General features: G+C 43.7%; 1 protein-coding gene across 1 annotated transcript; it reads right to left on the bottom strand.

Annotated features, from left to right (window-relative positions):
* Positions 1-11,888: 11,888 nt before the first annotated feature.
* Positions 11,889-42,903, bottom strand: PIWIL3 (piwi like RNA-mediated gene silencing 3). Its single transcript, XM_043559172.1, has 19 exons — positions 42,811-42,903; positions 41,897-42,090; positions 40,689-40,791; positions 37,557-37,683; positions 36,772-36,986; positions 35,375-35,493; positions 34,425-34,505; positions 33,583-33,777; positions 31,352-31,463; positions 27,955-28,081; positions 27,619-27,736; positions 27,091-27,229; positions 18,560-18,760; positions 18,311-18,414; positions 15,772-15,842; positions 15,215-15,365; positions 14,522-14,647; positions 13,477-13,624; positions 11,889-13,312 (listed from the first exon to the last, which is right to left on the bottom strand). The coding sequence occupies exons 1-19, from the start codon at positions 42,901-42,903 to the stop codon at positions 13,196-13,198; spliced, it is 2,541 nt and encodes an 846-aa protein (XP_043415107.1). The 3' UTR covers positions 11,889-13,195.
* Between the last annotated feature and the right edge of the window lie 29,186 nt (positions 42,904-72,089).

Below are 72,089 nucleotides of genomic sequence, written 5' to 3'. Positions count from 1 at the left end.
CCCCTGATGCTGAGATCATGACTTGAGCTGAAATCAAGAGCCAGACGCTCATCTGTCTGAACACCTAGGCACCCCTAGAGACTTGACTCTTAATATATCTAATTGATGTCCTCTCTTTTTGCCATTATTTTCAAATTACCTCTTTATACAGTCTGTGCTCATTAACATATATATTTACATTTTCTGTATTTATAATATATGCAATTTATATATATGTATAATATTAACTTCACAGTTTTAAATTAGAAGAAAAGTCTATTGTTTATATACTTAGGCTATATATAGTTTATGTGCTTATACACTTATACATTTGTACTTTTTTATATTTACCTATGTAACTATTTCTTCATGTAGAAATAAATGCCTTTGCATTTTAGATGGAAGGACTCAGGATTTCTTTTTTTTGTAAGTTTATTATTTATTTTGAGAAAGAGATAACGCATTAGCAGGGGAGGAGCAAAGAGAGAGAAAGAATCCTAAGCAGGCTCCACACTATCAATGTGGAGCCCGATACAGGGCTTGAACTCACAAACCATGAGATCGTGACCTAAGCCAAAATCAAGAGTCAGATATGAAATGGAATGATCCACCCAGGTGCCCCAGGACTTAGGGTTTCTTGTAGGGCTGGTGATAGCAATGGATTCTCTCAGATTTTGTTTACCTGGGAATGTCTTAATGTCTTCTTCCATCGCTGAAGGACATCCTGGATAGATACAGAATTCTTGTGCACAGCTTTTGTCTTTTAGCACTTTCAGTAGATATCCCACTGCTTTCTGGCCTCTGTGGTTTCTGATGAAAATTTGCCATTAAACCTACTGAGGACACTCTATACATAATCACTTTTCTTGTATTGTTTTCACAATCCTTTGTGGCCTTGAACCATTTTAGTGGGATGTGAGTTTATCCCACTTGGTGTTCATTGAACTTCTTGAATATTTGATTAATGTTTTCATCAAATTCAGTGAGATTTTTGTTCTTATTACTTTGCATATTCTCCCTGTCCTTTCTCTCTTTTATGTCTTTCTGGGACTTTCTCTCTCTCAGTGTGTTAGTATGCTTGATAGTATTACACAGGTCTTTGGGGCTTTGTTCATCCACCCCCCCCCCACTTTTATTTTTCTTAACTTGCTGTCAATCAGACTGGATCTCAATTTTCCTACCTTCAAATTTGCTGGTTCTGTCTTCCTCTTGCTCAAAGCTGCTGTTCAGCTCTGTTGTGCATTTAACTGTATCCCATCCCAAATTAAGTATCAGAGCTCTAACCCCCAGTACTTGTGAAAGTAGAAGTAAGGTCTTTCCAGATATTATCAACCCTGGATTGGGGCTGGCCCTAATGCAAAGGCTGTTGTCCTTACCAGAGCAGGGAGGTTTGGACACAGAGGGGCAAAGGCCATGTCATGTGCTGCCTGAGGCAGAGATAGAAGAACTGCAGATATAAGCCAAGGGAAGCCATGGGTTTCCAGAAAAATACCGAAAGCAAGATAGTGGTGAAGAGGGATAATTCCCCACCTCTTTCCCAGCCTACAGCTTGAGTTCAGACTTCTAGCTTTTCACACAGCAGCATAACACAGGAAATTTCTGTTGTTTAAAGCCACATAGTGTGTATAGTAATTTGCCACAGCAGCCCCAGAAAATCAATTCAAGCCTCTCTGGTGACATTTTCTTCTTTTCAACTCCAGAAGTTCTATTTGGTTCTCTTTTATAATTTGTATCTTTTTATTGTTACTCTCCACTTGGAGAGGCACAATTCTTGTACTATAGTTTAGTTCTTTAACTATGAGCTCTGTGAAGTCCTTGAATGTCTTTAAAATAGCTGATACAGAGAAAGACAGATACCATATGTTTTCGCTCTTATGTGGATCCTGAGAAACTTAACAGAAGTTCCATGGGGGAGGGGAAGAAAAAAAAAGAAAAAAAAAGAGATTAGAGAGGGAGAGAGCCAAAGCATGAGACTCTTAAAAACTGAGAACAAACTGAGGGTTGATGGGGGGTGGGAGGGAGGGGAGGGTGGGTGATGGGTATTGAGGAGGGCACCTTTTGGGATGAGCCCTGGGTGTTGTATGGAAACCAATTTGACAATAAATTTCATATTAAAAAAAAATCTACTCTCTTAGCACCAAAATAAATAAATAAATAAAAATAAAATAACTGATACAAAGTATTTGTCCAATGTCTGGACTTCTCTCAGGGACAGCTCTGTTGGTTGCTTTTTTTTTTTTTTCTTGTGTATCAGCCTGGGAAGACTCACTGAACTCAGCATACAGTCATGCTGATTGCTATGGTTTATTACAGTAGAAGCACACCCAGCAAAAGAAGCAAAGGGAAAAGGCGCATGGGAGGAGGCCCAAAGAACACCAGGCACAGGCTTTTAAGAATCCTGTTGCAATGGGGGCGCCTGGGTGACTCAGTTGGTTTTGTGCCCAACTTCAGCTCAGGCCATGGTCTCACGGTCGGTGAGTTCGAGCCCTGCATCAACTCTGTGCTGACAGCTCAGATCCTGGAGTTTGCTTTAGATTCTGTCTCTTGCTCTCTCTCTGCCCCTCCCCAGCTTGTGCTCGCTCGCTCTCTCTCTCGGTCTCAAAAGTAAATAAACATTAAAAAATAATTTAAAATGTCCTGTTGCAATGGAGTCTCATGGGTACACCTCATTCCTCCAGCAATGACTCAAGACAATATGTGTGAAACATTGTCTTCCAGGGAAGTTCATTAGTGACTGTGTGCCCAAAGGTTTTTAGTGGAGACCAGTCATTTAGCACATAACTGAAGGCCAGAATTCCAGCAAGTAAGAGATTCTTAGCATAAACCACAGTGTTCGTACAGTTGAGGCAGACCAAGCCACTCTTGCCAGAGAATGGTGGGGACCCTCCTGGTTCCAAGTTCCCAGACGTCAGCCAGTGGCTAATCGAGCAAGCAGAACTTTCTAAGGAAAGCAGTCTCAAACCTGCTGTGTAACTCTTTCCTGTATAGAGCCAGACTTAGTAATTTCCTTGTAGGTCTCTTATAATTACAATTATTTGGGGTGAAGTGGTGTATAAATTAAACATTTTAAATAATATGGCAACTCTGGCAATCGGATCTCACCCCTCCCTATGATTGATTGTGTTAGCTTTTTTTTTTTTTGTCATTGCTGTTTTCTTGTGAGTGACCTTTCTGAACTCATCCTCTGAAGAAGTCTGTATTCTTTGTCATGTATGACCGTGGTAGTACCTGCTTGGCTACTTGGTGGTGCAGCCATTGACTGGATCGAGATTGCATTAGCAGCCCAGAACTGAGAAGTCACTCAGTCCTTGCTGAGGGGCTGTGTGGGCATGTGGAACCGTGTCTTCAACACTCAGCTGGCAGCAGAGAACTCTGCCATAACCTTCACTTGCTGAAGAACAGCATCAAGGTCAGCCAGCGGTGACAACATGGGGGCTTGTGGAGTCTTTTCTGAGCGTGCACGCAGCCCTACATTTGCACGTGGTCTAGATTCCTAGGACTAAGAGCTTTTCAAAACTCCTACAGAAATTTCATTTCTCAGCTCCTTTTTTAGGCTTTTTGTTGGCCTGTTATTTGCTCCAAGTATTATCCATTATATTAAGCAAGTGCAAGTTAAGCAATTGCCTGTATTTTTGTTTTGTTGTGTTTTGACAATGATTCCAGGGGAAAAAAGGCTTTTTGTGCTGGGCAAGCTCCAAGTCCAATTAGATGCAGACAGTCGAATAAGTAGGGTCTGATAGAGACCTACCAGATAGGTCCAGTAGTGATTATTTCCTAGGAATGAGGTTTTGAGGAGGCTTAAGCCCCTCTTTGCTCTGTCTGGTGGCTGGCTGCACAGTGCTGACTCTCACTGTGAATGTGGGCTCTTCATTTTCTGGATTGCATGGAACCACAGAGCAGGGCATGGGGCAAGGCATGTGAGAACAGCACGAAACTCATTGTTCTGAGATTTAGCTGCCGTTTTCCTGGAACCAGCATCCCCTCCATTGCTGCAAATCCCAGTTCATTTCCAGAGTTCTGCAAATGTTGATGGCGGCAATTTGTGACAGATTCCTCATTGCTTTTTTGGAGGGCAGAATTCTGTGGGTCTGTCAGCTGCCATCTCTCCACTGAAGTCATTCACCAAATCATATTCTTTTGAGTATCCTCAGGCCACATGCATGACGGATTGTCCTCGGGTTTTTGTAATATGCACAGTTCAATATAAACTGTATCTCAGATGAAAACTCACCTTGAAGTTGTGTGCACACTGTTAGGTCAAATACGTGCAATTAAACTTAAAAACAGAGGCTAGTCTCACTTTAAAAGGAACTTTCTTTCTTTTTTTTTTTTTAAATTTTTTTTTTCAACGTTTATTTATTTTTGGGACAGAGAGAGACAGAGCATGAATGGGGGAGGGGCAGAGAGAGAGGGAGACACAGAATCGGAAACAGGCTCCAGGCTCTGAGCCATCAGCCCAGAGCCCGACGCGGGGCTCGAACTCACGGACCGTGAGATCGTGACCTGGCTGAAGTCGGACGCTTAACCGACTGCGCCACCCAGGCGCCCCAAAAGGAACTTTCTTAAGGGCACCTGGGTGGCTCAGTTAAACATCCCACTTCAGCTCACGTCATGATCTCATGGTTCATGAGTTTGAGCCCTGTGTCAGGCTCTGTGCTCTCGGTGCAGAGCCGGCTTCAGATGTTCTGTCTCCCTCTCTTTCTTGCCCCTTCCCAACTCATGCTCACCGTCTCTCTCAAAAATTAAATAAGCATTAAAAATAAATAAATGAATAAAAGGAATTTTCTTAAAACAGTATACTGAATAATGTAACCCAGCACTTGTGGCTAATATTGACAGTATCCTACAGTTGATTTTAGGTTATTAGATGTGGTTTTGTTGTGTTATGTTTAAGTTGGAAAAAGCAAGCAATTGTTCAAAGCTTATTATATATATTATTTTGTAGTGGTCAAATTTGGATATTTATGATTTCTTTCACTTATAAATTTCACTCATCCTCACAGTCACAGAGATGGATATTTTGGAATAAAATAAAATAATTATTTTTGGCCAGGAATGTTTTATCAAAAACTATCTTGATGAGACTTGTGATTTATGGAAAAGAAATGTGAACATATCCAGGGATTCCAAGATACAATGTAAAGCTTCCAGACATTGGAGATCCACATTGCATCTTTTTAAAAAAATTTTTAATGTTTTTATTTTTAAGAGTGCACGTGCACACGAGGGCGGGGGGGCAGAGAGAGAGAGAGAAAGAGAGAGACAGAATCCGAAAGCAGGCTTCAGTCTATGAGCTATCAGCAAAGAGCCTGACTCGAGGCTCGAACTCACGGACCATGAGCTCATGACCTGAGCCAAAGTCGGATTCTCAACTGACTGAGCCACCCAGGTGCCCCTCCATGTTCCATCTTTAAAATACATGCAGAATTGCTCCAAACTGCTCAAAGGCTGTCTACAGTAGCCAAGAGGATGAAGCTGACTTTTGTATCCTGTTTTCCTAGAGACCATTCCAAACCTGTATCACACAGATGTGTGTATAGCAGAGAGGTTGGGAAGGACTCAGATTCTCATTGTATCTCCTATCACGGAAGTCTGAGCCTCAGGACACCATTATTGTGGCTTCAAGTTGACTGCCCTGAGCTGTGTCTCAGCACACCCTGCAGTTTGCTGGGTTGGTTACAAGTTGTCTTGTTGAGGTAAAGCTCCTGTCACATAGGCCTCCCATCACTTCCTTCTCAAATTTTCCTTGTCACCTCCTGATTCCATCCATATGCTTTTTCCTCTGCAGGAGACATTGCTTCTGCCACTGCTCACCCCAGCCATGACCCACACTGCACCCCAGTTACCCTGAATGCATTCCTCAGCTGGGGGCACAGTCAGCCCCTCCAAGAGAGCCACCCAGGGGCTCCCTGACTAGAGCTGTGCTCAGGTGATCTGTTTCAGGGATCTCCTCCTAGGTGACTTTTTATTGCGTGGTTATTTCATATGTATCTTCCAGAGAATAATTAGGATCGATGGAGGCAGAGGCTGCAAAGTTCTTACACAGGAATGCTGCACACACCCACTTGCACCTGGTGAACAGGACAGAGACTCTCCAGAGACAGGACAACGGGTGTACATGGGGGAGGGTGCAGGATCTGTATCTGCGCAGTCTGCTCCATGCCCAGCTCTGCCCTTCACACCGCATGACCCAGGGCAGGCTCAACAAACCTCTCTAGGAGTCCCTTTCCTCATGTCTGAAAATAGGAGTGACAGTCATTCCAGTACCATCCTCAAGGGGTGCTTGTGAAGACAGAGAGAAGTATTATTCGCCTAAGGTCCTCGCAAGGTGCTTGTCCTGTTATCACTAAATGTGCGGAGGCCTGGCCCCGCATTACTGGGTCACGACCTCACTCAGCAGGCCTGAGCCTCCATGCAGCTCTGAGGTCCATGCTAGGACCACTGTCACCACAGCTGTCACCCCTCCCCCCCATTGCCACAGCCAACCCCAAACTCTTTTGTGTATGGTGTAAGAAAGTGGTCCAGGTTCATTCTTCTGCATGTCACTGTCCAGTTTTCCCAGCACCGCTTGCTCAAGAGACTGTCTTTATTCCGTTGGGTGTTCTTTCCTGCTTTGTCACAGATTAGTTGGCCATACGTTTGTGGGTCCATTTCTGGGTTCTCTATTCTGTTCCATTGATCTGTTTTTGTGCCAGTACCAGTCAGCCTCTACCATGGGCATTCTTTTCTCAGTTCTGTGTTGTGTGCCTGCCTTTTGTTTTCCTTAAAGCACAGATGTCTAGGGGCTGAATGTCTCTACTGGGGACATGGGATACACAGTAGCGCTGTGGTGTCCCTGCCCTCCTGGCACGTCCATTGTACAGTCTCTCAGATTCTTCCAAAGAACACAAACCCCCCCACACTCCATGTTCCCCCACATGTCCCAAGCACATAACTGGCAATTGTCCATTTAATCCAAACTTGTAAAGTGAGTTTAGTCACCTCTGCATGCAGCCTGCCTGAAGAGAGGTTAGTAAATTTCTTGTCCAAAGCCAGGCAGAAAAGCCTGTTTAGCCCCATAGTCACTGAAGACATGGGATAAGTCATCAAGACAACTTCCTAAGGAACAGAACTCACACTTGAATCCTTAGTGGTCACTTCCTACGTCATTCCTTCAATGAACATATATCATTTTAAACAGACTCAAAGTTTTCCATCGAATGCAAGATGGTTCACTCCACAACTAACCAAAGTGGGCAAGCCGAACCATAATCCCAGAATGAGGTGAGCACCAAGAACTTCTGGGCATCACAGCTTCGGGGGCAGCACCAGGGAGCGGCTGATACCAGCCTGCACAGCACAGTCTAAAGATGCTGCCCTGCCCAGTGCAAGATAGGGACCTCTCTGGCCAGGATGCTCCACCACTGAGATTCCTGGGACAGTGCAGACTGTGCCCAGGGCCCTGCAAGAAAGGCAGAGAGACATGGGGATGGTGAGGCTGTTGTGCCCTCAGATAAGAAGGAAATGGCCAGGCCTCCCTGACTCATGGACAGCAGATCACCTGGACAGAGAGCGAGGAGGAGGGGAGATGGGTTCCTAGGCTGTGATGGACATGCCCCTGGAGCTCTGCTTCCTGAGGAACCCACTTGCCCTATTCAATGGGACATGCAGATCCTTCTCCTACCCTCGAGGGAGCCCCATCTGAGCTCTGAGCCAGGACTGTGCCCCAGCGGCTCTAGCAGGGCAGGCCCACTGCACCCCCTGCTGCCTGAGGGCCAGAGGCACCTACACAAAGGGGACCCTGGAGAGACAGAACTGCACCCCATGCTCTGTCCGCTGCCCCCTCTTCACAGTCAGGGGTCTCCTTACTGCCCACGAGCTTGCTCTTCAGGCTGCAGCCTCTTTTCCATGGTGAAGGCCTGACCTCAGTGAAATGGCCTCCATGGTGCAGATCCCTGTAGAGGGGGGCCAGAGGGAAGCCGCGCTCAGACAGCACTTGTTCCAGATTGAGGACATCAGAAGGACAAAGGACAGTGATGGACTGGCCAAGACCAACCAGCTTCCCACTATGGCAGTCATGAGGGGTGGACGATCTTCACCTCACCCTGCGGTTCCTCCCATGCTGTCATCCCTGATTGGGGGGAGGGGACAATGCAGGGATGTGTCCTCAGGGACAGAGAGACAGCTCTCAGCATATTTCATGGGTGTTCCACTCTGGCAGACGTGAGCCCTCCTTGTAACAAGCCGGTTACCCTCAGCCTAAGATCGGACCCAGGGATCAACTGGGGCTACTGTTTGGGGGTGTACATATAGAACCAGGATACTGGGAGTGAGCAAGAGTTTCGAGGGGAGAACTCTTTCCCTAGGCAAGCTGGTCCTAGGAACTAACATGCTTCCAGTGCAGGACAGAGTGATCTGATCAAGAGCCCCAGACGGTGAGGACGGCTGAGTCAGCAGACCACACTCAGGACTTTAGAAATGGAGGTGCAGCAACACACCCAGTTCCGGGGGACCAGAAGAGAAAGGATGGCCATGCGTGACCACCCCCCACCCCACGGACACATCCCTGGAACTCAGCAGGCACTTACCCACTAAGCAACAGTGTCAAGGAAGGCTCTGGGCAGTGAATAGGTGCAGGCAGCCCATGGGTTTTAATCTCACTTCCTTGTGAGCCCTGAGCACAATGCAGGCCCAAGCCACTGCCTCGTGCTGGGCAGGAATACTCAACCTCATCTCCAGGCTCAAGCTGCAGAGAGATGCTGGGCGGCCTAACCTGGAGCCTAAGAATCTCTCTGAGATCCCTTAAAATCTGTTATAATTCTGTGGGTCAGGTGTTTGGGAACATGGCCCAGGTGTTTCTACCACCAAGCTGCTCCCCGGTTGCCAACACTGTTGCTGTTTCCCGTGCAGGTGATGGTAGCCATCTGTCCTGGGCTCTTGGATACAGAGGGTGGCTGAGTCAGCCCTGTCTGGGCCACACACCCTGGCAGGGGGAGGCACAGGTAGAACAGAAAGCCAGGTGAGTGATGGGGTGGAACACAGCTGAGAGGTCCCCCACAAATCTTCCACCCAGGGCAGGTCGGCTGTCACTTGTGCAGACTGAGGAGGACAAGGGCGAAAGGAACACAGGACATGGTGCAGATACTCAAGAGTTCTGCCCCCGCTGAGACTCCAGCGCCCCCCCCCCCCCGCCCCCTGCCGAGTGTCTCTTATTCTCTCCTTGGGTACCTATGGAGGGAGGGGTTTCTACATTCAAATAGTACTTGCTCCCAGACACTCCTGGGCAATATTATCTGTGTCAGAATAATGCCCACCCCCCAAGATACTCATGTTCTAATCCTTGGAATCTGCCCAGATGTTGCCTTGTATGGGGAAAAGTAATTAAAGTTGTAAACTGGGGTGTGAGAGCAAACTGGCTGTGATATCTGCCACCCCAATGATCACAAGGGTTGACTCAGCTGGTCTGGCTGGACAGATGTCCCCTTCCTCCCTCACAACTCCATATACATTCCTCCTCAAGCCGCACGCCCGGTCCAAGAGGACAACCTTCCCTAATAGAGGAGAACCGTTCTTTGGTCAAGGCCTTACAAGTAGCTGCAATTTTCCTGTTAGAACCTCTCAATAAGCTCTCCAGGTCCCTTCGTAGGAGAACTTGGGTGGTCAAGCTTCCAAGACTCCAGACATATCCAAATGAGGCACTGCATGTGGCAATCTGCCTTTCTTAAAAAAGAAATGAAAAAAGCTGCAGATGGAACTAAGGCTGCTAATCAGCTAACAAAATAGGGGGGAGGATCCTGGATTAGCTAAGTGATCCCAATGTCATCACAAGAGTCGTTAAAAGTAGAAGTGGGAGGGGCACCTGGGTGGCTCAGTCAGTTAAGCGTCCTACTTCAGCTCAGGTCATGATCTCGCAGTTTGTGGGTTCAAGCCCCACATTGGGCTCTGTGCTCACAGCTCAGAGCCTGGAGGCTGCTTTTGGATTCTGTGTCTCCCTCACTCTCTGCCCCTCCCCCACTTGCACTCTCTCTCTCTCTCTCTCTCAAAAATAAATGAACATTAAAAAAATTTTTTTAAGGGGCACCTGGGTGGCGCAGTCGGTTAAGCGTCCGACTTCAGCCAGGTCACGATCTCGCGGTCCGTGAGTTTGAGCCCCGAGTCAGGCTCTGGGCTGATGGCTCAGAGCCTGGAGCCTGTTTCCGATTCTGTGTCTCCCTCTCTCTCTGCCCCTCCCCCGTTCATGCTCTGTCTCTCTCTGTCCCAAAAATAAATAAACATTGAAAAAAAAATTTAAAAAAAATTTTTTTAAGAAGTAGAAGTGGGGAAGAGGAGTCAGCATTAGACAGGATGGGGGAATGAGCTAATCAGCCATTGCCAGCTTTGAAGTTGGTAGGAGCCATGGGGTAAGGAACAGCCTGTGGAAGCCAGAAAACACAAGAGACGCATTTTCTGCCAGCACTTCCAGAAAGGAATACACTGCTGACATGCTTAATTTAGCCCAGTGTGAGGCCCAGTTCAGCCCTATAACCTACAAAATGAAGATACCACATTTATGAGGTCTGAAGGCGCTAACTTTGTGGTAATTTGTTACAGTAATAGAAAGCTGACACAGCAATTCCCACATCAACAGGCTGAAAATCATGAACATTTCAATAGATACGGAATAAGCATTTGGCAAAATTCAACATCCATTCATGCTAAAGACGCAATAAATAAGAATTAATACTGTCAACTTGATGAAGGACACTTAAAGAATCTATAGTTTATGAAATAAATATCATAACAAATACCAGGGTCATCCCTCTAGATTTCCTTATGCTAGATATTGGTGCTATTTTCTTCTGTGTCTCACCATCTCCTCAATGCTGTTTAACATTCTGATATTTTGTCCAGCTCTTTGAGTTGTGCTCAGTGGGAGGTTTGATATATATATTTATTAACTTTTGCCAGAGGAAGTTCATTTTTCTTACATATTGCATTGCTACTTAGGCCAAACCCATTCCCAAAAGACCTTTAATTAGTTCAACACCTACTCCGTAATAGGAAACTCAGGCACAGTGATATATAAGTGGGATTTATAAGCTCTTGGAACAGTGAGGCTTTCTCCTAGAAATATTGACTACCAGCCTCCTTCACCTAATTTATAAAGTGCTAGTAAGCTAATAAAGTCAGATAGCACCTTAATCACAAAACTATTTCCATGTATCTTAGAAAACCAACAACTTCTTTTAGTCAGTAGATTAAGAAATTTAAGACCAGACTATATTTTTAATTTTTTTCAACTTTTTTATTTATTTTTGGGACAGAGAGAGACAGAGCATGAACGGGGGAGGGGCAGAGAGAGAGGGAGACACAGAATCGGAAACAGGCTCCAGGCTCTGAGCCATCAGCCCAGAGCCCGACGCGGGGCTCAAACTCACGGAGCGCAAGATCGTGACCTGGCTGAAGTAGGACGCTTAACCGACTGCGCCACCCAGGCGCCCCCAGACTATATTTTTAAAGTAACAAGACCCTCTGTTAAGTTTCTCTAGATCCACATGTGAGTGAAAACATTTGGTATCTATCTTCCTCTGACTGACTTATTTCACTTAACATTAATACCCTCCAGTTCCATCCACATTGCTGCAAATGGCCAGATTTCATTCTTTCTCATTGCCAAGTAGTATTCCATTGGAACAGAAGACCATGGGGGAGGGGAAGGGGAAAAATGTTACAAAGAGTGAGAGGCAAACCATAAAAGAGACTCTTAAATACTGAGAACTGAGGGTTGGTGGGGGAGAGGGGAAAGTGGGTGATGGGCATTGAGGAGGGCGCTTGTTGGGATGAGCACTAGGTGTTGTATGGAAACCAATTTGACAATAAGTTACATTAAAAATATAATAAAATAACAAAACCCAATTTCAATGATTGTAACATGAATACCTTTATTATATCATTTTAAATTTATAAATCTTGAAATTTGTATACACTGTTATAAATAAATGATTTGTCTTGTACTTATGGGAAATGTTCAGAAAGTTTTAATAACTACTTTGAATTTGTTCCTTCCATTTTATATAGATGTCTAGAAATGTATTATATTAAGTCAAAATCTAGCATCAGAAAAAAACATGTTACCTTAATTTATCTTTAATTATAGACCCATCCTCTATATTCTATTTATCATTATTGCCAATCCTGCTAGGTAAGCTATTACTTGGATTACAATATATTTTAAAATGACTTTTGTTTTAATTTTATTTCTTAGAAAACTGGTTCAAATTGCAAACCTAAACTGATTAACTTATGATCAAAGAAATTCTATTGTTTTTAAACATATCCTTTTTTGTTATGTCTGAAACAAATCAACTCCTTACTGCTCCCCAAAAATATGATTCTATGTAGGAATATTAAAAAAAAACAACAAAGTTTCACATATTTCCTGAATCTATTTAAAGATAGTTTTAAGGGAAGAGAGAGAAAAAAAGTTATCTGTTTTCAAGAAAGACACAATAGCTTCATTTTAACAAATTACCCAGGACCCTTTTGATTACAGTCCAGTTAACAATAACGTCCCACTTGGAACATACACAAGAGAATGAATTAGTCAGAAGTGCTAATAGAGCTCTTCATTTTGCTTCCTTGTGGAAAAAGTGACAAAACATTTTGATGTTCCTAAGCTGTCAACTCTTAAAGCAAAAGGCTCTCCTCATTACATCTCTACCAGAGATACATTTCAAATTTCCACCCCAGTCCAAAGAGTAATCGATACTACATACATGTTATTTCTTTCATACAAAATTTTAATTAACACAAATAAATCCCCATTTAATTTTGCCTCTTTTTTTTTTAGAGCTTTGCTGTTCTTTAAGAACTAAGTGTTTCAAAAAGGTATTATTTTCCAAGTATAATCTACCTGTGCACGTGACTAACGTCCAACCACTACACTGAGTACAGTAACTTGCTCAGAACACCAAGTGTTCAGGCATGGTCCATCATAAAGTCACTGTAACACATTTCAAAGGTGGATTGCAAGACAAAACCCTCACAGCCCATTTTCCTGCCTGGAAAATAGAAGGGTCATGTTCAGTCAGTGGTAGTATTGCCCAAAGCATGCGCCACTCTGAACCCTCATGTCTAACCAATAATGATTATAATTTAAAACTGCATCAAGGAAAGTATCGCAGAAGGACAGCTTAAAAAGGAAAAATAAGTTCACAAATGGTGGCTTTCAACAAGTCATCAGGCTCTCTTCTGTGGGTCACAGGTAAAAGAGACGGCTTGCCAGGGAATAGTGTGGTTCTTGGTGGATACTCTGGCCCACAAGATAAGCCAGTTTATGGGCATAGTGACAAGGAGCAGGGACTCGAATGACACCCTTTAGTGGGAAGAAGAACAACAACAACAAAAAATTAAGCTTCTCTCTCCTTTCCCTAAATGTAACTTTTCAGAGATACCAATTCAAAGGTTCAGAAAGTATAGATTTAATTTCAAACAATTTTACAGATCTATAGGAAAATCCATATCAAAAAAAGTACTTACTGACAAATTATAATACATGTGGCATAGTCTGTAAGTTAGACACTGTATTCCATCTGGGGTGAAGTGAACAGTGTCATGGATAACATTATAGTGAGTGGGAGTGACAGTACCATCTTTCACAGACTGGCTCACGATAAAAAAGTCATACCTGGAATCACACAACACAGGAATACAGCATGTCAGCTTATTTTCAGAAAGAAAAAACAACATAGCAAACCTAGTATCTGACGTGACATGAATGGACAGAAATCCATTCTATGGACAAATTTCCTTTACATTTAGAAGCCTGCCTGACTGTTGAGCAATGATTGGGGAAAGCAAGTCTACAAAGGGCAGTGCAACCATCAATACAAGCAAACAAGTAATAATGCTCTCATGATTTCTACAAAAGCATCTGTGCTAATGCCTAGATGCAGAAACTTGAAGTTGGCATGTTGGATACGATCGTAGGGACACTGAGTTTAGAGTTCCAGGGATGAACACCTTCTCCTCTTCCCAGAAAGTCACCAGAATCCATTCAAAGTCCCCAATGATAGAAATGGCAAGGTTCATCAACTTCTTGTAGCTCACGGGTTTTTATGTGTACTATGTTCTGCTTGGTGTTGATCTTACTTTCTTTCCACTTGCTTTTCTCTTCATTCTTTTCCTGCCCTCTCCTAGATTGATCGATGTTTGCCCTTCCTTAATCTTACTATGTTTCTCCCTGTCTGATGCTATGAAGGTCCTGTTTGTTTCCCATTCAGGGTTCTGCATAGTTCTTTCATTTGGCAGAATGGATGAGTCTCCATTTGACCAGGAGTCCTGCCATCCTTCCCAACAACTGAAGAATCTCAGAATGGTAAGCATATTTAAATTCTAGGAGAAGACAACTGAAGACAGAAACCTCTATAATTCCATGTGTATCTGTTTATATAATTTTTTCACCATCTTTAGGTCAATTCTTTCTCCTCCAAACCATGCAAACCCTTTTTTAGAAGAAAAAAAAATAACATTTCTGTTTGAATAAAAGGGAACCTTTATTTAAATAAATAAAAGAATGGCTTACCATTGCCTCTTGGTCACCTCCACATCAATAACCGTTCCTGGAAGTGGATTTTGAAGTCTTCCTTGATACTCAGCAAAAAATCTGGTATTTATTCGTTTCTTCACCACAACGACAGTTAGTCGGACCCTTAAGAGTTACGACTGGTGTCACTAGATGTGCCCCGTAATCTCAGAAGCATTCAGAGGTTGAAACACCACACAGACAGGATTAAGAAGAATCTGCAAAAGACTGCTCCCCACACACCCCAGTTTTACGGTCCTAGTTCTGTGTGCCCGACTCAAGCAGTAAAAGAGGTTCCTATTCACAGCCACCCACATCATAGGGGGAGGAACTTCTTCACAAGGTCAGGACCCCTCCTACCTATGCTGGGCACCAGTGTTCACCCACAAACAGATGAGGCCAGAGGAGGCAGTTGAGAGGAATTCTCCAGCCCTCGACTGACACAACTCCAGAAGAAAGGAGTTCCATAAACACGAACCATCGACCAGCTATGATCATGGATTTTAATGAATATCTGAGGTTAAGAAGCCCCCGCTACATGAAGGGTGGCAGGGAGATTAGGAAAAAGGAAAGTTCATGGGGGCTCCAAAGGAAGAACACAATCTGGAATGTTTCAGTTCTGCTCTGCACTCTTGACTTGGGTGTGGAGCAGAATGTCAAAGAATCTGCATTTTACAACTTATATACTTAGACTCGTCGCCGTAAACAGATTTTAAGGAGGACCGAATCTGTGGTACTTCGTGTTCAATCAGTGCTTGAAGCTGACCGTCCCCCACTCCATCCCGATACACAATGACGGATTGTGGCAGAAATAGATTATGTTTATACCAGAGCTTCAGGGCAGCTGAAAGGAAACGAGAAACACGGATAAATAGACAGTAACTGGGAACAAACTGGCCACTGCTATTTGTAACAACTCCTAGGTTCAGTTTTTCAACACTGTAGCCTCCAGGACACTTTCACAGCTTTTAGGCCTTCAGGCTAGCTCAGGGTTTCTCAACAGCACCACTACTGAAATACTGAGCCAGGTAATTCTTTGTGGTGGTGACGGTAGGCGTGTTGTTGTCTTCTGCATCATTCCTGGTCTCTACCCACTAACTAGATGCCAGTAGCACTTCCATCCCAGTTGTGACAACCAAGAGTGTCTTTAGGCATTGCCAAAAATCTCCTGGGGGATAATCTCTCCACTAATGGCCAACTAGTATATACAACTATAAAGTCAGGCACTCCAACCTCCAGGGGACACTGACCTTCCAAGCAGGCTTTCAGCCCACTCACAAGCTCCTGCCCCGCTTCTTGGAAGACACACTGAGAGAACCACCTGTTTGGAGAAACATAAGCCATTAGTTTGGCAAACAGGATCCTTAAAATTTCATCATTTTGATGCAGAGTTAATCTAGGACTTCCAAAAAAAAAAAAAAGTCACTATCAGTAGCTGAGGATCCATTTGAGGATCCATTCTTTCTTTTTAAAAAAAATTTTTTTTTCAACGTTTATTTATTTTTGGGACAGAGAGAGACAGAGCATGAACGGGGCAGGGGCAGAGAGAGAGGGAGACACAGAATTGGAAGCAGGCTCCAGGCTCTGAGCCATCAGCCCAGAGCCTGACGCGGGGCTCGAACTCACGGACCGCGAGATCGTGACCTGGCTGAAGTCGGACGCTTAACCGACTGCGCCACCCAGGCGCCCCAGAGGATCCATTCTTTCATTTCCCTGCAGAGATCAAAGCATTAGTCTCTTCTGGTATCTTAGGCATTTAATAAGATTCTGAATGTACACAAATAGTGATATAGAATGGAAGCATTGATTAACATTGCTACAAATTATTCATACTTTCAAAGTGCTGACTACTGCTATCTCACCCACTGGTGGACACCACAAAATAAACAGACTGTTTTCCTGGAGATTCCTGCTTCCAGGCTGATGCCTTAAACAATGGTTCATCCATAATAATCTGCTTTGAAGGAGCAATCTGCTTTGGAATGGTAATAGCTACTTGACCGTGTCCCAATAGATCAATAGTTGTCTCAACGTTATTGTTTTTTCTTTTGTAAATATTTTGAGAGAGAGAGGCAGAGAGAGGCAGAGAGATAATCCTAATCAAGCTCCCCATTCACGAACCATGAGATAATGACCTGAGCCAAAATCAAGAGTCAGATAATTAACCAAATGAGCCACCCAGGCACCTCTGGTCTCAGTATTCTATCCCCTGTGATTTAATTAGTTCAAAGTATTACAATGACTTGACATGATACAACGTATTTGTTTGTCTGCCTCTTTTTCGGTATTTACATTCTATGAGAAGAGATGATGCTTTTGGGCACATTTTCACTGTTCTTTTCGCAGCATTTGAACATAGCAAGTGCTCAAAAAGCTCTCTGAACCAGGGACACTGGGTGGCTCTGTCAGTTGAGCATCTGACTCCTGGTTTTGGTTCAGATCATGATCTCACAGTTCACGGTTTCAAGCCCCGTGTCAGGCTCTGCACTGACAGTATGGAGCCTGCCTGGGATTCTCTCTCCCTCTCTCTGCCCCTCTTCTGCTCACTCTCTCTCTGTCTCTCTCAAAATAAAATTTTAAAAATTATCTATGAACTGAATGAAAGCTTAATTTCCTCCCCATTATTTTCAAATTCCCTTCCCCACACAAAAAAGCAAAACAATGTTACTGTATGGAAATAGAGTATGACTGGGAAAAAAATGGTCATTTATGAAAATAAAGATGAATCCTCAAAAGAAAACTCTCGAATTATACCTAGTGGGTCACATTCATCATTAAACATAGCAGTGATTTGTGACGGTCATACATGTCCTAATGCTCAGGAAACTATAAAGTGTGTGCAAACTCATCTAAAGGTGGATTCTATTCTAAGCCCAGAAAACAGAAGTGTTCCTGGAGCAAAGGAGAAGCACGGGGTATGGAAGCAGGTCTTCTTTGGCAGGTGCATTACATATGAACGTATGAAGACAACATCCCATATCTATGTGCTACTGGTTGCATTCCTAGTTGGTCTTCCCCATGTACACACTCAGTTCTTTCCTGTGGCTGATGGTCCCATGCCGAGACCCACTGATAAGAGCCTTTGGTAGGCAGAATCCTACCTGTCCTAATCCCCAGGACTGTGACTATCAGGAGATATTGCCCCGTGATTATGTCCTGTGACACAGTTGACTTTATGATAAGGAGATTTTCCAGATGGACTGTATCTAATCTCATGAGCCCCTTTAAAAGCAGAGAGTTTTCTCTAGCTGATGGCAGAGGAGAAGGAGAGGTTTGAAGCAGAACAAGGATTCAAGGTGCCCTGGGGGATCAGGGCGTGTAAGAAGGAATGTGGATGAAATGCTAGGAATGGAGACTGGCCGGCAGGTGGCAGCCAGCAAGAAAATGAGGACCTCTGTCCTTGGTCTACAAAAAAAATGAATTCTGCCAAAAGGACGTGCCCTTGGATTCTCCAGACCAGAATGTGGCTTGGCTGACACTTTAACCTCTGCCGTATGAGGACCTGAGAGCCACGTGGTGCCAGATGGCTGACCCACAGACCTGTGTGCAGACACATGAGTGTCATCTTAAACTGCCATATTTGTCATCATTTGTTATGCAGCTATAGAAAAATCATACAGAGGCTTCCACACAAAATGTTTTTGGAGCATAACCTTGCCAGAAGAGGAGCAGTACAAGGTGGCTAAGAACACATTGTCTGTGGACCTTGCTAAGGAGCATTAGTTACGCCCACTCTCCTGCTTCTCCAGCCAGCTGCCAACTGAACCATGTCTGCCAGAGCCCACTCACTGTGTTAATTCCTGATTGACGCTGGACACGAAGCCTGCAATGGACTTCCGTCGATTTACAATATCGTGGAAACAGTCAATACCGACGAACATTGCATTCCGTAACTGAAAGGTTTAAGAAGGGAGTCCATTGAGTTAGGACAAAACGTGAGCAAAATTAAGCAATTACATGTTAAAGAGAGTCAAATACAGTCTTAGCAAATTCAATGAAACAACTGAAATAAAGAGAAGGCAAAGAAATCCAACATACTCCTGTTTCCACCTTCCAGAGGGCTCCTCCCATCTTGCAGTTCATCTGCTGGGCAATCTTTGTAGCAATGGTCATCAGCGTCTGGGGTTTGTCTAAGGTCCGTGCCACCACACACTGGCTTGGGATGGGGCAATTGACGCACAGGTATTTTTTAATGCCATCATACAGGTCTTTCCTGTCACTGGACAGCACACAAAGGACCTTGAAAGAAAGCAAAGATGAAACTGTCCAAGATGCAACCACAGTGACAGGAGAAATGGACAGGAGAAATATCAAGGAAGATATTTAGGTGGAACACTGATAAAGCAGAGTCCATTTATTCAATAGCTGATCTGTGAAAGGTCTGGAATCCTGTTACATTAAATAATTGTAAAGTGTGTAGAAGAGAGTCTGGGAGCCAGGCACAGGCGATACGCATCGATTGTTTGAACTTGCAAAGTCTGTACATCCTGGTTATTCTGTTTCTAGGAGTTTATCATGAAGTTATCAAGGAAGGGTTAAAACACAGATTGAAGCATACCATTCTCAGGACAGTCACCACTTCCAGTTGCAGACTATGTGAGAAGCACTTGCCAAGCATTGTACTCAACTCAATTAATTCCTCAACAACCTACTGAGATGAATACTAGTATCCCTATCTTATCTCCAAGCAAACATGCTCAGGAGTTATGGGAACCACCAGATTCGCAGGCAGCAGAGCAAGGTTTCCTACATGTGCTCAAGCCTCCAGCAGGACACAGAGCCATGAGGAAGAGCCATTACTGCTTGCTGGTTTCTGACTATAATGGGAAAATCCTCAATATATTATTTTTACCATGATGATGCCTTCAGCAAGATTTTTTTGGCAAATATCCTTGATCAGATTAGGGAAATTGTTTAATGTTTATTTTGACAGAGACAGAGAACAGGGGAGGGGCAGAGAGAGGGAGACCCAGAATCCAAAGCTGTCTCCATGCTCTGAGCTGTCAGCACAGAACCTGACATGGGGCTCGAACTCCTGAACCATGAGATCATGACCTGAGCCAAAGTTGGATGCTCAACTGACTGAGCCACCCAGGCACCCCAGGAAATTCTTATTCTAGATAAAATGAGTTTTTCTTTTCACATAAGAAATGTGGAATTCTATCAAATGCATTATCTGCATTTTTTTCAGTTGCAATAATTTTTCCTGTAATTCACAATACTAACCAGCTAATTACTTCTCTTTTTCTAAAAACTGAATTTCAAGTTTTCAGATCTACTAGCACCCCCCTGGACCATGGTGTTCTCCTAATATTTTTTTAGCCTCCAAGGAATCTTAATCATGAACTCTCCTTGTTCTTAATGTTGTCAAGTCTCTTTTGGCCTCTTTTCTTCACACTTGACAACCTCAAGTTTTAATATTCTTGGCTTCAGATTTGTTGTTCTGTTTACTTTCTGCTTTTTGTTATTTCCTCCTACTTTATTTTGGTTCATTCTGTTCTTAGTGCATTAAAATTTAGACTTCATTCCCAATGCATTCACCAAGGGCCAGGAGTCCCCCATTGTTATTAGTTTGCTGTTTTATACAGGTCTTGATACATACTACTTATACGGTCTAAGCTTTTTTTTTTTTAACTTCCATTAATATTCTTCTTTTTTTAAGAAAAAAAAGTTTATTTTGAGAAGAGTGTGTGGGAGGGGCAGAGAGAGAAAGCATTCAAACAGGCTCTGTCTTGCACTGTCAGCATGGAGCCTGATGCAGAGCTCAGACTCACAAACCTTGAGATCATGACCTGAGCCAAAATCAATTGGATGTTTAACCAACTGAGCCACCCAGGTGCCCTTCCATTGATATTATTCTAATATAATTGCTACTTACAAGTAATTCTTCAGTTTTTAAATGTACATGGACTAATGATTTCTACTTGCAGTGGACTGTAGTCACTGTGTGTTTTTGATAGTAATGTCAGTCCTTCATTATTGGCTTAGGATTTCTCCATGTCCATTGGGATCACTTAAGTATAAAGCTGAACTAACTTACAGATACATTTTGAAAAGCACCTAATCTTTTGGGTACAGATTACACACACACACACACACACACACACACACACACACACACATTTCCCTCTTTATATGTATATATTTATATATTATCTGGTAAGTCAGGCTTTTAAATATGAGTTTAAAATCTTCTAGATTCTAATTTTTATGTGATTATTTCTGAGTTTTCTGAGAGTGGTCAGCAAACATTGTCTCCTACAACCAGCTTCTGGAGTAGCATGGACCTGTCTCCTCCTGGGGAGAACTTTTTCAAGCTTATGAAAATATAGGGGCATGCCTGTTTAGAGCTCAGCCAGTTTAACAAGGCCATAAAGTTAACAGCAATAAAAAGGAATGAAATCTTGCCATTCTCAACTATGTGGATGGAACTAGAGGGTATTACACTAAGTGAAGTCAGAGAAAGACAAACATCATATGACTTCACTTGTATGAGAACATTAAGATACAAAACAGATGAACATAAGGGAAGGGAAACAAAAATATAAAAACAGGGAGGGGGACAAAAACATAAGAGACTCTTAAATATGGAGAACAAACAGGGTTGCTGGAGGGGTTGTGGGAGGGGGGATGGGCTAAACAGGTAAGGGGCATTAAGGAATCTACTCCTGAAATCATTGTGGCACTAACTTGGATGCAAATTTAAAAAAATAAATAAAAATTTTTAAAAAAGATTTACAGAGTTAAGATAGGAGAGAAGTAGAGAGATGATCCCAGCAAGTGGGGATGCTTTCTCCCAAAGTGTCTGCCCACCCTCTGAAAGGTTGGAGACTATGAACAGACAGCCCGAGAGAGAGAGGAGGACAGAAATTGAAGGCAGTGCCCTGTCAAGGAAAGAGTACTAGAGATAGATTTTGAGTCTTTCCCACTCAAAACTAAACAGATGAGCTTTAGAACACTACATATTAAGGTGTGAAGCCACGGGAATGTTCAAGCTGATAGTTGTACCAATGTACACACCCACCATTTTGGAAAAGTGATAAGTAGCATCTAATGACAAGGGACCTTTCTACTCCAAGGTAAATTGCCAACAGAAATGCATGTGCACAAAAGACATGTACTAAAGTATGCAAAACAGTACTCTAGATCATAGCAAAACTAGAGACATTCCACACGTCCATCAAGAATAGAATGGGTTAAGTGGAAAAAAAAATGGGATACTACTAGAGCAAGAGAGCAAATAAACCACAGCTATATCCCACTAAAGGCGAAGCTCAAGGTTGAACAAAAAGAAAAACAGACCAAAAAGACTATGTAGGGACACCTGGGTGGCTCAGTTGGCTAAGCGTCTGACCTCAACTCAGATCATGGTCTCGCAGTTCATGAGTTCAAACCCCGCTTCGGGCTCTATGCTGTCAGTTCAGAGGCTGGAGCCTGCTTCGGATTCTGTGTCTCCCTCTCACTCTGCCCCTCCCCCCCTTCCCAAAAATAAACATTAAAAAAAGGACTATATGGTGGACTCTTTAGGGGCAAAATTCAAACAAACACAACACGAAGCTCTGGTGACAGCAGTCGGGGGTGGATAGTAGATGCATTAGGAGAACAGTAAGCATAAAGGAAACAGTCTACTTCACTGGAGGGTAAAAGATTATAATCCATTAAATGAGAATCCATGAGTCCATGTTTACATAAGTAAATAAATACATACTGGCACGAGTCAAGAAGAATGGAAAGGTTTTCCTAATAGAAAAACAACTAACAAACACAGAAGAGATGCCAAAAGCATAAAAAGCACTGACTGGGGAGCACCATAATAAGCACTATTTCAGGCACAAATCATCAATGGATGCTAGAACTGGGGAGTGAAACCACCGAGAAACAGGAAATGTGCATGGTGTCAAAATGTCTCCCCCCAATTAACTGATTAATTACAAGGGGGGGGGAATTGTCACTTTAAAAATGGGGAAAACTACCAGACCTCATCTTCAATCAGATGATCCAAATTAAAATTACAAGTCAACACCACATGCTCCCAAACATGATGAGTTGAAAACAAGATGGTGTGGCTTCTGTGGTAATCCTGCAAGAGCACGTGACCTGACTCCAGCTGCAAAGAAACGGGCAAAGTCATACTGAGGACTGTTCTACAAAATAACTGACCAGCATACTTTCAGAATGTCAAGGCCATAGATCTCGAAGGCAGACCAAAAAAATCTTCCAGATTAAAAGTAGACTAAAAAGACACGGCCATCAGATGCCTCAGGTGATTTGGGACACTTTGGGTGGCTCAGTTGGTTTAATGTCTGACTCTTGATTTGGGCTCAGGTCATGATCTCACAGTTCATGGGATCAAACCCCATGTCAGGCTCAGCACTAGCAGCAAGGAGCCTGCTTGAGATTCTCTCTCTTTCTCTCCGTCCCTCCCCCGGTTGTGTTCTTTCTGGAAAATAAATACATTAATTTAAAACAAAATAAATTCTTAAATGCCTCAGGTGATCCTAGAAGGACCCAATAATTTGGTTTCCTATAAAGGAGATGGTTGGTAGAATCAGAATTAGGCGGGTAGATGGATGAATGGCTCAGGAAAACACACATACTGTTAATAATGACACACATGCATAAATGGACATATGTGTGTATGTTCTGTACATAAGGAGAGGGAGAGAATGATTTGCAGAAAAGGGGGTAGGTAGATGGAAAGGAGAGGGAGAGAGAACAATTATATGGATGTGTTAGAATGTATTATTTGTGGAATCCAGATGATGGCTGTAGAGAGCTTAGTACTGCCTTTGCAACTCTTCCTGTAAGTCTGAAATTGCATTAAAATATAAAGTTAAAAGAACTTAAGGTTCTTGGGGCGCCTGGGTGGCGCAGTCGGTTAAGCGTCCGACTTCAGCCAGGTCACGATCTCGCGGTCCGTGAGTTCGAGCCCCGCGTCAGGCTCTGGGCTGATGGCTCGGAGCCTGGAGCCTGTTTCCGATTCTGTGTCTCCCTCTCTCTCTCTCTCTGCCCCTCCCCCGTTCATGCTCTGTCTCTCTCTGTCCCCAAAAAAAAAAAAATAAAAAAAAAATAAAAAAAAGAACTTAAGGTTCTAAATATTCATGAGAACAGAAACTGGAAGTTTCAGATTGATGTGTAATGGTTATTTGGAAAAGGAACACAGTAAGGTTCTCTGTTTAAAATAATGGGGACAATGTTTCCAGTTGGCACTTTTTACTGCAAATGTTTAATTTTCAGGAACCAGTTATTACAGGTGAGTGAATGTATTTTTATTCTTTTAGCCTTAAGTTTTTAACAAAATCCTAGATTTGTTTTTCACAGGAAGGAAATCAAACCAAAGAAATCCCCATAGCTTGAACACACTTTTATTTCCTGTTACTGCCTTACTCTTCCAACTCACACATTTATAGGAATTTAATTATTCAAACACTTGTGCTTCCTCACCATGCCTTGTTTAAACCAGTGAGCTATAGGGGGTTATCTGTATACACCATAAGGAGAATATATTCCCAAACTATCTGTGAATTGTTGGTAGTGTTACCACCAGTCCATATTGCATATCTGTGACGTTAAAATTTTATTTTAGATGTAATATAAATCTGTAGCTTGATGTCCTCTGGCCCCCCCACCTTACTGCCACACTGCTTTGAGATTTGTTAGCCGCATGGCTTCACCCCTGTTCACATACATGAATTCCCTCTCTACTCGATCTATGGAGATTTCCATTTGCACTTAAAGACCACTTTACACATAATTGTCAATCCTTGTGTTATGTGGTCATCCCCAATTGTGTGGCGTGCATAAGAAGGATTGTAGACATGCTCCCCCCAACTCCATCTGACAGAATACCTTACAATATTGAAGGAGCTACCTTGAGTAGAAGATACTGTTCCAAAAGAGGAGAGAATACGTGAACTAGAAGATAAAGCAAAAAAGCAAAGTTAGGACAAATGACTCAAAGTGGGACAAGATCCCATTCAAGGGATAAAGACATATTTTAAGACATTCCCACAATTAAAAAGGCAGTCTTGAGCTTTTCAGGCAGATGCTAAATGAGCAACGAAATTCCTGTTTAGAGGATTTAAACAACTACCAAGGTTCTTCAACTCTGATTCTAACAAATGGAAACACTATGCTTTGCTGATTCCCAATGAAGGCTTCCAGCTGAGGATCTAAGGCTGCAACACTGAAGAACAGAACAAAACACAGCACTCAACAAGGAACAGGAAGCAATACACAAAATTTAAGTACAATAGGATTTCAAAAATGAGACCTTTCATTTAAGAATGCGTATGGCTCATACAAGGTAGGCTTCAGAGTAGCCTAAAAGCCTCCATAGTAGAAACTAAAAAGAGAAAAGTCTACCCTTTCTGTAAAGGACAATAGGAGAAACATCCTGGTTTCATGATCAAGAAACAAAGATCCCTTTAAAGATCATCCTGGAGGAGGAAGAAGGAATGCAAGATGGATTAGGAGAAAGAACCCCAGGAACGAAGAAGAAAAAAGTTGCCTTAGTAATTCAGATACAACATAATGACAACTTAGTCTAAGACACTGGATGGAGAAAAGGTAAGGAAAAGTCCTCAGAAAAATACCAAAGTAGAGAACACATGCTGGACTAGAACGAGATCATGGACTTCAAAGGATACAGCTGGGGGTGGAGACAGGATGAATGTGATTACCATAATCCACCTTACTTTACATTTATATGGTGGTTTTCAGTTTGCGAGATGTTTTTTCATTTTTTAAGGATTGAGACAGAGACAGAGAGAGAGAGAGACAGAGAGAGAGAGAGAGAGAGAGAGAGAGAGAGAGAGAGAGAGCACGCGCACACAAGTGGGGGAGAGGCAGAGAGAGAGAGGAAGAGAGAGAACCCCAAGCAGGCTCAGAGCTGTCAGTGTAGAGCCCAGCATGGGGTTCAATCCCATGAACTGTGAGATCATAATCTAAGCCAAAACCAAGAGTCAGACACTTAACTGACTGAACCATCCAGGTGCCTCTGTGAGATTTTAAAAAATAATAATTCCAAGTTCTCAAGCCTGAAAGAATTATTATAACATGGTAACATTACCTAGTGGCTAAAACCCAACATTACCTAGTGGCTAAAACCCAAAAGGCTGTATTCAGCTACATGAGAGGGGTAAATTTATATTTGTTTGCTAGTTTTGGAAACCACTGGCAACATTTCAAATTTAAAAATACATACAAATGCAGTTTTAGGATAGTCACTAAGTAGTGTGCATATATACATATATAATAGACACTTACCATCTGTGTTTTGGATGACCCATGGTTTTCTAAGGTGGTTGTATAGGATTGGACTGTATCATTTACTTCAAGCCTAGAAAATAAGTATATATACTCTATATTCAACAGGTGACAAATAGTGAACATGGAACATTTTATGCAGCCAATGAAGCATGATATAAGATAAAACAAGATACTATGTTAAGTCAAGTACTTCAGTTGAAAGTTTGTTCTGAAAAATAAGGTCAATTTTTGGCTTCCTCAACATGTATCCCAATAGCCACAAACCATATATCACAAAAGCCTATTTTAATACCTGTTGACTAGAATAGACTTTTTTGTTTACAAACTTTCATTTTGATGAAGTGACTGATTCCTATAACTTAGTATCTTCTGATTCCAATTTTAGATTGATAACTGCTTTTAAATTTTTTTTAATGTTTATTTTTTGAGGGGGGGGAGGGGCAGAGAGAGGGAGACACTGAATCCGAAGCAGGCTCCAGGCTCCAAGCTGTCAGCACAGAGCCTGATGTGGGGCTCAAACTCACAAGCTGTAAGATCATGACCTGAGCCGAAGTCAGGCACTTAACTGACTGAGCCACCCAGGCACCCCTTGCTGACAACTAATTTTTAAATCGGATATAATTTCTGCCGTACTTACATTTTTGCATCTCTCATAGCTATGCCCATGGTGGGTGTAACTTTCCGTAGGCTCTGTAGCAAGGACAAGGCTGCTCCATAATTTCTCCTAGGATATAGCACTAGCCAATGATCTAGTGACTTCACATTGAGTAAAGGTCCACTTCTAGTTTCTTTTGACCAATCTGCAAATTGTGGATGGGAGTTGAACTGGAAGAGAATTCCAAGACAGACAGACAGACATATATACATATATATTTTTTTAATGAAGTTTTATACATCGAAGAGCCTTTCCATCGTAAATTTGTGCTACTTCCTATTGAAACACTACAATTTTAAACTTCAGTCATAACTGAATGATATCTTTTTCCTTAAGATAGAGAGTAATACTGGAATTCCATCATGGGTCATTCTGGGCTGTTTTGGTTCTAGGTAGTTGACTCGTAAGGATGCATTTGGAAGATAATTTTGCCATGAGCAATGTCCACAGTACTAATAAAGATAAAACACAGTTTACTACATGCCAACCACGTTACATGCATTCTCATTGAACATCTGCTTACTGTCTCATAGAGAAAGGACAGGTAACCCAAGAAGAGAGAGTAGTCCCAGGTATTGACCTGAGTGAGTTCCTCTGTGTTATTATTCACCTGACCTCAAATAACTAAATGAGTAAGTGAAACATGGCCACTTTGAAATGGTCTTACCGCTCTGCTTCCTTGAAGAATTCTTACTTCTTTCATAATTCTTCCTGAGAAGGACACGAAGTTGGGGTCAAATTTCAAATCCCAAAGTTGGAGTTCCCTTTGTGCACTCTTATTTCTGAAAGTTAAAATTTCTAAAAATCAATCCAAATGAAATAAGCAAAGGCAATGATCCACTTATAAAATTCTCCTCTAATCTAAAGATGTCTTCTATTGTCCTCTGTGCTGACATGGTACAAAGAAGGTCCCTGGTACCCTGAAATCATGATGTCTTCACTCTCACATTTGCACAGGGTCTTAGGATCTTTCTATATCATTCTCCCCCTCCAGACTTCCCCTAACTTTGCATTGACAGAAAAAAATAGAGTTGTTTCCCCCAAGATATCATTTTCGTCCCAACTGTCACATTTTAGTTGGAGAATCTGAGATGCCAGGGGTTCTATGCAGTCTCCGCTTCAGGACACACACACACACACACACACACACACACAGAAAAATAACACTTACTTTTGTACAATATTCATGAATCTTCGTAATTCATGCTGCCTTTTTTCTGGATCCAACCTTGTATGCATAGCCAAGTCTCTCATCACTCTGTAGTCTTTACGCATTTCATCTGTTAGACCTTTACAAAAAAAAAGTTTAGAAAAGATATAGCTAAAGAAGCAAGAATAGATTTACATGAGAGAGGCCTGGACCACTGTACCTGCAAGAGGAAGAACCAGCATAGAGAATGCAGCCCTGGGCCATATGGAGTATTATGAAAAGCCGGTACTTCTACATCCTAATACCTGGAGCTTAAAAGGGGTGGACTTCTCTGAAGACTGCATAAATCTACAGTACCTGTCAGGTAGCATAGCTCAGGAACCAGCATTATAGGCTCATGGGGCGTGTCCTGTTGGCTCTTTTTCCATTTGCCTTTGCTGACCAAAAGTGGCTGAGTTAGGTCAGTAACCACTAGACCATGTTGCTGCTCAACAGAAACAAGAAAGAACACTGGTGTAACTATCAGTGAAGCCTCAGCAAAGTCACATAAATATGTACAGAAGTGCATTTTGGGGTCACCAACAGAGGCCTGGGGGTGTGCTGGTGATACGGTTTCCTCAGGTTTAAGAACGCATTAAAGATATTCTTAATATTCTCTTAGTTAGACGTCCCACAGATGGCCTCTTTTTTTCTCTCTATCAACACACGTAGCCAAGGAGAGAGGGATTCTTACAGACATTATATTGGGGGTCATTGTACCATCCTTTCACTACATATATGTAAACATATGACAGTCTCTTAGGATCTGTATTTCTCACTACAGCACTGTCTTAAAGATTCCTCAAACATACTTGAGAACTTTCAAGAGGATTCCCAAACGAAGGGGTGGAAAACAAACCCAGTCAACTTTTTAGAGTTGCAATTCCACATCTATTCCCAACATGCCTCCTGCATCATTTCCCCTAAACTCTCAGTCCCTGCTTCCAGGAGGAAGAGATATTTGCCAAGACATCCTACCCCTGGGCTGCAATTTCCATGCCACAAACTGCTTTTACTCTCTAACACACAGCAATGGTTCTTCAAAGATCCTTCCATGCCGATCAGCAAGGTCCTCATCAGTAAGAAGTTTAGCCACATGAATTCTGGTGTTATCTGCCTGCTAAACATCCTGAGAACTCCAAAGGAGTTCCTACCTGAGACAAAACTTCACACATCCAGTGTTCATGGCTCTTTTTCTCTTAAGCTGAACTATTGCTTTTAATTCTTATGATCTCATTGCAGACTATATATGTTTTTTTTTCAACCTTACAGTGGTCTTTAGTTATTTGAAAGACAGCTGGGATTCACCCCCACTTTCCTAGTTCTAGAGTCTTAAGGTCCCAGCTTGTGCAAGTATCTACATGTGTGTAGAATCATGGCATCATTTTAGGGCCTCATCTATCAAAGCCTTTGGACGAGCTATTCTTCCTGTCAAAAACTTTGGGAAACACGCCTCTTATTTCCCATAGCTGCCATGCAACATCCTAGAAGGATCTCCTCCTCCAACATCAACTTCTGCACCTAAACAGGAGTTCTGTGGTCCTTCTTTGCAGCATTATGAAATCTTTTTTGAAGGCCAGGATTGTACTTTCTTTCTAAGGGCTCATCGATGGATTCCAGGATTTTTCTAGATCTCATGACAACAGGACAACTAAATTGCCATCTGTCATTAGACTGAGTTCCCACCAGGGCATCCCAAGACGACTCAAATCATTTCGAATATTTCAGCCCATCTGTTTTTTTTTCTCAATTAAACCTGCTGAAACCACAGTCTTATGTTTCTTTTACATCCAAGGCTCCTGCCTATCAACTCGTGCCAAGAAGGTAGTTTGTCTTCATGTGACAAATCCTCTAATTATTCCCAAACCCACTGCTCTGTGATGCCAGCATGTGTGAATTTACTACAACCTATATATATTTGAACTTCTATGTGCTAGTCGTGGTGTAAGACAGAAGAGGTATTTACAAGGAGCAAAACCAACATTGTCATGCCCTGGTGGAACTCTGTCTACAGAGAGGGGAGAGATTTGTAAAATAACCACTCAAATACAGAATTCCAAATTGGGATAGATGCTATGAAATTCAAGAGCACAACAGAACAGGGGGACCCCACAGAGGCCTGAGGTTTCAGGTTGGTGTGGGGGTGGGGTGGATGTACTCTGGATACCCAGCATGGCTCTTCTCAATCAATGACATTTAAGGTCAAATTTGGAGAATGAACAAACAAATATCAGCCTGGTATCTCCATCTACCACCTCCATCAGAGCCTAAGTCAACCCAAAGTCCCTAATCTCCTCACACCGACTCCCCCGTTGTAGTAAATAACTCTGGCATCCACTCACTTCCTACCTCTCCCACCCTAATTCCGGTCACCATTATCATTGACCTAAAGTGACTTAGCCACCTCCTGACTGATGACTCTGCCTCCCTTTTTACCCACATACAGCCCATTCCTTGTAATTAGACACATATCTGTAAAATAAAATATATCACTTCATCCATCTGTATAACACCTCACAATATCTGATTTGTCTCAGTGGACAGAACTTTATACAATGTGGCCCCCACTTCATCCTCTGATTTCATATCCTACAACCCAAGGATGTCCTCCCCGCAACCATGTGCACTTCTTCACAGAATAATCTAGCCTTGTTTGGGATCTGGATACATCTTGCCCATCTGGAAAGTGGGGCCTTTTCTCATACCAGCTTCTCAGAGCTTTCCATGACTTCCCACTCTGAACCACCAGACACTGTCCATAATACCTCTCAATTTTAATTATCTGGATATATCCCTCATAATCCTTAGAATAGTCTTTTTGTCTGTCTCTCTTCCTGCCATAAGGATGCAAGTTCCTTAAGAACAGACAACTCAGTGGTCTTACCAATGTATACCCAAGATGTGTAATGGGCACTCATTAAGTGCTTTTTTGGATTGAATGAACAAGAACTAAGTATGAAGCACAAGTGAGGATAATGTAATAGCACCATCCCCTTGAAGGGATGCCAGAGGGCTGTATAGCTTTGGTGGTTCCAAGTAGCCATGGTTTGGATTCCAGTATAAAAATACAAGCTGTTTTTTTTAAAAAATATTTATAAGTTCTTTCCATTTGCTACAGATATCTGTAATTCCTTTCTCTCATCTGCCAAAGCTATAAGACTAATCTCGTCAACTACTGTATCTTTGTGCACCAAGCTAAGTTTACTTATGTCTTTGTGAACAAAGATTGAGGAATCCACGAGTTCTGAGATTCAGCACACAGCTGACATCCTTCCAGATGGTAATTAGTCATTTGTTTCTTCTTTTCAAACCAAATTCTATAGGGCTCAAACTTCTATACAAGGAAAGTGTTCATATATGAAGTCTTGCCATATTCTATTTTCTACCCAATTATCCATCAACATGTTTCAAACTACCATAGCCTCTTCTTAGGCCCACATTAGAGGCCATATTGGAGCCATTCTAATCATGTGACATTACCCTCCTATATGAGGCACTCGAATGCATGGATAATAGATCTGTCAAGTTACAATACCTCTAAGGAGAAATTTTATAATAGATTATTATATATGTTATAGGTTAAAAGAGTATGTTATATTATTATAATCTAACATATAAGACTCTATATTGCACATGTATTTTTATGAGACATATTTGACTACATAATAAGAAAAAAATGAGATTTAAATACATGGAAAGACAGGAGATTTCCTACCTCCTTGTAGTAGTCTACAAAGGTGATTTCCTCACCACCTGATTTCTTAAACGTACTTCTGGGAGTCTCCTCCCAATTAATAGCATCCACTCGATAGGTTCTATTGTTATACCTGTGGAATGGTCACAACATATAGTATTATTCCTAACATATTTATGGCATGGGATCATGTAAGAAGTGAGAAGCTTTAAATCCTACAAGAAATTTCAGGATATATCCACTTTAGTAAATTCATATGAGATATAATTCACCTATGTAAGGGTACAATCCAATGGTTTTAGTATATTCAGAGTTGTAAATCCTATATATTTGCCTACCCACCCTATTTCACATGAATTGAATGATACAGTATGTGACCTTTCCTGACAGCCTTCTTCCACTTAGTGTACTATTTTTCAAGGTTTGCCTATGCCGTAGCATGTATTGGTATTTCATTCCTTTTTGTTGCCAAATGACACACTATTTTATGGATATACATTTTTATTTTTCCATTTATTAGTTGGTGAACATTTGAGTTATTAACACCTTTGAGCTATTATGAATAATGAGGTTATGGACATTCATGTATCAATTCTGGTAGACATAGGTTTTCATTTCTCTAGGGTATAAAACTAGGAATAGATTTCTGGCTCATATGGTGACATTATATTTAGCATATTGAGAAAGGACCATCCTGTTTTCCAAAGAGACCACACCATTTTTACTTTTACCAGCAGTATGTGACGGTTGGTTCCAACTTTTTCACATCGTTGCCAACACTTAATCTCTGCCTTTTCAAATTAAGCCATCATAGTATGAACAGGTATTTGCTTGTGGTTTGACTTTGCATTTCCCTGATGGCCAATAATATTGAGTTTCTTTTCATGTGATTATTGGCCATTTGTATATTTTCTTTGGAGGCCTGTCTATTCAGATCCTTTGCCCATTTTTTGAAAGTTGGGTTGAAAAAATAAATAAAAGTTAGGTTCTCTTCTAATTATTGACTTGTAAACATTTCTTACATATGGAGATGCAAGTTATTTAGGAGATATGTGATTTCAAATGTTCTCTCATTCTGTCCCTTTTCTTTTTCTTTTTTTTTTTTTACTTTAAAAAGTTTTTAATTTGGTGAAGTCCAATTTATATTTTCCTTCTGTCATCCCTTCTCTGTTGGCATTTTATTTTATAAGGTTTTGCCTAACTCAAAGTCAAGAAAATTTACTCCTAGATTTTCTTCTAGGAATTTTATAGTTTTAACTCTTACATTTAGGTCTATTTTGAGTTAATTTTGGGGATAAATTGGAGTTAATTTTGTATCTTCTGTGAGGAAGGGCCAGGTAGATATCCAGTGGTCCCAGCAATATTTGAGGAAAAGAGTATTCCTTCCCCCAAGAAAGTGGTCTTGACACTTGTTGAAAAAAAATCATGGACTATAAATGTGAGGGTTAACTCCAGGATTCTCAATTCTATTCCATTGATTTTTAGGTCTATCTTCATACCAGTATCCCACTGTCCTGATTCCTAGAGCTTTGCAGTAAATTTTGAAATTGGGAAGCAAGAATAAAGTTGAGGACTCCTAAGATGAGTCCTCATCTTCATGCTCTTCAGCTTAAAATGTCTGGTCTAGAGGAAGATTAAAAGTAAAACACTTCCGTCAAGCAGAAATTTGCTAATGGATTATAATTAAGCCCTGATTTTTAAGAATAGTTAGACACAAAGCAAGAGAAAAGAAATTTGGAAGGAGCATATTCTGTTACATGTGAGAGAGGGTTCAGAGCAGGTGACTGGACCAACATCAGGAATCATAAGAACAGCAAAATCTACAACTGAAACTTATCTTTTTCTTATGCTGTATAGCCAGATGAGAAAAGCATGGATGGATTCTCACCATTTCCAGAAGCTATTTCTGCTTCTGACCTTTAATGTTTAGTGATTCGAAAACTATAGGACCATCTCTTATGGGGGGAAAAAGTTCTCAAAGTGATTGGATAGGTTTTTAAAAAGCAGACTTACAGGACACCTGGGTGTCACAGTTGGTTAAGTGTCCGACTTCAGCTCAGGTCATGATCTCATGGTTCGTGGGTTCAAGCCCCACATCAGGCTCTGTGCTGACAGTGCAGAGCCTGGAATCTGCTTCGGATTCTGTCTGTCTGTCTGTCTCTCTCTTTCTGACCCTCCCCCACACTCTGTTTCTCTCTCAAAAAAAAAAAAAAACAACAAACATTAAAAAATTAATTAAAAAAAACACTTACTTTGTAAAAACAATTGATCCAACTAATTCTTTAGAGATTTCCTTAGCATCTTTCCTTTGGGATTTGTTATCAACATGCATTATTAGATCATAAGCAGTTTGCATTCGGAGCAGTTTATGGTTCACATCAGCACAGAGGGTAATGCTGGTTTCATACTCAAGAATAGAAGTACTATATCCAGGCCAGATTACCAGCCTGCAAACAGAAGACATTAGATGTAAGGGTCAAAATCCAAGCTCTGAACAAAGAAGCAAGTGTCCCAGGGTTGGAACTTGGGGTCTAAAACTGGTGCTTAGGAGTCAAGCAGTTTCAATTTCTTATTTTTAGTAAGAACTGATCTTTTGAAGGACCTTTCCAATAGAGATTTACCTGATGTGCTAGTTATAACTCTTACACCCTCTTTGTTAAACCATATTGTTATCACCCACAGGCTCACACACCTATATCCACACACGTACATACGTATGTGAGAATATATAGGATATAGGTGTATAAATTATAAACATATACACAATATATACATACATACATGTAGCTATAATTACTATGATTGAAAGTATTTAAGAGAAATTTATTATCCAAATTTTAGAAGATTTAGACTTCTTATGAGGTTTATATAACTACCAAATACCTCAAGGTTCATGCTTATCACTCTAGGATTGTAAGAGTGAATCTTTTCACTTCGATTCAAATTTACATTAAAATCTAACTTAATCGTTCATGGCCAGTGGGTACCACTGAAAAGACCATCACTTATAAATCCTACTGCTTCAAATGAGAGTAACTTTCTCTAAATGTTTCTATGGTCAGGTCTGTAGAATGTGAAACTTTCCACTGTGTACTTATGATTGAGGAACTCTGTGGCCTCATTCTCGTTGTAATAGTTGCGACCAACTTGCTTCAAATCCATCATCTTCAAAATCCTAGAAATTGGAAGAATGGATTTCGTTGAAACCACAGTGAATATTATTAAGCATTTACTAACAAACACGGAGATACACTGGGGGAAAGAAATCTACAAGTGACTTTGTTTTACAAACAATTAACAGGAAGTGCCTGATACAACAAGTAAATGACATTGTAAGGTAGATATTAAAGCCCCTTGAACCTCCATTTTTCCCTCCTTTACATAATCTACAACAAAGGTCATGGGAAGGTCATCAGAAGGTCCTTCATCCCCAGAAATGAACTGAAACCTCTTTTGCAGACTATGTGCCTCCAATTTTCATTTTCACTATTTGTGCATCACCGTAAGGGTAGAACACCAAACAAATGTAGGGGTGCCTGCTTGGCTGAGTCGGTTAAGCACCAGACTTCGGCTCAGGGCATGATCTTGCATTGAGGGCTCAAGCCCTGCACTGGGCTCTGTGCTGACAGCTCAGAGCCTGGATCCTGCTTCAGATTCTGTGTCTCTCTCTCTGCCCCTCCCCCCTTGTGCTCTATCTCTCTTACAAAAAGAAACAAACACTTGGAAAAGAAAACAAATGCACATTTACTCCAGGGAGAAAGAGGCATCGCTGTGCACAGTTGACATCTGCCCCTCCTTAGACAGGGAGCAGGCATGTGATGTGGGGTAGGCAGGAAGAACAATGTCAACAATAAGCCACAGAACTCAAACAAAACTCAAATCTAGGTGAGGTTCAAGTGCTGATTCATCTCAAAGATCGCTTGCCCTCCCAGAACATGAGGAGACATCGAGAACACAAATTCTACGACCAAACACCTATGTGCAGTGCCACTGACACACTAACATGCAACCAAATCTCAAGGAAACGAAATCTTACAAACACACTTTCTAAAGAGAATGTTGTAATAACGTAAGCAGTCCAGTGAGGTGGGTTTGAGTTCACTGCAGAATTCAATGGTGACCTTCACAATCTTTTTGCCCCATCGGCTGACCAGTTCTGTTTTCTGAGGTAAAGAAAAAACAAAAAGGTCTGGTGCTCCTTCCAAGGAGAGTATGCTCATTACTAGACCACAAATCAACAGGTCACTTGGGTGTCCGGCAGGAGCAATCTTAACCCCCAGAGGCACATTCAGGTAGAAAATAGGATTTAGGAGTCCCAAATGGGGGTCAGAATTAAATATTTACAATGATTTTTTTTTTAACTTAAACAAGCTCCTGTAAATTATGCACTTGGTAAATAAATATAGAAGTTTATTGAAGTGGGGTGTCTGGGTGGCTCAGTCGGTTAAATGTCTGACTTGAGCTCAGGTCATGATCTCACAATTTGTGGGCTCTAGCCCTATATTGTGCTGACAGCTTTGTGCTGACAGCTCAGAGCCTGGAGCCTGCTTCAGATTCTGTGTCTCCCTCTCTCTCTGCCCCTCCCCTGCTCACACTCTGCCTGTCTCTGCCTGTCTCTCCCTCTCTCTCAAAAATAAACGTTTGAAAAAAATTTTTTTGAGTTTATTGAAGAGGGTCACCTGGGTGGCTCAAGGAGTTAAGCCTCCGACTTTTCATTTCAGCTCAGGTTATGATCTCATGGTTCAGGGGTTTGAGCCCCACTTCAGGCTCTGTGCTGTGTCAAACCTGCTTGAGATTCTTTCTTTCTGCCCCTCCCCCAATTGCTCACTCTCAAAAATATTAAATTAAGGAAAAGAAATGGAATATTAAGTCCTTCCAGTTCTGTGTGTGTGTGTGCGTGTGCGTGCATATGTGATGTTTTGGAACAAGAAATAAAAACTTATTCAATACTTCATCAGCATTTGAGCCCTATTTGCCATTGAAAAGGTAAAAAATATATATTTTGGTCCTAAGTTCATTTTAACCACCAAAATGAGGCATGAGGGAACATCAGTGATAGCCAAACATGGCATGTGGGTTTTGTTACAAATCCTATGGGCAAGAGATCTTCGTGAGGTCTCCATGAACCATTGTATAAAAATGGTATATTTGCTATAATACAGGGAGAATGTGAGAGAAAGAAAGAACAAAGGTCAAGAAAATGTCCACTAACAGGAATGCCTATATGGCTCAGCTGGTGAAGTGCCCAACTCTTGACTTCAGCTCAGGTCATGATCTCATGGTTTGTGGGTTCAAGCCCTGTGGCTCTGCACAATCAGTGCAGAGCCTGCTTGGGATTCTCTCTCCCTTGCTCTCTGCTCCTCCCCTACATGTGCTTTCTCTCTCTCAAAATAAGTGAATAAACTTAAAGAAAAAGAAAATATCCAATAACATTACTTCACCTGCTTTTGTAGTTTATGAGGCAGTAATAAAGAGTTCCCATCAAATATGTGACACTCTCCAATTACATGTTTATGCTGGCAAAGCAAATCTGTACGAACTTTTCCATCTTCAATCTCTGGCATGTAATCAATGTTATACTTATACGTGAGGAGTTCAGGGCGAGAGGTCACTCGGAAATGGTTGGTGAATAGCTTTACCACTCTACCTTGCGTTCCTGAAAAAACCAAGCCACATGTCAATAATGAAACAAGTTGACAATGTAGACACCACGATCTTGAGAGCTTAAGTTAGGTCAAACAAAGACATGAACAAGTAAGGAACATTTACACACACCTGATGCCCAGACTATGTACCAGCCTTTTAAAGGAATCCTCACACAAACATACATTTAGAGTTAAAATAGAAGATTAAAATATTAACAACAACAAGAGATCAAAAGAAAACCTCTTGTAACACAAAGCTTCCAAAAGGGGAGAGCGAGTGGGGAGCCATTGTTTGTAATAGTGATTAGCATAAAAAAAAAAAAAAGGCTCAGCACAACCAAAGAACTGGGTCATTTGATTTTAGTTGCTATAAAAGGAAAAGAAAACTGGAGAGTACATCCAGGTCCCAAAATAGGTCTCTATTTCTGCAAAGGTGGAGGTTATTACAACATGAGAAGGTGGGAAGGTACCTCCACTCACAGTGATGGGGTGAAGCCCTAAGACTCTCAAACACAAATGAACCTCAGAACAAGATCAACACGAACAATTCCATAACACTAGGTTGTTAAAGGCCAGCATACCTGTTGTGGAGTCTTTCACATGTTCCAAGTACTGTCGGGTATTCACCACCTGGTCTTGAAAAATGGCTCCAAGACCCCTTTTCCCCTTCAGTGACAATGCCTGCAATCCAGCCCCCAGCTGAAGTTCCTCTGCACAGAAACAAATGCAAAAACCATGAATTTTATGTGATAAAAAACAAATGGAAACGTAAACAAAGGACAATGTTAAGTACAATTTAAGTTGAGGTTGTTGGAGGTAGAAAACAGGGTTGTCAAAGGATCCAAACAACAGTAGTTCAGTAATGATCACCAGAAAAGGTGAATGTTACCCAGAAGCCTTTCCCAACAAGACCCCATTCCATGTCAGTGGCTACCCTAGCACCACATTCATTGCTGCTATGGTGTTTGCCTCCTTTCATCCGGTATTTGCTCAGAGTGCAAGCTTCTTCAAATCAGAAACTTTGTCCTTTCTCTAACTTCTTTATAGGCTAATCACCTGATACCAGAGTGCCCTCTAGTGGGCATCATAAAATGCTGACTAAATAAACAGCCCTTTCAAAAAAAAAAAAAAATGCATGAGAAGTGTTTGAGTGACCTCAGTGGATGAAGCTGAGGACTCTTGGTTTCAGCTCAGGTCATTATTTCACAGTTCCTGAATTTGAGCCCTGCATCAGAGCTCTGTGCTGACAGCATGGAGTCTGCTTGGGATTCTCTCTCTGCTCCTCCCCTGCTCTGGCTCTCTCCCTCTCTCTACATAAACAAACTAAAAAAAAAATTGTTTATCAAAAGCCAGTTTCATGATTTTTTTTAAAAAAACTAATCGATTTTTTTTAACAGCAACTGGGAAAGGCTCTCATGTTATTTTTATCACATTGTAATATTCATCTAACTATTTTAAAGGTCAATATTTGGAGCACAGTGCAAGACAATCTTTCACACATTATGAAAGAAACCTCCATAAATGGGTAATACAGTCCATGCCTTGGGTTGCACAAACTGGTTTTCTTCAAAATGTTACTTCTGGAAGCTATTATGCCCAGCTTATGATGCTCTTATAAAAACACAGTCTGAATTTCCATAATAGAAAAACTTATTTCATTTTACACATAAGTTTTTAAATGATTTTTATCAAACTCTCAACTAATTCCTGACACACCCAGCAATCAAATTTATCATATTCAAACTTCAGTGAAAGAAAACAGCAAGCATCATTCATTAGTACTTGCTACATACAGTATACTTTACATAAAATATTAATAACCCCTGAGATGTGACAGGTGATAAAAATAGGTGTCTTAATATTGTATATTCATGTTTATAACTTTATCTTATGGGGTCTGGAATCTGTCTCAGTTTATTATAAAAGTATTTACAACAGAGGATACAAAAGCAGAGGCAACAGGAGCAAAAATAGACAAGTGGGAATTCAAACTAAATACTTTCTGTACAGCAAATGAATCAATCAACAGAATGAAAGGCAACTTATGGAATGGGAGAAAGTATTTGCAAACCATGTATCTGATAAGGGGTTAATTTAAAATACATTAAGGAACTTCTGCTACTCAATAGCCAAATACCTAATAACCTAATTTTTTTTTAATGGGGAAAGGACCTGAATCGGCATCTCTCCAAAGAGGACATATAAATTGCAAACAGATATATGAAAAGATGCTCAAGGTCATTCATCAGAGAAATGCAAATCAAAACCACAATGAGCTATCACTTTCCATCCGTAAGTATGGCTATTATATCACACACACACACAAAGCACACGTGCACACACAAAGTATGCATGCACACAAAGTATGCATGCACACAAAGTATGCATGCACACAAAGTATGCATGCACACAAAGTATGCATGCACACAAAGTATGCATGCACACAAAGTATGCATGCACACAAAGTATGCATGCACACAAAGTATGCATGCACACAAAGTATGCATGCACACAAAGTATGCATGCACACAAAGTATGCATGCACACACGAAGAACCCCCCCCCCAAAAAAAAGACAGCAAGTGTTAGTGAAGATGTCAAAAAACCTGAACCCTCTTAGAATACAAAATGATATAGCTGCTATGGAAAACAGTATGGAGATTCCCCAAACACTTAAAGGTAGAACCACCAATCCAGCAATCCCACTTCTGGAGGATTCTTTCAAAGGATTGAAATTAGAATCTTAAAGAGCCATGTTTGCTGCAGCCCTTGTTAAAACTAGCCAAGCCTTGGAAACAACCTGAATGCCCATCAACGACTGAATGGATAAAGTTAATACAGTATATACACATAGTGGAATATGATTCAGCCTTAAAAAGGAAATCCTGCAATAGGAGGCATGATCTTGAGGACATCATGCTAAGTGAAATAAGCCAGTCCTTGAAGGACAGATCCTGCATAATTCCACTGGTAGGAGACATCTAAAATAGTCAGTCACAGAAGCAGAGAATAGAACGGTGCAATTCGGTGAGGGGAATGAGGAGTTGCTGCTACTCAACAGGTGGAAAATTTCCCTTATGCAAGTTCTAGATAGCTGCCATGTAACATTGTGCCTCTAGTTCACAGTACTGTATTGTACACTTAAAAATATGTTATAGGGTAGATCTCATGTTAACTATTCTCACCATAATTAGTAAGAATTTAAAACTTAAATAGCAGCAAATCAGAGAATCAGATTTGAGGTGTAATTATATGAGCCAAATCCTTGGCAATCAGTATTAGGCTGCATGCACACCTGTATAATGATAATCTTTCACCTATGAAAATAATAAAATGCAGGTAAATGCTGAGATGCCCAATGAGCTGCCCAAGCATTCCATACAGTGGTTTACAGTAAGGTTTCTAGAGTTCTTAATTAACATGGAGTTATTGTATACACATGCACTGTCTAAATCTGAAAAGCAATTCTTTTGAACAATTGGCTAGTCTGATTGATAATAGTCTCCATTGCTTTTCCCTTAAACTTAAAATAGAAGGGGACTAAAACATTGACAGATAATTCATTGCAGAAATGAAAAATAGTTGCAAGCTGTACACTCTTTGCATCCTGCCAAAACATACTGAGGTTCTCTGCCTAGAGTTTTATGGCTGTGGTGCACCCTCATGTATTAAACACCTCCCCCCCCCCATATCCCTCTCTTTCCCTCTTTTTACTTGGAGGCTGAGGTGTTCTTCTTGGTCTTCTTCGTCGTGCAGGCTTGACCACTGGACTTTCCAGTGGCTGGAGGCCAGGCTGAATTTGACCAGTTTGCTGGGTCTGTATGTTTTAGGAGATAGAAATAAAGAGTGATAGTAACGGTGTTTGTTCATCATCCCTAAATGGCTTGCCTGCCAGGTGCCAGGCACTGCCAGGGCATGAAGCATGTTCCCTTGTAAAGGCTCACATGCCAGTGACAGAAAATAAAAGTCATGATTTCTCTAGGTTAGTGTGTTAATTGCTAAGGAATTGAAGAAATGTAGAACCAAGCAAAGTACAGAAAACTGGGTATTACCGGAAGGTGGGATGTGAGGGGGCTGGTTGAATTCATGGGGGACAAAGACCCTCAGTGAGAAGTTGCCAATGAATCAAAGACTGGAAAGAGGAGAGTGAGTTACAAGGTTATACGAGCCATAGGTAGAGGAAAGAGCAAATTTCTACTGTAGAAACGTTTAAGAAAGAACAAGGTGGCCGATGTGATTGCTGCAAGGTGAGCACGAGGTTGAGAAGCTTAGGTCAGAGAGGTGGTGGGAGAGAGGCCATTTTTTTCAATGTTTATTTTCGAGAGAGGGAGGGAGGGAGAGAACAAGCAGGGGAGGGTGAGAGAGAGAGAGAGAGAGGAAGCCAGAGGATCCAAAGCGGGCTCTGCACGGTCACACTTGGGGCTCAAACCTACAAACCATGAGATCATGACTTGAGCTGAAGTCGGGGCTTAATGGAATGAGCCACAGGTGCACCCCAGGAGGGACGCCATCTCAGATGTGCCTCTGACTGAGAAAATGGGAACCTTTACAGGATGTCAGGCAGAGGAACTGCATGGACCAATTTATATGGTTCTGTGTGCTGGGAAACAGGCAGAAGGAAAGACCAGGGTGGAAGCAAGAAGACCAGTTTGGAGACCACTCGCCACGTGCAGCAAGGGATGCTGGTGGCTTGGACCAGAGGGTAGTAACAGAGGTGGTGACACATTGTCAGATGCCAGATATTTTTTGGAAAATTGGGAGACGACAGTGTTTCCTGGATGTTGGTGTGCAGGAAGAGTTTGGGGTCGAGAGAGGAATCTAGGGCATATTTGCATATGAGAAAACACGTGAGAAGGAAGCAGTAGCTGAGGAAGATAAAGCATCTTTTGCACCAAAGAGAGTGAACAGGCTGTTGTGCTCACCGCTGTGGCGGCTCCCGGCGGCGGAGGGGCGGCGGCTCCCGGCGGCGGAGGGGCGGCGGCTCCCGGCGGCGGAGGGGCGGCGGCTCCCGGCGGCGGAGGCGCGGCGGCTCCCGGCGGCGGAGGCGCGGCGGCTCCCGGCGGCGGAGGCGCGGCGGCTCCCGGCGGCGGAGGCGCGGCGGCTCCCGGCGGCGGGGCTGGTTGAGAGGGCGCCCGACCTCGCGCACGGCCTCGGGCTCGGGTCCTGGCCCGACCTGACATTACTGTCCTGAAGGGGACAGACCCTGGAAGGGGACACAGTTATGTTAGACTTCTCTAGGTAGTTGTCTGGTCACCTTCTACAAACCAGGACTTTGAAGAAGGCATCAGGTTGCTAACTACACGTGTTTTCCAATCACACCAAAAAGACTGCTAACTGCCAACTTGTCAGAGAAGGATCCTGTGGTAAAAGGGAACCTGGTAAAATATTCTTAGAGACGTGCAGAAATTTATTGACTGGGATTCTTTTCCCCCACACCAAGTGACAGGTCACTGTGGGTCACCCTGCTTGCTTGTAGGAGTCCAGTGCGCACGGAGTTCACACCTACCGCCTATCCCCCTGGCGTACACACACACGCACACGCACACGCACACACACACACACACACACACCACACCCCACACCCACAGGCACACACACCCAGGGCTACCGCCACCCGAATGGGTCACCCTTCCCTGACTCTGCTGACACAATTCACCTTCGTTCCTTCCTCCTGAAGTATTAGTCTGATCTGTGGGGTGTTAGTTGCCTTCTTTCATGCCCTGTAGCCTAGGGTTCCTCTTTCAGCCCTGCAGCGCCTGAGCGCTGACATCCGCGGGGTCAGAGGGGCAAAGCTCCTCTCTGAAAGGGTCAGCCTTTCCTGGGACTGGCCCTGTACCTCGCCTTGGCCACCGAAGGGCAGTAGGTCTAGCTTGGCCTCCTTGCGGAACGCTCCCACAGTCAGCAAGGCCTGACCAGCCACCACCCTCATTTCTATTTCAACCCTGCTGGCCCAGCCCCTTCAGGAACCGCCTCCATCCGGGCCCAAATGAGGCCTACCTAGTAGTGCACCTGGCGGTTTCAAAGGTGCTCTGAGTCTCAGGGGGATGGGCGTGGGTGGTTCTGCCCGCTCTCCTGCCCCACCCTACCTCCCCCACCAAACATCCCCCGATTAACCTGCCAGGTGACTTCACCAAATGAGGTGCACATGGAGCTCCAGAAACTTAGGCCCTTACCACTTAATATTTTAACCAGTTCCCCACGGCTCCCAATAAAACTACATTGTAACCACTGTGACTATCCTTGGATCCAAATCTAGGCTCCTCCATCATCGTCTCCTTGGCCTAGATCCCTACAAGTGGGTTTGCAGTGATTTGTAAGCTTTTAAGTATTGGGGTAATTAAAAAAAATTTTTTGTTGTTGTTGAATCAGGCTTTTTTGTCCATTGCTTCCAAGTTTCTGTCATTCTTTGACTTTGCCACTTAAAATTGTTTTTTTAATTCACTAATTCTTTAATTTTTGTAATTGCATTGTCTTGATTTAAATCCTTGATGCACACCATTTCATTGTTTAACTTTTTAATTTTAATTCCAGTTAGCATAACAGCATTCCATTAGTTTCCACTGGACAGTCATTTTAATTCAGAGAGTTATCTGACACCATTTCTAAAATAATCCTAACCTTGCCCCTGCTTTGAAGTCCCATCATAATTCTGCAGAAACCTGTGTGTTCCTTTGGCTCTAATTCCAAACTCAGTTCTGCTTTGTCTGGTGTACCAGTAACATGATGTTTTGTTCCTTGACCTTGAAAGTATTCTAAAGACTAGAAAAGGCTAAATTGGCTAAGCACTTGAAAATCCCTGGCTGTTCCTTCAAATGAGTTTTTGAGTCAGTGCATTAAGTTCCAGAATATAATAAATGCTGTTGCCTGGTGACTCTGAGGTTGGACTGAATTTAGACATCGATTAGTTCTTCTGAATTGCAGAGTCTTCACTAAGGTTTTCCTGGAAAATCCTTGTGCTCATAAGTGATTCCAAGGAAGATGTTTGGGGGTATCCAGGTTGCTGTATAGAGAGCACCCTAGAAATTGCTTCAGGTGCCCTCTGAGGGGGCATGTGTACCCCCATGGTGGGGGCCATGTGTACTGAGTGTTCTGGTTTCAGATTCTGGTTTGTCTGGTGGAGGGTAACCTGAGAGAGGGTGTAGGGAGAAGAGGAGAAAACTCTGGAATAGCAAATTGGATGAGACTCCCAGACATCACTTATGGACTTGGTGTCCTGCCCTGAGTCCAGCCCAGTCCTTGGGTATAGCAGGTTCTTAGTATTAAGCACACCTGAGATGCATCCTTCAGTAAGGAGCTGCCTCTTCATGGCACTTGGGACTCTTCCCAGTAAGTCTTCTCTCATGCCTTTCAGAAAAGTTGTACCATTTTCTGCCCACTGGCATTAACGAGTCATGCACTGAATTTGTTCCTGCGCTCCATAGAGTCTACATCACTACTTATGACTGGTCTTTCACCAACAGAATAGAAGGGCCTCAGGGGAAGGATCTCTTCTTTCTCTGCTTTCTCCAATAGAGATAACAGTACCTGACCAGGACTAGGCACTCAATTCATATGTTAAGAGAGAATCGATGGATGCATGAATGATTGATTACATTTAATGATGAATCCCTGGGAAATCTGACTGACTTACAACTTTTTTTTTCTTTAAAGGTTATTTATTTATTTATTTATTTATTTAATTTTTATTTTTTTCAACGTTTATTTTTTTGGGGGGACAGAGAGAGACAGAGCATGAATGGGGGAGGGGCAGAGAGAGAGGGAGACACAGAATCGGAAACAGGCTCCAGACTCTGAGCCATCAGCCCAGAGCCCGACGCGGGGCTCGAACTCACGGACTGCGAGATCGTGACCTGGCTGAAGTCGGACGCTTAACCGACTGCGCCACCCAGGCGCCCCTAAAGTTTATTTATTTTTGACAGAGAGAGAGACAGAGAGAGAGAGAGAGACAGACAGAGCATGAGTGGGGGAGGGGCAGAGAGAGGGAGACACAGAATCTGAAGCAGATTCCAGGCTCCAAGCTGTCAGCACAGAGCCTAATGCAGGGCTTGAACTCACGGACCATGAGATCATGATCTGAGCTGAAGTCGGATGCTCAACTGACTGAGCCACCCAGGCGTCCCTGACTTATAACTCTTATAAACAACCCCAAATGCCACAGAGTTGATCTGATTATCATTACCTTACTGATGACATGCAGGAATTTGCCAGTGTTCTTTCTGGGCAAAAAAAAAAAAAAAGAAAAAAAAAAAAAGGAAAGGAGGGCAGTGGGAGAGAAGGTGGTATTTAAGTTGGAAAACTGGGGATACACAGGCAAAAAGTGGTAGACAATTAAATGCAATTTGGATATACAGTTTGTACATATACTGGACCTACACACACATTCTTGCATGAACTTATGTATGTATGCATTTACTTACACCTGAAATGAGAAAACACAATCACACACCAAAATAAACCTAATGGAAGAGGCTGACAAAATGGAAGGTGAAAAAACTAAGGTGGTTCTTTAAGAAATCAAGATAGCAGCTAAACCACCAAGAAGCCTAATGAAGACAAAAAGAAAGCGCCGAGAATCTTTGCAAAGATAATGAAGAAATGATCACAGAGAAGGAAAGGATGAGAAGAGGAATAATTAGCAGGCCTCTGCAAAGTCATTGGAGAAACCTGGGTCAAAGGGATGGTTGTCTACACCACCTTGCATAAAATCACATCAATTGCTCCCTCTCTGCTTCCTTCATGTTTCCCTCCCACACCTTGTTCCCACGCCTCTGCTTCCAGGAGATAGATCACATGCTACACGTTCCTACCCAAAGAAATAACCACGAAAGAACACACATCCATTTCTGGACGTGATGAATATGTTTAGTACCTTCGTTATAGTGATGGTATTACAGGGGAGTGCATAGGAGAAAATTCATCAAGATGTATGCAATCAATGTGTGCAATTTGTTGTAAAAAGAGGGAGACAGAGAACATAAAGTTAATGCAGCAAATGTTAACAGTTGATGAATCTCAGTTAACAACTGATGAATTCAGTTGATCAATATATCAAGATGCTTTGTGCTGTGCTTCAATTCGTCTGCCCACCACCCCCACATGTTTCAAATTGTATCAAAATGAAGAGTCCTAGAAGCTGTGAAGAAAGCATTTGTGCATTCCTACTTAGCGAAGCACAATGTAACTCTGTCAACTGAGAGAAGAGGCAGAGCTGAAATAAAAACAAAGTTATTTATTTGGGGTCTCAGAATTGCAGTTTGGGAAAGACACATTTGGGCAGCAACCAAAATAGTGCCTCTACTCTCCCCACCCCCATCCAGGGAATAAAAGGAAAAGGGTTTTGAAGACAAAAGGGAATGCTTGGATATGTCGTTTACTAAGAATTCTGATGACCAGGATTGGTGTTGGTGGCAGGAAACTAAACTTGGTGACCGTAACTGGTGTCTAAGGCTATCACTAAGCAGGGTCTCTTACTATAGCAAGTGGCAGGTGTTTGGGCCGAGTCCTTGGAAGAGTTGCAGTTTGGCCCGGTTCCAACATTTGTGGTTCTCCTACCGGTGAGGATGTACACAAGGCCCATCTCCTTACTGGCTTCTGGCTCCATTTGAAAACCTGTTGACATAAGTGACTATTTTATTTCACCTTTCACAATGTAATATATTGAAGAAGATAATATTAAGAGGCCAAAAGTGAAGCTTGGGCTTATGTCTGTGTTGTGTTTAAAGCAGGCAACCCAGACCCTAAAGCCCTTAATGCAGTGGCTGGCACACAGTAGGTCCTCAATATATGGTTCTAATATAATGGGGGGGGGTTGGCTACCAAGCAACCATTTCACATTCTCTGGGCTCCCCAAGGACTCTCACTGGAGATAGTGGGGTGGTGGGATTGTGACTGAGACTCCCCTTGCCCAGCAAGAAGCAGGCGTAGGTCTCAGGCCAGGCCAATAGGATGCTCCCTCCTTGGAACGGGAACCTCCAACAGCTGGAGCTTCTTCCACCTGAGTGGTGGCACCCTAACCACTCTGTCCTTGCCAGGCGACTATTCCCATGGGTCTCTCTTTCTGGAGCTACCTTGCTTTCAACCCAGTCCTCCAGGCCCCCCCTTGGACTCTGGGAATGCCCATTATCCTTCCAGCTTACTTTCTTTTCCCTAAGCTAGTCAAAATCATCTTCTCTGGCTTATGACACTGACAAATGGAGAAAAGGGGACTCTGAATCCCCACAGCAAGAGGGCGTACTCTGAGCTGTGACAGGAGGGCTGAAACCTGGGGGCTCTTTAAGTGGACTTCAAGGCCTTAATGACTGCCAATCCTTCTTGTTCGTGCCACTCCAGCCCCACTGGCCTCCTAGCTATTTGTCACACCTAGTGGCACACTCCTACCTCAGAGCCTTTGCACTTGCCCTTCCCTTTGCCTGGAATGCTCTTCCTCCAGAAATCCCCCAATCTACTCTTCTCTTCTTTGCTCAAATGGAATCTCCTCATGGAACCTCCCTCAAGCACCCTACTTCAAAGATACAAACCCCACCTGTCTCCTTTGCCTACTTAATTTTTCTCCAGAAACTTCCAATCTACCACATCATCTGCTTATTTATTTTTCTGTCTACCTCCTATGCCCTGTGAGGGTGTTATGCCCAGAATTCCTGATCCCCAAAGACCACTAGGGAGCCGAGTCCAATGCAAAAGCAAAGAGCCTTTATTCGAGCTAGCTCGAGCTCAATCCCCTACCTGCACAGACGCAGCGGTGAGATACCAGGGAAAGAGAGCGAGTTTCAAAAGCACAAAGGTTTTATAGGGGTCTAGGGGCAGCTGATTGGCTGGGGAAGTGGTGTGTTTTGATCAGGAAGCTTGAATGGGTGAGCGGGAGGTCACTCAAAGGGGGGAGGCGTGGTCTAGGTGAAGGACACAGAACAAGATGGAGTCGGCTGGTGTAGGCCTGCCCTTTCATTCCCCCCTTGTCATGTAGCTTACGGACCCAATCATGGGGCAGGCTGCATTTATGGTGACAAGGGGAACAGAGTTTGGAGGTTTACGCAAAGTTCTGGGAAGCAAGTGTCCCTGGGGTGGCTCTGGGAGGTCTGATTAAGTATTGTCCCCGAGCTGGTGTCTATGATCTGCCAGGTGATGTTTTGGGGGGCGTATGAGCAATGACAAGCAGAGTTAACAGAGTTACCAATATTAGGTGGGTCGAATGCGCTGTAGCTTGAGCTTGAGCGGGTTGTGTTGGTCCCGACTGATGGCCCATCGCGTGACGAAGTCCTTCTGGATCGAGGAGGGGTCCGCTGGCTGGGCATGGGTGTGATGGACCCAGGTCGCGATGCCGTCTACCTTGAGAGCGGTGGGGGTTGTCAACACCACGATGTAGGGTCCCTTCCAGCGCGGCTCGAGAGTCTCTCGGTGGTGCCTCTTGACGTAGACCCAGTCTCCCGGCCTGTACTGATGAAGTGTCGGGATCGGGCCAGCCTCGTAGATGGCACGGAGGCGCTGCCAAATGTCCTCGTGCGCCCTCTGGAGCCCGCTCAAGGAAAGAAAAAGTTCTTGATCTTTAAACTCAGCAATAAGTTCAGCTCGAAGGCTGGGAATAACAGGGGGTGGCCTGCCAAACATGATCTCGCAGGGAGTAAAACCCAGAGTGTAAGGAGTGTTTCTAACCCGGTAAAGGGCGTACGGTAGGAGAGTCACCCAGTCCCCGCCAGTCTCCATGGTTAATTTGGTAAGGGTCTCTTTTAGGGTTCTATTCATTCTTTCTACTTGTCCTGAGATCTGGGGCCTATAAGCACAATGTAATTTCCAGTTTGCCCCCACCGCCTTGGCTACTGCCTGTGTTACCTGCGAGATAAAAGCTGGTCCATTGTCCGATCCTACCATGGCAGGAAAACCATACCTGGGTAAGATGTCTTCTAGTAGCTTCTTAGCCACTGTCTGAACCGTTTCATGCTTGGTTGGGTATGCCTCCACCCAGCCAGAGAAGGTGTACTAAAAGATATTTAAAACCATACTTTCCTGGTTTGACTTCAGTGAAGTCGACTTCCCATTGGGCTCCCGGTCTGGTGCCTCTGAGCCTGGTTCCTTTTTTATTTGATGTGGCCCTCGCGTTGGTGAGTTGGCAGGTCTTGCAGGCAGATACAACTTGCTCTATTTTGGTGTCCTGTTGGTGAATCTTAATTCTGGCATGTCGGATTAAGTCTTTTAATTTTCGGGCCCCCATGTGAGTAGACCGATGCATGTGCTCTAATATTGAGACTCCGAGCTGGTCTGGCAACACGAGTTCCTTGTTAGGTGTATACCACCATCCCTTTATCTCCTGGGCCATGGGGAGTTTCTTGATCCAATGTAACTCCTCCTGGGAGTACTTGGGCTGGGCTGGTAAAACTGGGTCTCCCGAGTCTGGTAGTTGTATGGTCATGGTGGGGACTGGAGTAAGGGCTACTGCCTTGGCTGCCTGGTCAGCCTTTCGATTACCTCTAGCTACTGGGTTATCAGCTTTTTGGTGCCCTTGGCAGTGGATAATGGCTAGCTTGGCAGGAAGCCATAAGGCCGTAAGCAGGTTAAGTATCTCCTGCTTATTTTTTATAGTCCGTCCTTCTGCCGTCAGTAACCCCCTCTCCTGATAAATTGCCCCATGAATATGAGCTGTGGCAAATGCATAACGGCTGTCTGTGTAGATGTTGAGCCATTTTCCAGCTCCCAGCATCAGCGCCTTGGTGAGGGCTATGAGCTCTGCTCGCTGGGCTGACGTTCCGGAGGGTAGAGCCTCCGTCCATATGGTGTCGGTTTCGGTGACCACCGCTGCACCCGCATACCTGTGTCCGCCTCGCACAAAGCTGCTGCCATCAGTGAACCAAGTAGCCTCAGCATTGGGGAGGGGCCGGTCGGTCGGGTCCGTCCGGAATCCAAGTACTTGTTCCAGGATTCCCGCACAGTCATGTAATGGAGCACCTAGGTCAGGGTCGGGCAGCAGGGTTGCGGGATTGAGGGCTGCACTGGGGTGGAACCGCACTCGTGGAGGGTTGAGTAGGAGGCTCTGGTAATGAGTCATACGTGTATTGCTCATCCATCTATCCGGAGGCTGTTTCAGGACCCCTTCAATGGCGTGTGGGGTCGTGATCCAGATCTCCTGTCCTAGGGTCAGTTTGTCTGCATCCTTGACTAGGAGTGCTGTCGCTGCAATAATTCTTAGGCATGGCGGCCAGCCGGCAGCCACTGGGTCTAGTTTCTTAGACAGGTAAGCCACTGGACGGTTCCAGGGGCCTAAGGCTTGAGTTAGAACTCCTTTTGCTATTCCCTTATGTTCATCTACAAAGAGGTGGAAGGGCTTTGTAATGTCCGGTAGGCCCAGGGCTGGGGCACTTAGGAGGGCCCTTTTTAACTGATTAAAGGCAGTTTCTTCTTTTTCAGCCCATTTAAATGTTTTCCCCTCTTTGATAGCTTCATATAGGGGCCTGGCGATCTCAGCAAAACCTGGAACCCAGAGGCGGCAGTAGCCGGCTGATCCTAGGAATTCCCTCACTTCTCTTCGGGAGGTGGGAGTAGGGATCTTTAGGACAGTTTCTTTTCTGGCTTCTGATAACCGCCGCTGTCCGCCCTCCAGGATGTATCCCAGGTAACTTACCCTCTCCCTGCATATCTGAGCCTTCTTCGCGGATGCCCGGTATCCTAAGGCCCCCAGGGTAGCCAGCAGGTCCTGGGTCCCTCGCTCACAGTCTTTGGCAGTGTCGGCAGCAATCAGGATGTCATCTACATACTGTAGAAGGGTGAGGCCAGGGTGCTCCCTTCTGTACTCACCCAGGTCCTCGTGTAGTGCCTCGTCGAAGATGGTGGGTGAATTTTTGAATCCCTGAGGTAGCCATGTCCAGGTGAGTTGTCCACTGTAGCCCTCCTCCGGATCATGCCACTCAAAGGCGAACAAGGGTTGGCTCTGGGGTGCCAACGGCAGACTGAAGAAGGCATCCTTTAAATCTAGTACAGTATACCAGACCCTGGAGGGCGCTAAGGAGCTCAAGAGAGTATATGGGCTGGGAACAGTTGGGTGTATGTCCCCGACCCTCTTATTTACTTCCCAGAGGTCTTGTACCGGTCGGTAGTCATTTGTGTGAGGCTTTTTGACCGGCAGTAAGGGGGTGTTCCAGGCAGACTGGCAAGGAACTAGTACCCCTAGGCTTCGTAGTCTCCGGATGTGTGGCTGGATCCCCTTCCGGGCCTCCTGAGACATGGGGTATTGTTTGATCCTTACCGGACTCTCTCCTGGCTTGAGCTTTACCAGGACTGGGGTCCTATGAGCGGCTAGTCCCATCCCCCCTGTCTCTGCCCAAACCGAGGGGAATTCTTGTAGCCATCTGTCTATATTATCCTCTCTCGGGAGCGCCTCCAGGTGGAGGAGGTATTCATCCTCCAGTTTCATGGTCAGGACCTGGATGGGGTGGCCCTTGCCATCGGTGACCTGAGGCCCCCCCTTGTCTGAAAGTTATCTGAGCTCCAATCTTGGTCAGTAAGTCCCGTCCTAACAGCGGGTAGGGGCATTCTGGTATTACCATAAAGAAGTGGGATACCCGGCCCATTCCCAAATCTACTGTTCTTTGGGTAGTCCATGAATACTGGCTCATACCAGTTGCCCCTTGTACCCAGGACTTCTTGCTAGCTAGTTTTCCTTGTAGGGTGCGGAGGACCGAATGTTGTGCTCCGGTGTTGACAAGGAAGTCAATAGAGGTCCCCTCCACTTTAAGAGTTACCCTGGGTTCGGGGAGAGGGTCCGAACCCTGACTCCCCTAATCACTTAGTTCATCCAGCTCTAGGACTTTTACTCGATCAGTCTTACTTCCCTTCCCGCCGGCCCTTTTCGGACAATCTCGGGCCCAATGCCCTATCTCCTTGCAGTATGTGCACTGATCCTTCTGCAGCCTCTGCTTCCCCCTCTTGGTGGTTCCTTTACCTTTTCTTGTGTCGTCTGCCAGCTGCCGGAGACGGCGGTCTCGTTCCTCGGGGAAGTCAGCAGTGGTAGCTAGCAGTATTCTGGCCAGGTCTCGAGTCTGCTTACTGCTGGCAGCCGCCATGGCGCGAGCCTGCTTGTCCTCAGGAGGCTCCCGGTTATTATATACCTTTTCGGCTACCACCAGTAAGTCCTGCAGACTTTTTTCTCCTAGTCTATCTATGTTCTGTAATTTTCTCCTAATGTCTACAGACGATTGGTTTACAAAGGCCATGATAACAGCTGCCTTGCTTTCCGGAGCCTCTGGATCCATGGGGGTATAGGTACGGAATGCCTCCATGATCCGTTCTAAAAAGGCAGCCGGAGATTCATCTTTTCCCTGTTGTACATTTCCTACCTTGGCCAAATTGGTTGGCTTTCTAGCAGCCATTCGGAGACCCCCCATTAGAGTCTGGCGGTAGACCCGGAGCCTCTCCTTACCTTCTGCTGTGTTGAAATCCCACTGGGGCCGAGTTAAGGGGAAGGAGGCATCTATCTGAGCCTGGTTGGTGGTGGGATTCCCATTTGCGCCCGGAACTAGTTTTCGGGTCCCATTGAGGATTCTTTCTCTTTCTTCAGTCGTGAACAGGACCTGCAAAAGCTGCTGGCAATCATCCCACGTGGGCTGATGGGTAAAAAGAACAGAGTCTAATAAATCAATAAGCCCTGCCGGTTTCTCGGAAAACTTTGGATTCTGAGCTTTCCAATTGTAGAGGTCACTAGTGGCGAAAGGCCAATAGTGATGGGGCTGATTCCCCTCCGCGTCTGGGGGTCCGGTGGCTCGCAGGGGCAGAATAGTGGAGTCGGCGGTGGAGGCGGATTGCTCCCTCTGAGCCCTTTGTCTGGTAAAGGGCGGGCTTCCCCCTGGAGCGTTTCCGCCTCCCACTCTCGGAACAGCGTCTGCCTCCCCCGGAGGGGGAGGATGGTGTTCTTCTGGCATCCTAGAGGGGTTATACGGGGGAGGAAAAATTAATTCTTCTTCAGTACCCCCCTGTAGGATAGGGTAGAGGGGTGCTGAAGGCTGGGTAAGACGTTTCCTCTTCTCTGTCTCCTGCAAAGCAAGAATGGGTTTTGGCTCCGGAGGGAGCAGGGTTAGGAAGGGCTTAAGCCAAGAGGGTGGGTCGAGGCGTAGTCTGAGTCTGTCCCATAATGTCCGTCCAGTAAGTCCACAGAGCAAAACAGAGAAACACAAAAACAGACAAACAGAGGGCCCCTAGAAAGTCTTCCAACTCCATGGAAGCAAAACTGAAAGCTAGCTTTTGAGGGGATTCCACGTCCCTCCAAAACCGATGAGGGGATTCCACGTCCCTCCAAAGACGACGGCCTCACGCCGACCAGCGGGAGCGACCCGCCTCGTCTCAGACCTTTGAGGGGATTCCACGTCCCTCCAGAAGGGAGAATCGGAACGTCTTCCGAAACTCCCAGCCCGTGGTCCTCCAGTGCGTCCACTTAGACCGCGTCGGGCACTACCAGAATTCCAGAAATGAGCTCACACAGAAAAGACAGAACAAACAGACACTAACCGTGGCCAGTCAGGCTCTCCGGGTCGGGGGTCCCTTGGGGGTCTTGGGGATCCCGGGCCGAGCCCCCAAATGTTATGCCCAGAATTCGTGATCCCCAAAGACCACTAGGGAGCCGAGTCCAATGCAAAAGCAAAGAGCCTTTATTCGAGCTAGCTCGAGCCCAATCCCCTACCTGCACAGACGCAGCGGTGAGATACCAGGGAAAGAGAGCGAGTTTCAAAAGCACAAAGGTTTTATAGGGGTCTAGGGGCAGCTGATTGGCTGGGGAAGTGGCGTGTTTTGATCAGGAAGCTTGAATGGGTGAGCGGGAGGTCACTCAAAGGGGGGAGGCGTGGTCTAGGTGAAGGACACAGAACAAGATGGAGTCGGCTGGCGTAGGCCCGCCCTTTCATTGGCAGGCTTTTGCCCATCTTGCTCACTTCCGTATCCTCAGTACAGTAACCTGGCATGTGGTAGGTGCTCAATAAACGTTTGTAAACCCGAGTTGCAGTCTGGGTGGACGCGGTCAGGAACGTGGTGGAATAAGCGTTGGTCGCAAAGAGTCTTGGAGATCCTGGCTGACAAGTGCCCTATTGGGGTCCTGGAAGGATCCTATTCTGTCACTCTCCCACTGACCTGCGTGTGGGGGAGGGAGCCACGTAAGACCTGGCCAATCTGGGTGGAGAGGCACTGTATCTTGGAAGACATAATAATAATAATAATAATAATAATAATGACAGCTTTTATGGTTGCTGGTCTTTTTCCCTAGGTCTCTGTTAAGTGCTTTACATTCACTATCTCTTTTATGTCTGGTATCATTCTGATGAGGTGGTCCTATTACATCCATTTTATACACATAAATGTATTTTAATGTTTATTTATTTTAGAGACAGAGCACAAGCGGAGTCGGGGCAGAGAAAGAGGGAGACAGAATTGGAAACAGGTTCCAGGCTCTGAGCAGTTAGCACAGAGCCCAACGCAGGGCTCAAACCCACGAATCATGAGATCATGACCTGAGCGGAAGTCGGACACTCAACCGACTGAGTCACCCAGGAGCCCCTATTACATCCATTTTAAAGATGAGAACCTTGAGGCTTGCAGCCTGTCAATAACAGGCCCCACTGCCTCAGGCCACTTGCAGCCTGGCAAGGAGCGGATCTGGGAATGAAGGATACATTTCCGCCCTGCCCAATAGAGGGGAAGTGGGACCTGGGTCGCAGGGCGCGGGAGGCGGGGCTTCCCATGGAGGCGGGGCTGCTGGTGGTAGGGGCCCAGAGCATGCATCGCCCAGAGGACCTTCTCGCCAGGGGCCAGGCTGCACTGTGGAGGCGGCGGCGGCGGCTCGCCGGAGGGGCGGGGGAGGCTGCGCGGCGGGGCCTCACGTCACCAGGCGCTCGGTCCCGCCCCGCTGTGGCTGCAGCTGCGGAGCCGGAGAGCCGGCACCGAGGCCGTCTGGGCTAGGAACGCAGCGCGTGCGGCCATGGCCTCCAGCGCTGCGGCTAAGCGGGCGCAGGGTGCGGGGGCGGTGGGAGGGCAGCCCCGGGCCCCCGCTGCAGCGCTCGGCTGACCGGCTGCCTCCTCGTCTCGTGCCACAGAGGCGGACACTAGACAGAGGCTGCTGGGCACCATCAAGAAGGAGGTGGGTGCCAGAGGCGGGGGCGGGGGCGCGATCCTGGGGGAGGGGGCTTCCAAGCCACCTGGGGAAGGGTCTCCGAAGGAGAGGTGGCCGGTGGCAGCGGCGGTGGGGACGGCCATTTTCGGTTTGGGGCTCACCTGGCTGGGTATTTACCTCCCGGGGAACTGGAGGCGGATGAGTTTGGGGATGGGGGTATAGGGGGACTCTGGATGTTTTTATGCTGTGTGCAGGGTCGGGTGCAGCGGGAGGGCCCTCCCTGGGTGTGGGTATGTCTGGGTAGGACCTCCTCTTGTGGAGGAGCCGGTGGTTGGATCTAAGTAAGGTGAGGCAAGCGCCTGGGGGTGCTGACTGGGCGTATTGGGTGGTGGGGGGCTGAATGGAGCTGCAGAAGGAAGACCAGACTTCGGAAGGGGGGAAAGGTTCACTGTGGAAAAATGTCCCTCATCCCAGATCTCCCCTTTCCCGCAAATTCTCAGTGCTTGGAGCCACCCCCAGGAGCCAAGAGACTCCCCCCCCCGCCCCCCATCCCTGAAAGCCCCTGGCAAGTGGGTTACTCCATTTGTGGGCTTGTCCCCTGCTGTTTTGGCAGGTGGGTTTCCCTTACCCCCTACCCCACCCCCACATGCAGTAGAGTGAGAAGCAAGCAAGGTTCAACTGTCCCTCTGCCCCTTCCCTCTCCTTGGGGCCAACTGGGAACCCAGTCCAGCCTTTAGTTTGTAGCCCTGGACTGCCTGCAGAGGGGAGAATCCATAGTGGTTGGTTCCCGGGGAGCGTTTAGATGCTAGGACTGTGTGTGTGCGTGTGTGTAAAGCATGCACACGCCTATGTGGGCGAGGACATGTGGCTGGGAGTGTGTGCCTCTGAGCATGTCTGTGCATCGGTCTGGAGATATCCAAGTATATCATTTTATTGCGTGTACATGGGTCTGTGTGTTTATGTGTTTTCGTGAGTATGAGGTGTATCTGTGTGATGCATGAGTCTCTGTGTACATGGGTGAGGCCGTGACCGTGTATGTGTGATTGTATGTGTGTCTATTGCCTTCCTTATGTCACTTCCCATCCTGGGACCCCGTCCCTGCTGAGCTGCCTCACCCCTGTATCTTGAGTCCTCAGCCTGAGACCACAAATGCCCTCAGACCGTGGGGGCTGGCTTCATATCTGTGCCTGTGTGTGTTGAGGGTGTCCGCATCTGGTGTCAGCACTGAGCACCAAGAAGCCCCTCCCCGCCTGGTGGCAGACAGCCACCAGAGGACAGGCTTGAAGCCTGGACCTGTTGCTGCCCCTCCCTGCTCAGAAAGCTTGGGCATATGTCTGCGTATAGGTCTCTAGGTGTGGCATGTCCCGCGTTGTTGAAAGAATCAGCTCCAGGGCTGACTGTACATTCTAGCATTTCTTTTTTTTTTTTTTAACGTTTATTTAGTTTTGAGACAGAGAGGGACAGAGCACGAATGGGGGAGGGTCAGAGCGAGAGGGAGACATAGAATCTGAAGCAGGCTCCAGGCACTGAGATGTCAGCACAGAGCCCAACGCGAGGCTGGAACTCACAGACGGTGAGATCATGACCTGAGCCAAAGTCGGATGCTTGACTGACTGAGCCACCCAGGCACCCCTGATTCTAGCATTTCTGAATAAGGTGGGATGTGTGAAATTCCTCAGGAAGGCCCAGATGTTTTCAGTTTAGCCCTCTTAGAGGCCCTGTGGGGACCTGAAGAAAGCTCTATGTAGATAGACCACCTTCCAACAAAACATACAGACCTATGGTATTCTGATGACTGTGTTAGGGGAGGGTGTCTCTAGCACCTCCCCCAAAAGCCTTCAGGTTAAAAACCTGCAGACTCTTTGTTCATTGTTTAACCAAACCTAGCTGTAATATGTGCTCTGAAGATGTTTGCAACTGGAATGGCTGTGTTTTCAAGGAAATGGTTGTCTGTTCAACTGGGAGTGGGGGCCACAGGCAGAAAAATGTGTGAACAAGGCATCTGCCTCTGGGCAGGGCTCCAGCTGGGACCCTGGTCCCAGCTCTGCCAGCAGCTCCCTCGATGCCCTGGACAAGTCCTTTCCCGTCTCCAGGACTCAGTTTCCACATGTGGAGAAGGAGTGTCCTTGGAGGTCCCACCCATGTCAGTCTAGTTTGGATTATTGGCCACGGGGTGGGGGGGTGGGGTGGGTATACTTTGCCCCTGGTGACCAGAGGTGTGGGCCTGCATCCTCTCTCCTGGGAGCAGCCGAGTTTGGGGCATGGAATGAGCTTTCTGCCTGACATGAGGACAAGGCCATCGCCTGATCAGAGGGACCTGTGTGGCATCCCCCTTGGTGCCTCAGTGGGGCAGGGACAGAACCTTGAAAATTTGGGCAAAAGGCCTCTAGCGCCCATTGACTCCGGATCTGCAGTCAGAAGGCAGGGCTTACAGTAGTGAGTTGGTGGCTGATTCTGAATTCTGTATTTCTTGGGGCACATCGTTTCAGGAATCAGAACTTCCATTTGCTGGGGGCTACTCTGTGCCGTACCCTGTGTGTACAGGTAACTTTCTGAGGTGAGTGCGATTGTCGCCACTTTACAGACAGAGAACCCGAGCTTGGAGGGGAGGCGTGAGTTGCTCAAGAGCACACAGCCGACAGGGTGCGGAGCCAGGGACTTCACCCCCAGGTCTGTCTGACATCAGAGCCAGGCTTTTACGTGTCATAACCCAACCGTGTCCTTCCAAGTCTATGCAGCACTGCAATGTCAGCACGTGTGGTGCCATGATATCCATCGCACGGATGTGAAAACTGGCCCAGAGAGAATAAATGATGTCCTAAGGGCACAGAACCAGTAAAGGACAAGTTCAGGTCTTCTGTTTGTGAGCCCTTTGTTCAGTACGGGTGCCCCCTTTGGCATGGCAACAAGCCCCTGTCCCACCAAAGCCGACTTCCTCTCTCCTTCCCTTTCTCTGCCCAACTCTTTGGGGAGCATCTCCCCCCAGTATCAGAGAGACAGGCTCCAGTGGAGTGGCATAGGGAAGCTCTTTGCCTAGAAATCCAGGAGTCAAGTCTACTCTTCCTTCTCCCCATTTTCTGGGTTCAGAGGAACCACATCCCTGCCTGTCACAGCCTTGCCCAGAGACACCTCCCACCCTTCTTTCTGGAACTGTTGGCTTAACAGTCAGTTGCTTTTTATTTTTTCTATTTAAAAAAATATTTTTAATGTTTTTCTTTATTTTTGAAGGAGAAAGAGAGACAGAGCATGAGCGGGGGAGGAGCAGAGAGAGACGGAGACCCAGAATTCGAAGCAGGCTCCAGGCTCTAAGCTGTCAGCACAGAGCCCAATGTGGGGCTCAAACCCACAAACTGTCAGATGATGACCTGAGCCAAAGCTGGACACTACTGCACTGTACAATCTGGAAAGTAGGAAGAAAGCTTTAACTTGGTAGACTGTTACCAAAGACCTTCTGTAAGTGAGTTTTGAAAGTTACAGGAAAGGCAAAGATTGAGCAGACAGCGTTTGGATCATGAAGGTGCTCATAACAGAATAGAGCTGTCTTTGCGGTTTTTGAAACAGAAAAGTTTCTGTGGTTTTTAAAAATAATTTTCAAAGGAATCATTTTTATTCATGCCCATTTGTTCACTTTACAAGTCACTCTTAAGTGCCTTTTAGCTACTAAGTGTTATCCTGTTGTTGTAGAATACAAACATTCAAAAACCAGTCTCTGCGCCCCAGGAGTTTGTTGTTATCCCTGTCATTTATATTACTTACTCCCTTTAGTGCTTACTAGGTGCCAGAGTCTCGTAGAGCTTATAATTATCATTGTTATTTTGTATTGACATTTGTTCCAGTTACCGTAAGTTCACGGTGAGGAATCAGAGTTTTCAAAGACTGGGTAGAATCTACGGTAAGCATGCAGGGTGAGTAGTTGAGTTTGCCAGGTAGAGAGGCAGAATGACAATGTTTGGCAGGACCAACATTTGTATGTTTGACAATGTTTGTAAACTATCACGATTACTTGTTTGGCGGAATACACAACAGTGCAGAGGTGAAGGTGTACGAGTGAACTTAGCAGGATTTATGAGCAGTTGGGTTTTGCTGGTAGAAAACGTGTGCTATGGGAATGGTTGGGAATGAGGTGAATACCTAGGTAAGACAAGCTTATGGAAGTTTGTCAGTGCTATAGAAAGCAGTAGATCTTACCCGATAGGCCTTGGGAAGTTTCTTTGGTAGAATGCTTTTAGCGGCAAATAATAGGTGACTTCTAACAGCGAGGAAAACAGTAGGAACCAGAAATGTTTTGATGGTTCGGTGATATCATCAGGATCCCAGTCGTCTCTTGTTCAGTTTTGGAGTTGGTGGTGTTTTTATTTCTCCTTTCCGGGGTGGCTAATTAGCAACAGCTCCAGGTATCATACCCTCACATGGCAACATCCAGTGGGTGGGAAGGACTGCTTTTCTTTAGGTGTTTCTTTTCACTAGGAAGAGGCTTGCAGTAGACTTCCTCTAGCATTTTAAAGACTAGGTTACATCACATACTCACTCCTAAACTGGTCCCTGGTAAATCAGGTACTGTGATTAGCTTAGAATAATCCTTTCTCTTTTTGAAGCCAGGGTGAGGCCACCTTCTTTGTGTATGGAGACAGTAATATCCAAATAAAATTGTGATTCTCTAGCAAGAATGAAGAATGTCGAAGGGCTCTTAGGGAGGGAGGCGGCAGTATTTGATGCAGGGAGTTTGGAGAATTTGAAGCCGAAGACTAAGAAGATTAGATTTGAGTTAGGACACTCTGGTTATGGCATAAAATACAGATCACCAAGCCTTTTTCCTAAAGAGCCAGTGAATATTTTAGGTGATGTGGTCTCTCAGCTCTGCCCTTGTAGTGTGAAAGCAGCCGTAGCAATATGTAAGTGAAGACATGGGACTATGCCCCAATAAAACATTATTTACAGAACCAGATGGCAGGTTGTGTTTGGCCTGTGGCCATAGTTTGCTGAACCCTCATATGGAGGATAGGTTATAGGAAACCACATAAAGAGACTGGGAGGCAAAGGAAGCTCTTGTTTTCTTAGCCTGGTATTAGTCCATTGTGAAACTTTCAGCTGTGTAGATTGAAAACGTCAGGGGGTTCAATTTATTCCATTAATTTTTTTTCCTGTGCCTTGTGTCTTTCTCATTTGTTTTGCTGAAAATTTTTTTATTCATTTAAGAAATAACATTAATATTTGGTGGTTTTTTTTTCCTGTGAAAATCATCAGTTAAGAACTTGTGTTTGACTAGGGCAGTGGCAGGGGAAAGATAAAGCAGAGACAGAAACAGTATAGTTAATATGAATTTGTGATTCCTGAATATAAAAAGTTAGGGGGTGAGAGAGAACTCTCAGAAGATTCAGAGGTCTCCACGTTGTGTGCTGGCATTTAAATTGGACATGAAGAATGAGTAGGACTTTATCAGATGAACAGAGGAGAGCAGCAGGAATGAAGACACAGGAATTATGACTTTTTGATTATTTTGGCAATAAGTGCCTTTAATAGGTGAACTATATTTTTAATTTTCTAAGAAATTAAGGAAAAGAAACAAAAAAAAACCCTGTAATCAGTAGTATGTTTTTATACTGGGTCTGATAGTTCTGTTTTTTCTAGAACGATCCCTGTTACTTCTTGATTCCTATCGGCCAGAAAAATGAACTAAGCCCTAGTGAGTTGGAGAAAATTAACTTATTTTTCATATTTGAGAGGAACTTGTATATGGTAGAACATAGTGGCAGTCACCAGGATTCTCTCTCTCTCTTTTTTTTTGAGTAAAATAGGATTGTTGCTTGTTTCACACTTTCTGACATCATGATTTCATCTATTGCTTTGAAACCTTTCTTCAAATGGATTTATAGGAATGTAGGAATTTTCCAGGCAAATACCAAGAAAAAGAGTTTCCAGGAAAGGTATTCTATGACATAACCTTCTGACTGTAACCACGTGTAAGACATCAACCCAAATAATAAAAATTTCATATAACGCAGTTGTGTTAGAGGCACCCCAACGGCACCCAGATTTGATTATTCACTAGAAGAGCTCACAGGACTCAGCATATAGTTGCACTCATGCCTGTGGTTTGGTATGGGGACAGGCTAGGAAGGCCAATCAGCACAGAGAAAGGGTGCATGGGGTGAAGTCCAGAGGAGACCAAGCACAGGCTTCCGGGAATCCTTTCTCTATGGAGTTAGCAGGATGTGCTTAATTCCTCCAGCATGAAATTAGGACAGCACAAGTGAAATGTTGTCTGCCAGTACGAGGCTTATGGATACTCAGTGCCCGAGGTTTTCATCAAATGCTAATCACATAGGCATCTTCTCCTTAGCATGTCCCAAAGTTCCAGGTTTCCAGAAGGAAATCAAGTGTACGGCCTTAAGCACATTGATTTTACCAGCACTTAGGCATAGTGAGCCACTCTTGACCAGGTAGGGAATGGTGGGAACCCTCCTTAAATCCAAGATCCCAGGGAACAACCAAGGGCTAGTCATTCAAGGAGGATGTTCGGAGGGTAACCATCTTTGGCCTGCTGGATGAAACCTGTTGTGTATAGGAATTATAGCCCTGACTTAATATTTGGTGGTGTCTTAAAATTTTATTTTACTAGCAAGTAATATGATGGTTACCATGGTACTGGTTTCAGTTTCATCATCCATATGAAGTAGGTATTTGTACAAAAATTACTAGGGCAATATTAGGTCATTATAATCTTTTTTTAATGTGATTAAGCTTTCATTATGATTCTTAGATATGATCAACATAATGATTTTTGATTTAAAATTAGAATAAAATCTCTTAATTATATGGAAAACCCAGGTTTGATTCCTATAGTGCTGAGTCCCTGTTTATAGTTATATTTGATCATATTCACCAATTGTTTTCTTTCCTAAGTATACAAATAACTTTTGTATTTTGCTTTATATATTTTCATATACTTCCATATGGTAGACAGTTTCCCTATTGTGTTACTTTGATCTCTGTCTTTAATGTTCAAGGTGACTGTATCATGCATTAATATATGCTAAGAGTAGATTCAATGGATGCCATGTTTTGTTGTTGGTGTTTTATACATTTAATAAGTCTTATTTTTTACAGCAGTTTTAAATTCAGAGCAAAATATAATAGAAAGTACAGTCTCCATATACCATACCATGCTCCCATACACGCCTAGCCTCCCCTGTTGTCAACATCTTGCACGACAGTGGTCCATTTTTAGTAGTATTTTTTTTCAGTTCCTTGGTTTAGTTTTGAGCAAGAGAGCATGCATGTGTGTGAGCAGCAAAGGGGAAGGGGAGAGGGGGGAAAGAATCCTGTGCTGTCAGAGGACAGAGCCTGATGCAGGACTTGATCACATGAACTGTGAGATCATGACCTGAGCTCAGATCCAGACTTGGACGCTGAACCAACTGAGCCACCCAGGCACCTTGACAACAGTGGTGCATTTTATATGGACACTAACTTTTCATTTTGAGGCCCAGTCTCTAATTTGCATTAGTGTTCATCCTTGGCATTATACACAGTATGAGTTTTAACAAATGTGTAATGATGTGAATCCACCTTTGTTGTATTGTGTGAAAGAGTTTCACTGCCTTAAAGGTCCTCTGTGGTGTGCCCCTTTATCCCTACATTCACCTCAACCCTTACCTCCATAGCCTTCCTCTTTCCAGAGTGTCATATAGTTAGAATCATACAGTGGATATCTTTGAATGTTTAGAAAGTTAAAATTCCCTGGTAATTGAAGGCAGGCATTCAAGATATTCTTTGCCCTTGTTTTGTTTTGTTGCTCATCAGTAGAGGATCTGATGACATATGCCTTCCGTGAAAAAAAAAGCATGATTTCTCTAGATGTGTGTCACCTAATGGGGAGGCTTGAGAAAAATGACATCATGAACCACTACATAGCACTCACATTGGGATCATCCTCCTCTGTGATGTAAGGTGGGTCTAGATAGACGCTCTAGCAATGGAAGGAGACAGTCTCAAGAGGTTAGAACTTTATCAAACTGGAATGCCAAATCTTCTTACCCTGCCGTTGCAAATAAGGCCACGGAGAGTCTGTTTGCTATGGTTTGGCCATGCTGCAAAGTACAAAAGCTACAGAGCACACTTTGTGAGGGGGTGTTTCATCCTGAAACTGAACACTGTCTGAAGAGCCTGGGAAGTTCTGCCTTGTTACAGCAAACTAAAGGTACTCTCTTTCAACTTCTCTAGTAGTGAAAGTCCAGAAAAATCATGCTAGTTCCAGTTTGACATTGTCAGCTCATGATAATCATTCTCCTAACGATACCATTTTCCTCCAGTGTCATAGAGTCGGTCAGTGATGGTCATTGGAAACATCAGTTCACCTGTAGGTGTCAAATTCTGATAAAACCCATTCTTGCTTTTGGTCAATATGGAGGAGAAAGTAACATTTCTTAGTGCTTTAAGCCTACCAATGGTACAATTACCATTCAGTGTAGTGTGGTTTCCAGGTGTGGTCCCAAAGCAATACTTTTTAACAAAACATAAGCCGTACCCTTGTAATTTCCTGTAGCTTTTCATTGTTGATTTAACATGTATTTTGCTTTTTTCTTTAGGAGCAGATAAGAATGCTGAGGAAGACTCTATAACCAGGTAGGATTTTTATGGATTTGTAAAAATGACATTTGCTGGGGCACCTGGGTGGCTCATTCGGTTAAGGGTGTGACTCTTGATTTCAACTCAGGTTTGTGAGTTCAAGCCCCACGTCAGGTTTTGTGCTGACAGCCTCCCAGGGATATGTTTCCCTCTTTCTGTGTGCACTCACTCTCAAAGTATAAAGGAAGGAAATGAAATGAAGTGGAAAATGAAAGGAAAGGAAATGAAATGAATGGACTGAAAATTATGGTTTCCTAAGGGAATGCAGAGAAAAAAAGCAGTTGTTGAGTGTTCTACCCTGGACTAGACACTGTATCCTATGCATAACATCTATTCAGTTATATAGTCATTGTATAGCTTTGCAAAGTAGCTGTGTTATTGTAGCCTACTTTTTATTACTTTGGCAAGTGTGGTTCAGGGAGGTTGATTACTCGACTCATGATTCCATAGTTAATGGGTAGCTGAGGGGCTTTGCCTGTCAGCCTGTGTAGCTTCCACATCCATTCTCTGGTTCCTCAGCAGCACTGAGATGAAGACACAGATCCTAGGGCAGATCAACTCAGAATGTCAAAGGTAATGATGTCGGAACTCTAATTTAGGGTTTTCTTAAGAACCCAGGTTAGTCCAAGCATTTGCCTTTATATGTTTGACCACTAGTGCTAACAAAACAATTAGTGCAGTGGTAACTAGTCCCTTGTTTTTACCATCAGAGATTTTAGGGTGGGTATCAGCTATGGCCATGGTGTCACAGCTTTTACATAATAAGCAAGATCTCGTCAGGCAGTGCCTTAGATGTAGTGATATCCCCTCTTCTTCAGACAAAAGAGTTTTCCGTAAGGGAAGGATATCTAGTTGTAGACCATGTTACGTTCATTAAATTCAGCCTTTATTTGGAGGATATTGCTATATGATTGCTAACTAGGACTCAGTTCATGTTTCTGGAAGATAGGAATCAAAAAAGTAACAGGGATCACTGTAGAACAATCAGAACTATCAGACAGAGTATAAAAACATACTACTGATTAGTTTTTTTGTTTCTTTTCCTTAATTTCTTAAAAAAATGAAAAATACAGTTCACCTATTAAAGGCACTTATTGCCAAAATAATCCAAAGTCACAAATCCCGCACCCAAAATGTCAGATGAGGTATCTTGATGTCTCCCTATCTGACCCTCCTTCCAGGTCTCTTATTTTGCCGTAAATGATACTACCATATGAAGTATCCCAATTTTATGTGGTATTAACGTATATACATTTATCGCTGACTACAAATGCTTATGTTCATCCATGGTAGTTAGGACATAACTCTGCATCATCAGCTAGGTCAGTCCTTAATGTCTTCCCAACAGTGAGGTTAACAGTAAGAGTGGGAACATTTTGGGATACTACTCTGACAAATTATGGTACTAGAAGCTCACCTGATAGTGTTGCTGCCTTTCAAATAGTCTGCTCTTCCTTTTAAAGAACTAGTGTATTTTACCACCTTCCAGTAGAAACACAATACACACTGGCTTACTTTCCTTCATTTACTCCCTGTACTCTCTGCCGTTCTCATCATTCCCTCTTTGGCTCTTTTCTTATTTCCTGAGGTTCCTTAGGTCTTCCAGTATCTTGAAACGGAACTAGTCATTTAGCTCCTTTGGTGGCACTCTCAATTTAATCTGTTGCTGACACCACATAAGATATACAACTCATCTCCTTTTGACATCTCTTTCTCTTTCCTATGCACTTAACAGGCGGTTTTCTTGAGATATTAGTATATATCAGTATTCCTGTTTTAAATCAACATTCTGTCAAATGACCTTTGAATAAAATACAGTTCTTACCTTCTACTTGTCCATTTAATATACTTTGCACTTTCTGATCCACAGCTCCAGAGATCCGAGGAACATGTTTGTTGGGATTCTCAGACATACTCTGTTAAAAGTAGCATCAGTAATGAGTTGCGTGAAGACTTACTAATCCTTTGCCAAGAAAATATCTGAATTTACGATTTTAATAACAATCAGACTTACACATAAGGAAAACTTATTGAAAACCAAAAAATTTAAATCCAAAACCTTGTATATGCTCTCTTGATTCAGTGTACCTTTTAATCTTCATTTGGCTACTGACTCTGTAAACTGAACATGGAAGGCCAGAATAAATACTTTCAAAGGCAGAAGGCTGACTTGTATGCAGATTTCAAAAAGGAACTAACAAAACACCTTCCTTTGCATTCCCGACCAAAATAAAAGGACATTTGAAATAACAGTTCACACAAATTGTTTAAAAGTGTCCTTGCTATAAATTTAAACTGCTTGTAATAAAATGGCAGACATCTGTTTCAGTGTCAATTCATACCTCACATGATAAGAAACTTTGGAGTATATCATGTTGAGTATAAACATAACACTGTTGTAGCTGCTGCTTCGTTTAGGTAAACAAAGGCTTGACCTTTTTCTTGATGAAAGAAGGGTTGGATCGAATGGCAATTTAGTAAGAAAAACTTTTCTTAAAATTATGGTGAACTAATAGGAAAAAAAATTGTAGATATAGGTATGAAACTCTTCAAAGTGTGTAGAAAGCTTTCAAAGGGCAAGTATAAGAACATTTATGTCTTAATCACCTAAAATGTGCCAAGCACTTAATCAGTATGCACATTTTTTCTACACACCACAATAATGATTATGATGATGGAGTGGGTCTTCCTACTTCTTGGTCACCCTAAGACATTGGAGTAAAATGATGATCCATGGTTCTCTCTGTCCAGAATGTCCCTCTCCAAGATCTTCACCACTGGTCCTTCTCATCTTTCACTTGACACTTTTGCCACTCTCAGATCTTTTCTGACTACCAAAATACCCAATCCCACTGTCATCCTCATCCTCACTGCAAACTCCCCCATACTCTCTAAACTAACATGCTCCATTTTCTTTCAATGAAGCCTTTATACTGAGTTACAATGGATTGCTGTTTACTTACTTTTCTGCTCCGACCGCTACAACTTAACCCCTCACCTTGTACACTCAGTATCTAAGTGCTTGGTATGTACTCAGTATACAAGGACCAATTTATTAAGGTCAAAACATTTACACTAATCTCACTGAGAAGATCTCAAAAGTACCAAGTCTCTATACAGTTGACCCTTGAACAAAGCAAGGGTTACGGGCTCTGATGGCCATGTACTCCAAAATCCACAAATATCCTTTGAATCCTCAAAAACGAAATAAAAAAAAAAAAGCTCCTACTGAATTTCCTACTTTAAAAGCAATTACACTTAAAAATCAAAAAGTATATATATATTCAAAAACCAGAACATTAAAGCAGAAGCCCTTGTATATGCTCTCTAGATCTAATCTACCATTTCGGCCTCATTTGGCCATTGACTCTGTAAACAGAGCATGGAAGGTCAGGGTTAGTATAACGGAATGCTGACCTTACCAACAATATACACAGTCGATTAATGCATGTTTTCTCTGTTATATGTATTACATACTATATTCTAACACTATAAACTAAAGAAAAGGTTACAAAGAAGATCGTAAGGAAGGGGTGCTGGGTGGCACTGTCAGTTAAGGGTCAGGCTCTTGACTTTGGCTCAGGTCATGATCTATACTTCCTGGGTTCAAGCCCCATGATAGGTTCAGCGCTGGCAGTGTGGAGCCTGATGAAGATTGTCTCTTTGCCCCCGCTTCCTCTACTCACGTGCTCTGTCCTCTCTCTCTCTCTCTCAATATAAATAATTTAAAAAAACAAGAAGAAAAAGAAAATGATAAGGAAGAAAAAATACATTTACAGGATGGTGCTGTATTTATTGAAAAAAATCTGTGTGTAAGTGGACTCCCACAGTCCAAACCCATCTTGTTCAAAGGTCAACAAAGGACCACCTATATGATGTCTCTACTAAGAGATTACTGGAACATAACATAGCCCCAAATTAGAAAATCGAAAACCCATTCTAACTTTCCCATTCTTTTCTGGACACTATGGCCATTTTATTGGCCTTCAGACATCTTCACATTTAAAACAAGTATTCTTGGGGGACTTGGGTGACTTAGTCAATTAGGCGCCCAACTTTGGCTCAGCTCATGTTCTCACAGTTCATGAGTTCAAGTCCTGCATTGGGCTCCTTGCTCTCAGTGCAGAGCCTGCTTTGGATCTTCTGTCCCCCCACCCCCCTCTCAACAATAAACAAACATTCACCCAAAAAGTATCCTCGATATTTAGTAAGTCAATACATGCCACTGTGATCATTTTCTCTTCTCTTTCTATAGCACCCCTTGCAGTTTACAAAACGTTGCCACATTTGTTCATTACACATAACCAAGAGGTGGGAATTAGTGCCATTTTTAGGAATGAGGTCATTGACATTCAAGCAAGTTTTTCCAAGATCCCACAGCTAGGAAGTGACGGAACCAAGATGCTAGCATGTCTTTTGATTTCAAATACAGTGCCTGTAGCATTATGCAGCAGCTGCCTGAGCCTAAGAGATCAGGACCTTTTTACCTCCTTCCCTAGTTGTCACCTTAGAATAGGTCATCATTACTTTACTTTATTACTACAAGTATGACTGTGATGTTATTTTAATTCTCCAAAATGGGTTTTACTTATTGAAGCACCACTAAACCAAACTGTGGTCATCATAATCCCAATGCTCCTTGTAGATCTACTTGACAATCCTAATATATTATTATCAAGTCCCAGGCATTATCTTTGGAAGGTTCAAGTTGTAAAACACCATCATCCAGCCTCTTTCTGGATGTCAGTAGGAGGTTGACACATCCATATACACCACAGGATCATACACTTGGCCATAGATTGACCTAGAGTAATTCTTTAGTGTTTCACATAACTTAACTCCAAAACCCAAACTCATTCCCTCCAAACCTTCATTTTCTGCACTAATACTACACAACTTTCATTACGTCTGCAAATTAGCAGAACTCTACTATGCTGTATGCTCATAATTAACACATAATTATTTTATCACATATAGGAAAACATAGAAGGAAATCGTTTCTGTGGGCAAATGCAGAGATGAGAGAGTAAAGTCAAAGCATCTCTTGGATGTTTTAACATCACTCCATGCTTATATTTAAAAATAAGAAGACAGTACCTCAGGAAGAGAAGGTGATTGTACATCTTCCTCTTCTCCTAATTCTAATGCTGACATCGTATCTATAGAATACGGTCACAGATAAATTAATGAAAACATGTGTTACTATAAATTTTAAACACAGACACAAGTCTATCTCCATGAATATTTCAATAAAATAAAAGCAATAACAGAAAAGATGTTCAGGGGGTTCAAGATTCTCCAGAATTAAAAGGCGGTAGTACTTGGGATACCTATAAAGAAAGATAGCAACAGAAAAATATCTTCACGAAAAATGGATAATATATTTGGATCTACATACTTTCAGATTTTTCTTTTTTTAAAAAAAATTTTTTTTTCAACGTTTATTTATTTTTGGGACAGAGAGAGACAGAGCATGAATGGGGGAGGGGCAGAGAGAGAGGGAGACACAGAATCAGAAACAGGCTCCAGGCTCTCAGCCATCAGCCCAGAGCCCGACGCGGGGCTCGAACTCACGGACCACGAGATTGTGACCTGGCTAAAGTCGGACGCTTAACCGACTGCGCCACCCAGGCGCCCCCAGATTTTTCTCATACTAGCATTTAATCATAGGAAAACAACTCACAGAGATTCACTAGCTTACCACTTCTGTAATTTTTATGCACTCCACCAGCAGAAGTCAAACTGTCATTAACGGTTTGTTCCAGTGGCACATTTTAAATAATACCAGCACCATCTTCCTTTGCTTCCATTGCTGACTTTGCTGTTCCTTCCTAGAAAAACAGCACAAAACAAAAATCCAACTTCAGAAAAATATCACATTAATTCATCTGGTCACGCACTCACCCACTCAGAAAGACAAGCACATACTGTATCTGTTAAGTCATAGCCATGATCCAGGGAGGAGCTGGAAATACAAATAAAGGACAGAGTCTGTTCTATATGCTAGCAGTGGTAGAGATGCATGAAAACAGGTAAGGACAGAACAATACCATCCACTAGTTCTGCAAGGGAAGTGAATCACGTACAGTGAACGCACAAAGGAGAAAACACTTACATTTGGGAAGCTCAGAAAATGCTGGGAAGATAGGGCTGTATCTTAAAAGACAGACTAAGTGCACAGGGAGGGTGTGAAGGGCATTCTAGAATGAGCAAAAGGATCAAGTATGAAATAATATAGTAAGTGAAAACACCTATGCAGTATGGCAAAACTGGAACAGAGTTATTGGGAATGGGATAGATAGATATTACTGGAATATCAGGATGAAAGAAAAAAAAGGGAGCAGTGTTATGCTAGAACAGGAATTTTCTCCTTCAGGTAATGGGGATCCACTGAATAAGCAGAGGAGTGACATCGTCACAAGTATATTTTAGAAAGGTCACTCTGGCAGCAATGTAGGATGAACGTAAAGGAAGCAAAACCAGAAGAGTACTGCAAAATTATAGGTGAGCGAGTGAATTACAGGAATAACATGAAAAATGGTCAGCAGGTACAAAATATCGAATGTGGTGAGTGACTGGATGCGGTCATTTCAGGGGAGTTCGGAGTCCAGGACTTTTCCTGTTTCAGGGCTGCTATTTTTGAGGCTAGGGAACACAAATGACAGAGCAGATTACAAAGACTCAGGAAAGAGGAAAGGGTAAGGGTCAGAAACAATGTCTTGAAACTAGGGCATATTAAATTTAAAGTACCCAGGGGACTTACGAAGAAAATGTTAGGGCCGCCTGAATGCCTCATTCAGTTAGCACCTGACTCTTGATTTTGGCTCTGGTCATGATCTCACAGTTCATGGGTTCAAGCCCCCTGTCTGGTTCTGCGCCGAGAGTGCAGGGTCTGCTTGGGATTTTCTCTTTCACCCTCTGTCTCTCTACCCCGCCCACGTGTGCTCTCTCTGTCTCTCTCTCCAATTAATAAATGAATAAACTTTAAAAAAAGAAAAAGAAAATTCAGATCAATAAAGTTCAAGTAAGAAAAGCCCATTGTAAATATCTATAAAACATATTAAACTGATAGAATAATGCAAACCTACACAGAACTGCGAAATTGTGAAAAGGAAAGTAAAAGGAGGCGGGAGGAGTTAAGATGGCAGAGGAGGGGGATCAGCGTTTCCCTTGTCCCTCAAACACAGCAGTATTGAGGTCAAAACACTTGGAATACCAGGAATACAGGCTGCAGAGGGACAGGAAAATCTCCACAGGTGCAAAGAGACAGCTTGGAGGGACAGAAGGGTGTGTATGTGAATTGGGAAAAATAAAACGGGCAGCGCAGGCATGGAGTGGGGGAAGCCCTTTGGTGGAGAAAGGAAAGGAAGAGAGAGAGAGGCTGTGGGAAGTGTATTTGGATATGAGAAAACCTGTCTGGACCGTAGACCAGGGAGATGTCCAGAAAGCCAGCTTCTACTCTGCAAAACAGCCTTAGAGGCTAAAAACCACAATTTTCAAGGTTGTCAGATTTTCTCTAAACCAGAGCTGCCACCTCCCACGCCTGGTGGGGAGAGAGCCGCCCCTAGGCTTGGTAGCAATCTCAGGGCTACACTGGGAGAGAACACTTTGAGTATGGTGGAAAGAGGAGGTATTGGCCTCCCCAAGGGAAAAAGAACCTGCAGGCACAAGCCAGAGGCCCTTTGTCCACTGCGCAGAGTGGCGCTACTCCAGAACCAGGTCCGAGCAAAGCAGGATTCTACAGGGTTTTGAATCACAGCTTAGTGCTCTGGGAGCACAGAAGACTGTGCAGCAGAGGCAAGCCGGACCCCCCAGGCTATTCTGTGAGGACAGTGAGTTTTGAGACACCTCGTGTGGGCAGGAGAGATTGGGGTGTCGCCATTTCTCTCCCCATGACCAACACTGTGGGGCTTCAGGGAACGGACAGTGAGCCTCAGTGGAGGCAGGCCCATTACACCAAACCCTGCCTCTCTGTGCCTGGTAACTGCTTCTCTATGGGAGTGAGACTGACACTGATGGGACCAGACAGCCCCTTCCCTAGACCAGCACAGCCACCAGTCCCAGGCACCAATAGACAACTCTCCTCTGGTTTTCTATCTTTGTTTGTTTGTTTGTTTGTTTTCATTTGAATTATTATTCTTTTTTTCTTTTCTTTTTTAATGTTTATTTCTTTCTTTCGAGAGAGAGAGAGAGAGAGTGATCAAGCAGGACAGGTGCAGACAGAGGGAGAGAGAGAGAATCCGAGCAGGATCCATGCTCTCACTGCAGAGCCTGATGGGGGTTTCGAACCCACCAACAGTGACAATATGACCTGACCAAATTCAAGAGTCAGACACTTCACCAACTGAGCCACCCATGAGCCTATCTTTTCTTTCCCTTTTTTCTCTTTTCCCTTTTTTCTCTTTCTACTCTCC

The sequence above is a fragment of the Prionailurus bengalensis genome, chromosome D3 (assembly GCF_016509475.1).
Source record: "Prionailurus bengalensis isolate Pbe53 chromosome D3, Fcat_Pben_1.1_paternal_pri, whole genome shotgun sequence".
NCBI classification, from domain to species: Eukaryota; Metazoa; Chordata; class Mammalia; order Carnivora; family Felidae; genus Prionailurus; species Prionailurus bengalensis.
This window is presented reverse-complemented; position numbering and strand designations above follow the sequence as displayed.

Bases quoted from the DNA above. Each gene is read 5' to 3' on its own strand.
- PIWIL3 (XM_043559172.1), bottom strand. From the start codon at position 42,903: ATGAGGGTGGTGGCTGGTCAGGCCTTGCTGACTGTGGGAGCGTTCCGC. The intron at 42,091-42,810 runs GTACAGGGCCAG...CCTCTCAACCAG, and splicing joins CCTTCGGTGGCCAAGGCGAG to CCCCGCCGCCGGGAGCCGCC. The intron at 15,366-15,771 runs GTCAGTGTCCCC...GTTTCCTTTCAG, and splicing joins GCTGAAAGCCTGCTTGGAAG to CTGCCCTGAAGCTCTGGTAT.